Source organism: Arvicola amphibius, chromosome 6 (assembly GCF_903992535.2).
Source record: "Arvicola amphibius chromosome 6, mArvAmp1.2, whole genome shotgun sequence".
NCBI classification, from domain to species: domain Eukaryota; kingdom Metazoa; phylum Chordata; class Mammalia; order Rodentia; family Cricetidae; genus Arvicola; species Arvicola amphibius.
Genome location: NC_052052.2, coordinates 27,170,452 through 27,231,399, shown reverse-complemented (window position 1 = coordinate 27,231,399; position 60,948 = coordinate 27,170,452). Strand labels below are relative to the sequence as shown.

Sequence of the window (60,948 nt, the reverse complement as noted above, 5' to 3'; positions counted from 1 at the left end):
ACAGAGAACTCTCAACAGAGGAATCTAAAATGGCTGAAAGACACTTAAGGAACTAACATCCTTAGTCATCAGAGAAATGCAAATCAAAACAACTCTGAGATTCCATCTTACACATGTAAGCATGGCCAAGATCAAAAACACTGATGACAACTTATGCTGGAGAGGTTGTGGGGTAAAGAGAACACTTCTGCATTGCTGGTGGGAATGCAAGCTGGTACAACCCCTTTGGATGTCAGTGTGGGGATTTCTCAGAAAATTAGGAAACAACGTTCCTCAAGACCAGTAATACCACTTTTGGGTATATATCCAAAGGATGCTCAATCGTGCCACAAGGACATGTGTTCAACTATGTTCATAGCAGCTTTGTCATAGCCAGAACCAGAAAACAACCTAAATGCCCTTCTACTGAAGAATGGATAAGAAAAATGTGGTACATTTAACAATGAAGTACTACACAGCAGAAAAAAAAAACCTGACATCTTGAGTATTGCAATAAAATGGATGGAGCTAGAAAAAATTATTTTGAGTGAGGTAACTCAGACACAGAAAGATAATTATCACAGGTACTCACTCATAGGTGGTTTTTAAAGATAGAGCAAAGAAAGCCAGCCTACAAACCACAATCCCAGAGAATTTAGACAACAATGTGGACACTAAGAGAGACTTACATAGATCTAATCTACATGGGAAGTAGAAAGTAGAAAAAGACAAGATTTCCTGAGTAAATTGGGAGCATGGGGACCTTGGGGGAGGATTGAAGGGCAAAGGGGAGAGGCGGGAGGGGAGCAGAGAAAAATGTAGAGCTCAATAAATATAAAAAAAAGCCTGTTACAGCCCTGCTCTACACCACTCCAGTGAAAGAAGGTCTCACCAAACCTCACTCGAGATTTATTGGGAGAGAAGAATCCAAGAGAGTGGCTGCCTCTGCCAGGGAGGAAAAAGCAGCAGTAAATGGAACAGGTGCATGGTTTATATAGGGCTTCTTAGGGATGGTGTCTTTCCAGGGGGAAGATTATCAGGGTGGGAATTGGTCAGATTTCAGTCCCTTGAGCTCAGATTGGCTAGATCTCATGCTCAGCGATTGGTTGGTTTTTTTGCTCAGAGACTGGTTGGTTTTCTGCTTAGATGGTCAGGGGTATATTTGGCTTTTGTTTCAAGGCCAAGGTATGTTTCTTTCACTGCCCCTTTTAGCCTTTTGGGTCTGATTTCAGGATCAGGGCATATTTCTTTTTTCTCTTTTCTTTCTTTCTCCTCTTCCCCTTCGTCACCTTCGTCTCCTTCTCCTTCTTCTTCTTTGGTTTTTCAAGACAGGGTTTCTCTGTAGCTTTAGAGCCTGTCCTAGAACTAGCTCTTGTAGACCAGGCTGGCCTCGAACTCACAGAGATTCACTTGCCTCTGCCTCCAGAGTGCTGGGATTAAAGGCGTGTGCTACCATCGCTCAGCTCAGAGCATATTTCTTTCACTGACTCTGACCCTAGAGCCAGGGTGGGTTTCTTTGGTTGACCCTTTTACCCTACAACAGTCTCTGCTGTGTAAAACATTTTGACTGCAAACTCATGAACCCATGCCTTCACCTTCTGAATTGCTGTGATTATAGGCTTGCGCTACTCGGCTCTTCCGCTTCGCAATTCTTATGATCACCAAAATTTTGAGACAGGGTCTCACAGTGTATCACTCTGGCTGGCCTGGAACTCTCTATGTAGACCAGGCTGACCTCAAATTTAAGGGATCATCCTGCTTCTGCCTCCGAGAGCTGAGATTAAAGGCGTGTGCTACCACCCAGGAAAGGGTTGGGGGTTGGGATCTGCTCTCCAGCTCGGATAGTGGGGCCGGACCGTGCTCAGGTTTCCCACCTGCAGTTGGGCATTGTCTGAAGTAAGACACATCGGCTACTTTATAGGCTTATGCTGCAGCTGGGCTTTGGATGCAGTGAACATCCGTGGGTGTCTGCAAAGTTCAGGGGCTCACAGTGGAGCGAGGGAAATAAGGGAAATAAGACCGACGACACACTATCCAGCACCACTCCGGCGCCTGCTTTCGCGCCCGGAGCACGCCAGCGTCCCGGAAGCCGCGCGCGCAGGCGCAGTGGCGGCGCGCCCCCTGGTGGCCGGCGGCGGTAGCGCTCAGGGTCCGCCTACCGGTCGCGCGCCGCCGCCTCCGCCGCCGCTGGAGCCCAACATGGCGATGCACAACAAGACGGCGCCGCCGCAGATCCCAGACACCCGGCGGGAGCTGGCTGAGCTGGTGAAGCGGAAGCAGGAGCTGGCGGTGAGTGGCCGGGGCCGGGCCGCTGTCCCTGCTTGGCCTCGCAGGCCGCTCCGGAGGCGAGAGCGGCGGGCGGCCGGGGTCCGGGCGCTCTGGGCGGCCGGGCGCGGCGCGGTTCCCTGTGGCGGCGCGGCTCCCGGCCTGCGCTCGGCGGGGCGGGGCGGGGCGGCGAGGGCGCGGGAAGGGCGAGAGGCGGGAGGCGGGGACGACGCTCCGGCCGGGCTTAGCGGGTGGGAAGGAGGTTGCTTGACCCCAGCCCGGAGAGGATTCGGGAGCGTGTCGAGTGGGTACCCACGGCATATTGCACGCGCGGCGCGTTTCAATGGCCGGAGAATGTGGTGTATTTGAGGATGCCTGGAGGGGGGCTGGCGGGAGACGCAGGACGCAGTCTAGGGAATTTGGAATGGTGACGCGCACCCACAGCCGCCGGCATCCTGGTGGCTCACTCCTCCAGGCTCCCGCCTTTTGCGTCGAGCACCGGGGAGGCAAAGCTCACCTGAAGCTGCCCTTCCAGGTTTCCATAGCAACCGGCATCCGCTGCGGGCGGCCCTTCCAGAGCTTGCTGGGAGGGAGCTGCTGATGTAGAAAAGATGGTTTTGAAAAGCTCTTCACCCTTCTGCTGAAAAAGCGACACGTTTAGTGAATGAGAATAGAGATAGCTCACACTCTGTCTCATCCCTGCTCATGATAGAGCTAGGTTTCCCTCTGAAGTAGATATAAAACCTTGCATGTGTTTGCATTTTTTGAGGACTTTATTTATAAAAGGGTCCATCACCTCCACTCTTTCACAAAAACGACTCGGTGTGGGTAAGCTTGGCTTTACAAGTCTGTATCCAAATCTCAGTTTGCTCATGCTTAATGCTGGCTTCTCCATGTCTCTCTTCTCATCACTTAGGAAACCCTTGCAAACTTGGAGCGACAGATCTATGCTTTTGAAGGAAGCTACCTGGAAGACACTCAAATGTATGGCAATATTATCCGTGGCTGGGATCGGTATCTGACCAATCAAAAGTGAGTGTCAGAATCTAGTACTATCCGTTCTGTCCCCTACTAATAGGGCTTTTGTTTTGTTTTGTTTTTTGAAAACATGGCCTTACCATGTAGCCCTGGCTAGCCTGGAACTCATTATGTAAGCCAGACGACCTCCAACTCACTTATGTAGCTCCTTCTCCCACTGACTCCCATTTGCTGGATTTAAAGGTGTGGACTGCCACTGTACATCTTGGGGTGTTTGTTCTTGGTACCCTCTCTGTAAGGAGTCACTAACAGTCGTAGTGTGAAATGAGGTCTAAACTCGAGCTTGTCTTCTGACACGGCCGTTGCTTCCCTGAGTAACATTGGACCAAGCCCACATTTGTGCCAAGGGAAAGTCGGGCCCATGGTGCAGGTGTGTGTAGGTGTAAATGAAATACAGCATGTAACTTAACTGTCTTCCACATTTTAATCAGCCATGGCATACAATTACGATTTTTTTGCCATAACTGTATGCTCATTGTACCGTTATTGATTTGGCAATATGATCCTATAAAAATTTCCAAACTTGTGAGAATTTTTCAAATCTATGGGATTGAGATGATGTAAGGCATGATCAATTTGTATTTTTCCCATAAATTCATCAGTAGCTAACTTACTGTGGGTGTAATCTCTAATATAGGAAACCATCTATGTATGCTTAAGGTTGTTTTGAAATAATTGCAGATTCATATAGGGAGCTGCAGAAATAACAGAGAGGTCTTGTATGTTCTTCACACAGTTTTCTCTGATGGTTCCATTTTATGTAACTGGGGTAGTACATTATCAAAACCAGGAAACAGATAATTGGCATGATGTGTGTGTGTATAGTTGTATGGCATCTTATATGTGTATAAGCACAAGATATAAAACTAGGGTCAGGAGATAGGGCTCAGTGGCTAAAAGCACTTGATGTGTAAGCCTCATGATCCGAGTTCAGCACCCAGAACCTGTGTTTAGAAGATGTGGCGAGCAACGGCACAGCAGTTAAGAGTGCACACTGCTCTGTCAGAGGACAGGAGTTCGATTCCCAGCACCCATGTCAGGTGCCGTGCAGCTGCCTATCTCTCCAGCTCCAGGGGATCAGACTCTCTGTACTGCCCTCTTGGATACATAACCCCCAACACATTAAACACAAATATGGTATAATATTTTGCACATTTGGCATTTGTAGACATTGAGATGGGAGGTGGGGACAGGAGACTCTCTTGGAAACTTGTAAGCCAGCTAGCCTGGAATATGCAGTGCTGTCAAAATAACAAGGTCGACTCTGGCTCAACAAGGTAGCAGGCAAAGGCCAACACGGGAAAGTTGTCCTCTCATTTTAGTATGTGTTCAAAGATGCCGAGCTAGCTTGGCGCTGGTGGAGCACACCTTTAATCCCAGCACTCAGGAGGCAGAGGCAGGCGGATCTCTGTGAGTTCAAGGCCAGCCTGGTCTACAAAGCGAGTTCCAGGACAGTCAGAGCAACACAGAAACCCTGTCTTGAAAAACTAAAAAGAAAAGAAAAGATGCAGACCTGTTCTGTTGTCAGGAAGCTCTCCTTCATGGGCTCCTTTCGTCACGCTTCTGTTTTCCTGTGCTTTTCCGCCTGCTCACTGAGAACTGAGACACTCGGACCATGAATCTTTGCACCTATATTAGCATTTACCTCCTGAGAAGAGCAGGACATTTCTGCATATCGCTCTGACGCTTATAGCTTCAAAAGTAACACTGATTCCTTTAACTTCCCTCAGTTGGCCCCAAAGCAATTTTTTGATCCTGGGTACAACTGTTTTCAACAGTTACATCATTAATATTTTTGTTGGTTTCTTTTTGTTTTTTTGAGACAGGGTTTCTTCTACAGAGATCAGGCTGGCTTCTGATTCACAGAGATCCACTTGCCTCTGCCTCCTGTGTACTGGAATTAGAGTTGCGCACTACTGCCTGCAGGGCCTACTTTCAGATTTTTTTTCCTTTTCTTTCTTTTTTTCTTTTGGTGCAGGGATAGCACCCAAGGCATTGTGTATTAATGTTCTGCCACAGTGCTGAGGCCTATAGTTTTAGTACCTCATGAACAATCCTTTAAACATATTTGGTAGAAGAGTAAGCGGTTTGTGACCCTTTGGTTCTGCACCTCTGTCTTACTGGGTGACATGGTGTCAGGAGGTCCTGATATTCTGCTGTATAGACAGCTTTCTTCATGCTAGCATGATGGGATTAGTGGGTTAAGATGCTTGTCGGCAAGTCTGATGACCCGAGTTATGTCCCTATGACCCACAGTCCCCAGGATCCATGTGGTGGTAGGAGGTAGGAGAGAACTGACTTGTGACACTTGTCTCTACCTCTTACATGCACATATACATATGTGTGCTAAATAAAAAGCAAAATATTTAAAATTTGTTTTTATGAGGTTATACTTTTAGATACTGTGAATATACTTTTCTCACCAAGATTTTTTCCTCCCCCCCTCTCTTTTTCTTTCTTTTCTTTTTTTTGAGACAGAGTCACACTATATAGTGCTAGCTGGCCTGGAACTAGCTATGTAGATGAGGCTTGCTTCGAACTCACAGAGCTACACCTGCCTTTGCCTCTTGAGTGCTGGGGTTAAAGGACTGTGCCACCACATCCAGCATCTCCCCAAGTATTTATTCAGTATACTGACCTTTGCCCTGTGTATCTCTCAAAGGAATCCTGGTATAAAATTAAGTTTATTTGAAAGAGACACTTTCTATCACTTGTCTGTACTAGTCATTTTATATATTTACTTACTGACACTGGGCTTTACTATGTAGCCCAGGCTAGTCTAGAACTTCCTGTATAGACCAGGCTATCCTGTAACTCATAGAGCTCCATATGCTTTTGATTCCTAAATGCTGGAATTAAAAACATCTACTATAATGCCCATCTATAGTCCCCTGTTTTTGTTTTTTGTTTTTGAGACAGGGTTTCTCTGTAACAGTCCTGGCTGTCCTAGAACTTTTTTTGTAAACCAGGCTGTTCTTGAACTCAGAGATCTGCCTGCCTCTGCCTCCCAAGTACTGGGATTTTTATTTTATGTTAGATGGGTGTTATGTCTGCATGTATGTTTGTATACCACATGTGACCTAGTACCCTCGGAGGCCGGAAGATGGCGTCTGATCACCAGGGGCTGGAGTTCCAGGCGTTCATGAGCTGCCGTGTGAAAAGCAAAGAGTGGGGCTGGGGAGATGGCGCAGCCAGGGAAGGTGCTTTCTGCAGCCTGGCCCCGAGCTCGGTCACTGGAGGTGGAAGGAGAGAACCGACCCCGAAGTCGTCCTCTGACCTCCACACACATACTGCGGCACGCACACGTCATCACAAACACAGTAGTCATCCATAGTTCTGCATCTGTCCCAGGCACCCCACTTTGAGTTGAACTCATACCTTGGTACTCGTTTCTGTGTTTTAGAAACTCCAATAGCAAAAACGATCGGAGGAACCGGAAGTTCAAGGAGGCCGAACGGCTCTTCAGCAAATCCTCAGTCACATCGGCCGCTGTAAGTGGTGGTGGCAGCGATGGATGTGCCTGCCTGTGGCCCTTTATTGAGCAGTGTGGACTGTCCCTTCCTCCCTGTGTGGGTTGGCGTCTTGGGGTCTGTGGTCACTTGTCTGGTAACCGATGACTTCTCTTTTAGGCAGTAAGTGCCTTGGCGGGAGTTCAGGACCAGCTCATCGAAAAGAGTAAGTCTCTTTACCTTCTTTTTAAAAAGTTTTTTTAAAAGATTTATTTATTTATTATGTATACAACATTCCTTCCATGTATGCTTGCATGCCAGAAGAGGGCACTAGATCTCATTATAGGTGGCTGTGAGCCACCATATGGTTGCTGGGAATTGAACTCAGGACCTCTGGAAGAGCAATCAGTGCTCTTAACCTCTGAGCCATCTCTCCAGCCCCTTTTTACCTTCTTTATCAGTTTATTTTAAAGCAACCACAGGCCCTAAGTTAACTCTGGTTTACCCAGTTGGGTACCTAAGGACTGCATCTTCTATGGTTTTCTCTTGCTTCTTGAAGTTGGGAGCCTTTGGGCTTCTTCCCCAAGTCTTTTTGTTTTGTTTTGTTTTGGAGGTGGGAGATCTTGCTATATAGTCTGTCTGGCTGTGTAGATCGTACTTGTCCCAGTTAGACATACACCTGCCTCTGCCTCCCACTTGCTGTGATTAAAGGCCTGTGCCACTATGCCATCTACCGTATCTTTCTCCAAGGAAGGACCTTTTGGCCTGCTGCCACATCTTTCTCATGAAGCTGGGCTGGAGATACCGAAAGACCCCAAACTCTGACACTGCTACTGTAGGGCTTATATTCCTAGGAATTTTGTTTGTTTTTTTGAGATAGTCTCTTCTAACACATGCTGACCTGAAACCTGCTAATAACTGAGGCTGGCCTTAACTAACTGACCCTGCTTCTGCTGTTTTCTAATGCTCATAAGCCTGTGTCAGTGACTTCAGTTTTTAACTCTGCGTAGATTTCTATCCCAGCCAGACTCTCCTGTGCCTTAGTCCTGCCTATCCAGAGTCATTTCCACTCAGAGTCAAATTCCAACTTCTGTCTAAACAGATTTATTCAATGTCCTTCAGAAGTTTTCTATCCAACTTCGTGTTTTGTTACCTTTCATGTCCCAGAACCCTGCACAGTGTGGTTGGTGCCTGTCTGACTACCTCAGCAAGTGCTATAAATCTTTAAATATGAGACAGGCCCTCACTGTATAGCTAGCCTTTAACTTGGGTATTAAATATTTTCTAAAGTGTATACTGACCAGCTATTTGAAATCTGCCTGTAGTACATGGTTGGTATTGCTTGGGCTTTACTGCGTGTCAAGTTAGTTTTGACCAAATGGTTACATACCTTGGTGGTCTTGTCAAACATCTTTAATTTACGTGTATGTGTAAGTGAATGCATCCGATCCCCTGGAACGGAGGTTACTAATGGTTGTAAACCACTATGTGCATGCTGGGAACCAAACTCTGGTCCTCTGGAAGTGCAGCCAATGCTCTTTACCATGGAGCCATTGCTCCCGCCTTTGTCCCTGTGTTTTGCAAGCGGATGCTGCAGATGCTTTTCATCACTGCTGACCGCTAGCCTCTTTCAGGGCTGGTTTTCTCCTGACAACTTGTTGTTTTGGTTATTTGAGTCTCCATCTCACTGACCTGGAACTCAGAGACCCGCCTGCTCTGCCTCCCGGATGCTGGGAGTTCTGGGACCAGATGTAAGCCAGCACACCTGGCTTTGCTTTTATTTAGTTGTTATGGTATGGGGGCTTGAACCTAGGGTCATGCACGTGGTAGGCCAGCGCCCCGCCACTGAGTTACTTACAGGAACATGGGTGGAGATTATTCACATGACCTTGGGCAACTTACCAGGGGCTGCTCCTCTGAAGAAATGTCCTTGAGCAACCATTGCATGCTTATAGATCAGGGAGGGCTAGGGACTTGTGAGTAGTTCAGATCCATGGTGATGTGGTGACAGGCTCAGTCTTGCACAAGTCACCGGTAGGTGTTGTGAGTCTGTGAGTTCAAGGCCCTGTCATGCCCAGAAGGCAGGGTTTCCTGTCACTCTGCCCCTTCCTCCTGTAAGAACATCCTTCCTGCCCTGTTGTCCGCCATGTTCCTTGAACCTTTAGAGGGAGTGATGTTGATGTCCCAGTCAGGGTTGATTGTTCAATGGTCACTTGTTCTCAGCACTGGGCTGACTGGTTGAGTTATGGCCCACTACAAAAAGAAGCTCACCTACCAGGGCTGACAGCAGCACCAATCTACAGATATAAATATAAACATCTAGATGGCAGTTTCCCGGGTTCATTAGTAAATCCACAGCTGTGGCTTCTCCACTAGGGCCTGTGACCTCCCCCACCACAGGCTTTTGGCCAGGGTTACAGTAGCTCCTATGGAGTGGGCATCATATCCAGCCACTGAATGGTTGATTCCCTTGACACTCAAGCCGTTTTTGTGCTGGGGGTGCTCTTCCCTAGCATGTTGATAGTGTTATACACAAGTTTCATAGCGGAGTAAGATTAACAATGATGTCTCCCCCAGCAGCCAGCATAGAACCTTACGGTATTATGGAAGCTAGCCAAGAAGGAGGGAGCTTCTAGCTCTGTTCTGGTTTGATTTTTCCATGTCCTGTAACCAAAACCTATGGTGTTTTCAATGTTTTTTTAAGAATTTCTACTAATATTATTTTGTCTTCAAGATAGGGTCTTACTATGTAACCCAGGCTTTCCTGGAAGGTGATTCTCTTCAGCCTCCTCTCCCTAAGTCCTGGGATTGTAAGTTGCTCATATAAAAATTTTAATTTTTCTTTTCTTTCCCTTTTTTTTATTTTTAAATAAGACTAAGTCTTTCTGTGTAGCCCTGGAGAGCTGGAACTCATTATGTAGACCAGGCTGGCTTTAAACTCACAGGAGTCCTGTCTCTGCCTCCCAAGTGCTGGGATCAAAGGTCTGCGGCATCTTACCTGGCTCACCTTGATTTTCTTTTCAACTAATAAGATTTAGTAAAAGTTCTTTATCTGATTTTGTGTGTCTGGGTTTCCTTGGATTCCTTTTCTTTTTAGTTCTGTCTTTTTATTCACTTCCCTCTTTCATTTTTTAATATAAATTTTTCTATTTACTTATTACTGCTTGTATTCACACCTGTGCCACAGTGCATATCTGGAGGTCATAAGCACATTGTGGGAGCTGGTGTCCCCTTTCCCCGTAGGATGCAGGGATCAAGCTCAGGTCATAAGGCTTTGCTGCAGGAGCCTTTGCCTGTGGAGCCAGCTGAAGGAGGCCTCTACTTGGACGTCGTCTGTAAAGCAGATAGGGCACCTGAGGGTCCCTGGAAGCCCAAGTGGTTGATCCTGTCATTGTGTCCCACGAGAGGAGCAGTGTGCTTGACCTGCACTCCTTTCCTCCGTGTGGGTTCTCCAGGGCTGCAGACTTTCTGAGAAACAAGACTGGACCAAGTCCTGTGTGGATGCCTGTGATCTCCAGGAAGGAAAAGCAAAACCTTGCTTTCTATCCTCTTTAACTTGAGGGTTTCAGACTTTTCTACTCTGAGTGCTTTATTTTCAAAACATTTCACAGAATCTCTTTTCTAAAGCATTATTTCTGCTTCCTTTGGCTTCGTATTTTTATCCAACTAGAAAGAGGGTGGATTTGCATGGCCTCTTCAGAGGACTTTTGTTTAAATTGCGAAGCATCAGACATTTTAGTGTAAAGAATGTAGTTAAAGAAACAGCAAGCAAGCGCCTTTTCACCTCATGGCCTTGGCAGGTCTGGCGCGTGCTCTGAAGCTTCCCGCAGAGTTGCTCTCTGCTGTAGGGCTTCCCTTTCCCCCCATCAGCAGTCACAGGCCGCAGTCGCCCTGCGTGTAGACGTCTTCATCTTTGCTCCGTAGCCGTGCTGCTCATTCTTCTGTCAGTGAGAAACATCTTCAGTGTAGCGCTGTCAGTGGGACATTGGCTCGACGCACAGGCCTCGAGTTTCTGTGAGCTAGGGAAGGGAGTTCTTGTCTGTACTGTAATAGCATCTGGTCTCCATGGTTCCTTGTCATGTATCTTCAACAGGCTCATAATTCTGCAACACAAGTCTTGGGCTGGGACTGGAGTTCTGTGGTAGAGCATTTCTAGCATGTGTGAGGCCTGGAGTTTGATCCCTAGCACTGCAAGTCAGCAACTAAGATGCAGCTCCTGAAAGAGAGCCCATCTTTTTTTTGTGTGGGGTTTTTTGTTTTGTGTGTGTGTGTGTGTTTTAACTTTTTTTTCCTTTTGAGCCTGTCAGGACAGGGTCTTATAACCCAGGCTGCCCTCAAGCTCACTGTGCAGCCAAGAATGACCTTGAACTTCTTACCTTCTTGAATGTTGGAATGATACATGCACATATACATGCACACGTGCCACTTAGACTGGTTCATGTGGTGCTGGGAATTGAACCCAGGGCTTTGAGCATGGTAGGCGAGCACTTTTCTAACTGAGCAACATCCCATCCAGTTCTCATGATTCTTGATGTCCATGTCAGTCTTTGGGACAAGAGTTGTTGCTTTGGATAACTGTTTATCAGAGAGGAGACCTAGGTGAGTTCTGTGGTCCTAGGCTTTGAGCGGTTGGACATTGAGTGAGTTTCTAGAGCATGGCCCGCTGTCTGTTTGCATGGGACTCCTGTAGCAGAGACTGCAGGTGGACAGCCAGCTGCCCTTTCAGCACCTGCCAACTCAGTCCTTGTCTGTCCTGTCACCAGCTCTGGTCCAAGGCTTTGTGGTCTCCTGCCCTGCTCTCCCTGTGACTCCCAGCAGGGTTTCCAACACTTAGAAAAGATCATTAGGGGCTAGAGAGATGGCTTGGTGGTTTAGGCACTGGATTCTCTTCCAGAAGACCTGGGTCCAGTTTCCACTACCTTCGTGGCAGCTCATAACTGTCTGTAACTCCAGTTCCAGGGGATCTGACACCACCCTCACACAGACATATATGCAGGCAAAACACCAATGCACATGAAATTAAAAAATAAATAAAATATTAAAAAAGAAAAGAGCCAGGCACGGGGTGGTGCACACCTTTAATCCTAGCACTTCGAAAGGGAGAGGCAGGCAGATTTTTGTGAATTCGAGGCCAGCCTGGTCTACAAAGTAAGTTCCAGGATAGCTAGGGAAACTTGTCTCAAAAAACCAAAAAGAAAAAAGACAAGATCTTTTATATATATCTAGTATATTCTGTTTGTTAGCAGCAGAGATCTGTTAGTACATTTGAAACCACACTGTAGCCGAAGCAGACTTTGAGTTTGTAATCCCGCTGCCTCCCAAGTAGCTGGGATTTCAGTCCTAACTAGAACCTATATTTTACTCTGTGCTTCCAGTTTAAGGAAAAAACTTCGACTCATTCATGTGAGGCCTTGTAGTGTGTTTGAAGTGTGGGCCTGGACCGTGTTCTCTTGGTATGAATCTTTTCCCTGTCTAGCTGTATCATGGGATGTCGTTATATGATAAATAACCACAACATTTGATCCGGGAATCCAAGTAGGCCTTGTCCGTCCCACTCACCTCCACTGTCAAGTCCCCCACCCAGGGTCTAAAGGCAGTTCATGGTAGCTGGGAGAGGGCGCAACTTCTTGAGTGACTGAGTCCCTGGTAAGTTACCTATGGGCCTGTAATACTCCTCCCCGTCTCCCCTGCCCCTTAACTCCAGTAAGCTCCTGGGAATACCAACAATTTAAAAGGCAACAATAGTAACAAAAAGGAAGTGGTCTGTGGGTTGGCATTGGAAGTACTGATTTTCACACCTGTGCATAGCTATGATGCTTTGTCTTCTTTCATCCCCTCCCTGCGTGCCCCTTCCAGCTGGTATCTTCCCACCCCAGCACCTAATTATGCTTTCTTGGCACTGTTTCCTAGCCCCTCCTATAGTTCCACCTCCTTGAAGATGCCTTCTTCCTCTCATGGTCCCTTTTCTAGTTTCCTGGCCTGTAAGCACACATATATAAACATGTCCACATGTATACAGAACCTTAGATTTAGGCTCCTCATGGTGGTGTCTTTCTGAGTCTGACTTCCTTAGCTCAGCATGATGACTTGCAGTCACATCCAGTTTCCTACAGATGTCATTCATACACCTGCTCTTTATCCAGCCAGGTGCTGATGGATGTTTAGGCTGGCTCAGCTCCCAGCTATTGTGAGCAGTTTGGCTGTAAGTGCAAATATCTGGGTGGTGTGTGGAATTAGAGTCCTTAAAGAGGGGTTTCACTGGGCTGTGTGGTGGATCTGTTCTCACTGACTTGAGAACCATCCACACTTAACTTCTTTCTGTAGTGGCTGTGCACAGCCCGCCCCCCACATAAAGGTTCTTCCCCACATTCTCACCCACATTTGTTGTCATTTAAGTTTTTGAGTCAGGGTCTCACTATATAGCCTTGGCTGTCCTGGAACTCACTGTGTAGATCAGGCTGGTCCACTGCCTCTGCCTCCTAAGTGCTGGGATCAAAGTGTGCCCCCCCCCCCCATTCCCTGCTAATGCCTAGTTCTTTGGACAACTGCCTTCAGTTCATTAGCCCATTTTTAAAAAAGATTTATTTATTATGTATACAGTGTTCTGCCTGCATGTACACCTGCACCCCAGAAGAGGGCACTAGATCTCATCACAGATAGTTGTGAACCATCATGGGGTTGCTGGGAATTGAACTCAGGACTTCTGGAAGAACAGTCAGTGCTCTTAACCATAGAGCCATCTCTTCAACCCTAGCCCATTTTTTGATCAGATGACTTGGGTTTTTATGTGTAATTTTTGCAGTTAAAAAATGCATAAATGCACATGTGTATGTGTGCGTGTGTGTTTGTGTATAGTTCTTTGAGGCAGGGTCTCTCCCTAAACCCAAGGCTTGTATTTTCTCTGCTTGTCTGGAAAGTATTAAACCGCAGGATCTTCTATCTCCACCTGCAGAGCTGGGTTAAAGAGGGTATGCAGGAGGGCTGACTGTGTGGCTCTGGAATCTGAGCTCTGTCCTCATGATTACATAGCAAGCGCGCTTAACCTCTCAGTTATTTCCTTCACTCCCCCTCCCCCCAGTTAAAAAACAATACAAAACTAAAACATCCTGGATACCTAATTTTATATATAAAGATGGTAAAGACCCCCCCACCCCCTTCTGTAACCTTGTCCTTCACTCTGCTGTTTCCTTTGCTATGCGGGCTTCTTCATTTCTTGTGTATGTATATATATTGTTTTTATGTATATAGTGTGTGTGGCGGGTAGGGGTGGAGATCTGCTTGAGTTCATTGCCGCTGGAGAGAGTATTGGGTTCTCTGGAGCTTTAATTACATGTGATTGTGGAGCCTTACATAGGTGCTAGAGCTCAGTCCTCCGCAAGAACAGTACAGCTCAGCCTCCGAGTGGTCTCCAGCCCAGGTGAGCGCCCCTGCCTGTGTCATCAGGGCTTCTCCCCAAGCAGTTTCAAAGCTTCCAGTCCTATGTGACCGGCTGTGATCTCTGACGACTAGGTGTCTGCTGAGTGGGAGCTACCGAACTAGCTTCAGTCTCTGTGTGTGCTATGGATACTGTTCTCCATTGTGTGCCGGTGACAGCTTTGTCAGAGTGGCCTGTGATTGTGTGGGCTTCTTGCTGGGTCCTCTGTTCTAGTCCATGGGGCTGCGTATCTTTCTCTGCCTGTACCATGCTGGTTTTGTTACTATGGCTTTATAATTTGAGATCAGGTACTTTCAGCATTGTTCTTCCTACTGAAGATTGCTCTAGATATTTGGGGCCTTTTGTACTTCTATATGAATTTTAGGATTTTTTAAAAAAATAATTATGTGGAACATGTCAAGAATTTCAATGGGGTTACACTGAGTTTGCAGATTGCTTTTGGTAGCAGTCACATGTTAGTCACTGTGAATTCTTCCTGTCCACTTATTTCTTCAGTATCTTAAAGGTTTCTTGTTTGTTTTTACTTTTTGAGATGGAAGGGTTTTACTGTGTGCCCCTACCTGGCTTGGAACTCCACATAGATCTGGCTAGATTTGCCTGCCCTGTCTCCTGACTGTTGGGGTTAAAGGCTTGCACTACCTCTGCCAGCAAAGTGTCTTAAAGTTTTAAGTTGTAGGCATCATTCAGATCCTAGGTTAGGTTTGTTTGTTTATTTATTTATTTATTTTTGGGTAGGGTTTCTCTGCATAGCTCTCCTTGAACTAGCTCTGTAGACCAGGCTGACCTCAGACTCCCAGGAGACCCACCTGCCTCTGCCTCCTGAGGGCTGGGACTAAAGGCATGTGCTGCCACACCTCATTTTATCTTTTGAATTTGTGTTTTTATATGTATAGGTATTTTGTCTACAAGTGTGTGCACCACACGCACACAGTCCTAGAGGTCAGGTCCCCTGGTAGTGAGCTGCCATGTCGGTGCTGGAAACCAAGCCCAGGTCCCACAAGAGCAGCCAGTCTTCTTCTTAAAGATTTATTTACTTATTATGTATACAGTGTCTACATGCCAGAGAGGGCACCAGATCTCCTTACAGATGGCTGTGAGCCATATGTGGGTGCTGGGAATTGAATTCAGGACCTCTGGAAGAGCAGCCAGTGTTCTTAACCTTTGAGCCATCTCTCTAGCCCAGCAGCTAGTGTTCTTAAGTGCTAAGCCGTCCCTCCAGCCCGGTTCATCTTTCTGAGGTGAGGTCTCGCTGTGTTGCTCAGGCTGGTCTTGCACCAACAGAACTTCTCTCTGCACTGAATTGTCTCATTAGCCTTGCTTGTTGGGGATCAGCTGACCTTAACATTAGACTTCATGCTGGACTGTTCCCTTGATCTCTGTTTATCTGTCCACCGTGAGCAGCGCAATGCTGGTTGTTGCAGCTTTGTGAAGGTAAGTTTTGAAGCCCTTCTAGCCTTTTCTGTTGGTTCATTTGCTTTGACAGAGGGTCCTCCTGTAGTCCAGGCTAGCCCTGAATTCATGATCTTTCTTCCTCAGCCTCCTGAGTGTGTGATGGCGGGTGTGTGCCAACACTCTGCTCTTTCGGTAAACTTTATGTGAAATCAGATGCTTTGCCAGTCCTGTGCAGCTCCGTGGCTCTGGAGCTCCCTCTCCTGGTGCTTTCCTGTATCGTGTTCAAATTGGTCCCTCATTTCTGAGATCTGGTTGTTTCTTTGCTTTTTTGCAGGGGAGTGGGGAGAAGTGTGTGTTGGGGGTCTGTGTATATGTGTTCCATGGCATGCGTATGAACAACTTGGGGAGTTGATTCTCTTTCTTCCTTCCAAGGCTTTAGGGATCCCTCACAGGCTGTCAGGCTTGTACAGGGAAACACTTTCACCTGTTAAGCCATCTTGGTGGGGTCTTCTGCTTTAAATTTTTTTTAAATGTGTTATTGAAGTAAGCTCTCTTAAGTAGTTCAGGCTGGCCTTGAACTCCTGATCTTCCTTCTTCAGGCTTCTCAGCTCTGGGATTACAGGTATACGCTATTATGCCACACCTTTCTGTTTTGCTTTGTTTTAATCCCTCTGTGTGTGTTTGTGTGTGTGTGTGTGTGTGTGTGCACCCACACTCAATGGAGGTTGGAGGACGACCTCAGATATTAGCACTTACCCTCCGTATCATATGCGACCGGGTCTCTTCTTGTTCTACATACATATTCTAAGCATGTTGGCTCGGGGGCTTCCAGGAATTCTCCTGGCTCAGAACCCATCTCCCTGTTGGAGCTGGAGTTACAGACGTACACTTCTGTGTCCAGCTTTACTTAGGTTCTAGGAATCCAAACTTAGGTTCTTGCTCTTACCTATAAAGTGCTTTACCCACTGAGCCATCTACTCAGCCCTTCCTGCTTTTTACTTTTTAAATAATTTATTTTTATTTTATGTGCATTAGTGTTTTGCCTGCATGTATGTCTTTGTGAGGGCATCCTAGAACTGGAGTTACCGACAGTTATGAGTGCTGGGTGCCTGGAATTGAACCTGTGTCCTCTAGAAGAGCAGCCAGTGCTCTTAACCTCTGAGCCATCTCTCCAATCCCAACACAGAATCTCTTGATTAGCCCACGCTGGCCTTGAAGTTGAGATTTCTTGTCTCATCTTCCCAAGTGGCAGGATTATAGGCTTGTGCCGCCTTCTTTTTTTAAATTTATTCTTCTCTCATTTTTACATCGCGACTGCCGTTTCCCCTCCCTCCTCTCATCCCAGTCCCTCCCCCACCTTTCCTGTCCCCAGGTCTACTCTCCTCTGTTTCCTTTCAGAAAAGGGCCGACTTCCCAGGGACACCATCCAAGCGTGGCATAACAAGTACAAGAAGACTAGGCACCTCCCTCATGTCAAGGCTGGACAAAGCAACCCAGTAGGAGGGTCCGAAAAGCAGGCAAAAGAGTCAGAGACAGCCCCACTCCCACTTTGAGGAGTCCCACAGAGGACCTAGGTCACACCTATACAGGCTCTCTGTGAGCCCCTATGAGCCCTGGTTAATTGATTCTGTGGGCTGTGTTCTTGTGGTATTCTTGACCCCTCTGGATCCTATAATCCTTTGTCCTCCTTTTCCGAAGGATTCCCCAAGCTCCACCTAATGTTTGGCTGTGGGTTTCTCCATCCGCTCCCATCAGTTGCTGGATGGGCCTCTCTGATGACGATTATGCTAGGTTCCTGTCTACAAGTATAACAGAGTATCATTAGGAATCATTTCACCAGGCGGTGGTGGCGCACGCCTTTAATCCTAGCATTTGGGAGGCAGAGACAAGCAGATCTCAGAGAGTTCAAGGCCAGCAACCCTGTCTCAAAATCAAAAGAAAAAAAAGGGGGTATCATTTCATGACTTACTTTTTCTTCCAGTCGTGCTTGGTTCTATCCTAGACCTTGGGGCTTCTGGTTCCTGTTCTTCCAGGCGTGTCTGGCATGGGCTCCCACTCCTGGCATGGCTCTCAAATGGGACCAGTCATTGGTTGGCCACTCCTACAAGTTCTACGCTACCTTTACTCCAGCACATCTTACAGGCAGGGCAAATTGTAGGTCAAACGATTTGTGGCTCGATTGGTGTCTCAGTGCCTCCACTGGAGGCCTTGCCTCTTTACAGAAGATGGCCCGAACACACTTGGCTCTTGAACTGCTATTTTAAAATTGGTGACTTAGGGCTGAAGAGCTGGCTCAGCCATTAAAGGCCAGGTTCCCTGGTATTGGTGGCACACACCCTTAATCCCAGCACTCGGGATGCAAAGGCAGGTGGATCTCAGTGAATTTGAGGTGGTACCCTCAAAACTGGTGGTACCCCCAGCATACACACTAATCAGTAAAATGTGATTTAAAAAAGGAGGGGGAACTGGAGAGGTGCAGTTGTTAAGAACGTTTATTGCTTCTGCAGCAGACCCTAGGTCAGTTCCCAGCACCCATGTCTGATGGCATGCAACACCTACTCCTGGAGATCTGATGTCTTCTTGCCTCCACAGGCACTAGTATTCCACTGCCCATAACCCTGCCTGCACACACATACATAGAATTTAAAAGTGGACTATACAACTGCTTTTGAAAAAAGTTCAGAGTTATCCTCTGACTGAGAAGGTTCAAGGCCCGAGTGACATATCCCTCTTCCCCTCCAAAAAAAAATTCAAAACCTCAGTAATTCAGGGATTTGACTGACTCTCCTCCCCAGTGGGTACCTTTTCTTTTTCTTTTTTAAATTTATTTTTAATCATATGTATATGTCTGTATGGGGTACATGCACTTGAGTGCAGGTACCCAAGGAGAGGTGTTGGCTATCTTAGAGCCTCATGATGTGGGCTCTGGGGCTCTGAAGAGCAAGCAGTACCTACTCTTAACCTTGGAGTCATTTCTCTAGCTCTCCCCACCCCCACCACCCTTTAAAGAAAGACAGGCTTCTCTGCTGGCTTGTCAGTTTTGCCAGGGTCGCTGTCTCCCATCCTCTAGGTGTAAGTCTCGCTCTCTTCAGCGCTGGCCATGCAGTCAGTCATACAAGCGCCCATGGAAAGGGGTGGCCTCTGTGCTGCAGCTAGCCCTGCACCCTTGTTACACTGTTGCAGATCGCATGCTTTCCAGGATTCCTAGCTTCCATGCTTTGAATGGACGTTCCCTGTCCCTTTTCTGTAATGTTGCCTGTGAGCTCACAAGCAAACATTTGCTGATGACAGGAATTTGGGGAATTCTGATCAGGCTTTTGGGACCTGTTTTCTTTTCTCTAGGGGAACCAGGAAGTGGGACAGAAAGCGATACTTCTCCAGACTTCCACAATCAGGAGAACGAGCCTGCCCAGGAGGACCCTGAGGACCTCGACGGTTCCGTACAGGGAGTGAAGCCCCAGAAGGCTGCCTCTTCTACTTCTTCAGGGAGTCACCACAGCAGCCACAAAAAACGGAAGAATAAAAACCGGCACAGGTCAGTGACAAGGTCCCACCCAGTCCCAGAGTTCTTGTGACTACTGGGAGGGACTTGGTTGGAATGAAAATACCTTGGACAGTGGCAGAGCCTTATGCTTCGGGTGGCAGAATATCTTTTGGTGCAGGTCAAGTGGGCTGGTGTTCAATGAGGGAGGAGTGGGTGGCAATAGAGAAGCCATGAAGGATCAATGGGAGTCGCTAGGATGGAATGTGACTCCTTTAAGCCACCCGACATCGTGAGCTCTGGGTCCTTGCTAAGGAAAACGGAAATAGCAACGAGTCCTCACAGAGTGACTCTGGCTGTTGGGAACCTGTCTGCTGCTGCGAGAGCTCAGCTGACATGCCTTTCTCTGACTTTTTAAATATGGGTTTGGTTTTGATTGTTATGACTTTTCTATTTTGTAGTTCTCTGAGTATGCTGCCTTCAGATACGGGGAAACACTTAGAGCCCCTAAACGCGGGCGTTCCTTCGTAGGAACCATCTGCGCACTGCTGCTTTTGCAGTGGGAAATGAGATGGGAATGACAGCAGTGGACAGAGAGGTCAGGTGTCACAGGGATTTTAGTGGGTCACTCTGCCTGGGTTTGTATGCTAATGCTGGGCCTTAACTCAGAGGGGAATGAGTCTGTAGAGGAGGGAAGGGGCTCTCCCTCCTTTTGGTCTTGGAAGCCCGAACACTGTGGGGGTGAAGGGAGAGTACAGGGCTGCGTGGGGGCGCCCATCTTCTGGTTGGCTAATGAGTTACGTTGCTTTAGAAACCTGTGGGTGTCCCTTCCTGCACCTAAGGTGTCACACTGTGAACTCATAGGCCTGACACTGGCTGATTTAACTGGTTTAAACCTCTTTTCATCAACAGATTTTTGAATCCTTTTAAGTTTTTCTTGTTCTTTTTTAAATTGCAGAAATAGAGTTTCCTCCCACTAAGTAGGGCTGAAGGATCGCTGCTTTACATTTTTCTGCAAACAAAAAACCCACTGTGCTAATCTCAAACTATAGTAAGAAACAGCAAAGAATTGCCCCCTACCGTCTTTGGTAAGGCTGTAGGTTGTTGGAGCATTGCAGTAGACTTGGGGCTACCTTATCAAAGATGGCAGAGACGCATATTCTTTTTTTAAACTATTTATTTACTTTTAAGTTTTATTTATTCATTATGTATACAGTGTTCTGCCTACATATCTGCCTGCATGCCAGAAGAAGGCACCAGATCTCATTACAGATGGTTTTGAGCCACCTCTTGTGGTTGCTAGAAATTGAACTCAGAACCTCTGGAAGAATAGCCACTGTTCTTAACCTCTGTGCCATCTCTCTAGCCCAAGATCCATACTCTTAAAAATAGTTTTTATGGGCTGGGGAGATGCCTTAGTTTGTAAAGTACTTGCTCTGCAGGTGTGAGGACCCGAGTTCTAATCCCAGCACCCATGTCAGAGCACTAAGTGAGGTGTATATGTGTCTGTAACTCCAGCACTGGTGACATTGAGATCCTGGGGGCTTGCTGACCAGCCAGTCTAATAGAAGTGATGGGACCTTTTCTAAAAAACTATGTAGAAAGACACCAGCATCGACCTCTGTCCTCCATATGCACATATGTGTTTATACAAGTATATATCACATACACGCAAATTGGCATGATAATTCAGGATTTTCATCTGTGTTGTTTTTATTACATTTGTTTTGTTGTCATTTTGGCAATTCTTTTCCTATTTCAAGGTGTCTAGAGCAGGAAGAACATTTTTGAAAGTCCTTGGGGCTCTGCATCACTCACCAGTGTCCTCTCTAGGTCCTCTGCTGTGTGTGACACCCCTGAGTGCCAGTGATGCGGTTAGCTCTAGCCTGGCGAAAGGCGCCCCGTTTAACTTTACCCTTGAGCAGCTCCATGGGAACAACACTTCGTCCCTATCCCTCCCTTTCCTGGCCCAGGGAATGAATTCCTTCCAGAAGCACACCAGCGTTAAGAAAGACCGCTGTTGGGCACTGCTCTCTTACGGGGCTAGTCCTGCTCAGAAGGTGGACTGAGTTCTGTCTCCAGGATCCTGTCTGTCTGGTGGCCTCCCAGGGCCTCATGTGCTCATTTGCCCCCGAAGGCTGGTGGCACCGGGCTGCTTTATTTCTTAGGAATCTGGGTCAGGACTGCCCTAAGTGGCACCTCATTGGGCTAAGGCAGTTGGGGTGAGTCCTGCTACCTTTGTACACTTGAGGTTCAGGGGTGGAGCTCAGTATCCGGACACGCTGGTGAGTTGGCACCCAAAGCAGTGAGTGCTTCCTTCTCCACTGTGCGGTGGCCCGTGTATCAAGTCAGGCCATGGTGACAGGATGTCTGACGACTTGCCACATGCCAGACACTCTGGAGGAGCAGTAGGAGGAAATACTTGAGTTTACCCCTCTTCTGGGATATGAAAATTCATCAAGAATCCCCCCTCCCCCAAGGCTGGGGATTGAACACAAAACTTGATGCATGCTAGTCAAATGAAAATCACCAGCTTTCTGAATTCTTACATTTTTTGCGTCTGAACAGTAGTTAAAGTCCCACTGTCTTTAAAGAGAAAGCAATACTAGCTGCGTTTAGAGGTTATTACTATTCCATCGAACCCAAGATTTGTTTTTGTAAAAATTGTTGCTTATTTGTTTTAAGACAGGGTTTTATTATGTAGCCCTGGCTGGCCTCAAACTAATTTCTTCTGCCTTAGCCTCCCGAATGCTGGGATTGACAGGGATTACCAAGTTTGGTTAAATAGGTACACTTTTATTTGTGTATGTATTTATTTCCACTACTAGGGATTGAACCCAGCATGCATCTACCAATAAGCCACGCCCCCAGCTGATACCATCTATTTTCATTTGTGAAGGTTGAATCTGTTTGAGAGGAAACCATTTTTAAAAAGTCCTGCTTGTGTATGTGTCCAGGACGGTCCTAAGTGAGATGGTTGTGTAAGTGGTGCTGAAACTCGGCTCTCTCGTACTATAGTCTAGCAGAGCAGCCAGTTGAGCATCGTCTTCCTGACTGTCTCCAGTCTGAAAGGTGTCAGAGCAACGAGGAGCTGGAGTCAGAGCCCAGGCTGATGCTCGCTTTGGAGAGCTGTGCAGACCATGGCCTATCAGCCATGACAGCACAGAGTTGCATCTTCTCCTCTGTGTTTATGGATCCCAGTTACTTTGTTTTGCTTGGGGGAGGGTCTTCAGACCTTGGTATTCCTTAGCTGCTACACTGATGTAAACAAGTAGACTTGCCATACTAGGCAAGGTGTCATGTGCCTGCATTTGCAATACTTAAGAGACTGAGGTAGGACAGCAAGTTCGAGGCCAGTGTGGGCTATATTGTGAGACACCCCCCTCCACATCTCATAAAAAAAGAAAAAAAGAGGCCAGTGATGGCTGTCAGCAGTTTGGGGCAGAGCTTGTGAAAGAGACCCGTCACTGAGGTTGGGGCCTCAGCATCTGGCTTCCTGGAGGAACCCTGGGTGGTACTGGGCGTGTTCACAATGTGAACTTGAACAGAAAGTTACATGCTTTGCTGTTTTCAAAGTGCCAAGTGTTTTGTCACCTTTTGTTTCAATGACAATATGTAATGCCTACTTCTAGCACCTTCTGCTGTATAACTAAACCTCTTCCCCCTGCCCCCCCCCCGCTGCCCCCTCTTCTTCCCCCACCCCCGCTAGTCTCTGTCTCCTCCACCCCCTCTCTTCTAATGCCCCAATTCTGTTTTCAGTACCGATATTTTAGCAGTTCTAACCCTGAGTCTGGCAGCTAACACCAGGGTTGTGGCCTCTGAGTGCTCAAATGCAGTCACTTGCCCTCCCGTCATCTGCTTTCTGCGCTGGTCTGCACTGCGGGAAGGGAGTCCCCCTGACCACACAGTCTTTGGTGCTTTGATGTTCGAAACCTTATGGCTTAAGATTCTTAAAACTGACTTTGTTTCCACAAATCTTGCTAGGATGGCTAATCGACTAATTTGTTCAATTAGTATATTAATTTCTATTGCTTTCTTCCTCTCCAATGCTGCCCCTCAGCCCGTCTGGCATGTTTGATTATGACTTTGAGTAAGTTTGATTTGCATTAGTGTCTGTGCTGTGTTGTTTAGTGTGTAGACCCGGGATGCCGTTCTGAGACCTTTCTAACCCATAGTTTGTCTGTTTGATTGTAGGTATGTATATTAGGTTAGGCTGGGAAGTTTTTTTTAAAAACAGAAAAACGTGATGGAGGTAACATTTTATTTAATAACTTAAGCAAAATTAAGTAAACTTCACTTTTATGCATTTTAATTTCTTTTTAAATAGATAACCTGTACTTTTAATTCATATTTAAATTGATTTTCTGGCTTTGCTTCTTAAGGAGATTAGTAGCTTAAGATTTTGATATTTTGCTTTTAAAAGATTTAAAAATTGAAATTCTTATAATTTCTTTTGTGTTTCCTATCCAGAAACACAAACTCCTAGTCTGTTTGCTGTTGGTCACTGCATGTCTCAGAACCTGTCAGTGACATAATTACAGAGCTAACACATTGACCTGAGCATGCCCTCTTAATCCAGTTTCTCTAATTTTGCAATAGTTTTTATTTAAAAATTCTGGCTTCTGTAACTGCTGTATATGTCCTTTTTTAGTCACCTCAGTTTGCCTTACGGCAAAAATATCTGCTCTTTTTTTAATACTTGCTTAATATCTGAAGAAACAGCTAAATTGTGACATAGTCTAATGAAGAATGTGGACTTTAATTGAGTAGCCTTTGTTATAGCTGTGCCCTATGCAGTAGCTCTTGTTGCCCTGTTTCTGAAGTTAAAGTGCAAATCTCTTTTATTTTTCCTACCACAGGATTGATCTGAAGTTAAACAAAAAGCCCCGAGCTGTAAGTATCAGCCAGAAATCTCAAAGACTGGCAGTGTTTTGTTTTGTGTTTTTTAAAAAAATTGATTTTAGTGGGTTCTTAAAGGGTTCATCATCCGTGCTAGACAATGGCTCAGTCAGGGGCTGACGAGCTTGTAGACAGTTTTGGTTTTCAGAGTCTGTATGACCTTAATCTAGGGTCACACTCTAGTTTCTAGACTCTGAGGGTTCATCTGTATACTCCAGCTACTAGCTGTTCTTTACTAAAATGTTTTAGAATGGACATGGTGGCGCATGCCCTTAATCCCAACACTTGGGAGGCAGAGGCAGGCGGATCTCTGAGTTCGAGGCCAGCCTGGTCTACAGAGCAAGTTCCAGGACAGCCAGAGCTGATATACAGCGAAACCCTGTCTTGAAAAATCAAACCAAACCAAAAAAATGATTTATTTTAGTATATGTGTGTGTGGGTGTGTGTGTTTATCACACACACGCGCATTTGCTCAAACCAGGCTCTGAGTGTGCTATGACTTGTGTTTCTTTCTCTTTAGGACTATTAGAAGACTTGTTAGCAGCAGCTTCCAGCTGTGGAGCCCTGCTTCCCCTCTGACCTCACAGCGACAAATGTCCCTCACCTGACTGTGGCCATCCGCCTCTGCTCCCCCAGACCCAGTGCCTGTAACTGGCTAGTCTGTCTTAACTGTAGTGACGAGTCCTTTCTGCGAGACTGGGTCATTCGCTGTTGTCATCGTAGTAGCAGTTCAGCGGGAAGATCTGTTCTTGGTCCCAGTCCCAGCGGGTGGCTAACTGTGCATTTCTCCTTTCTTAGAATGAATGTCTCCCCCCAAACTGGCTGGCACCAGCTCCATCTGTGACCCCCCTCCCCCATTTGAGAAGTGCACATCTCTGATTTTGTGTTCCGCTGAAAGTAGAGCCCAGGTTCCATTGCAGATGGAGGCTGTAAATCTCTGCCATTCTTTGGTTTTGTTTTGTGTTGTATTATTTTTTTATTGTTGTTTTTATCATCTGATTTTCTTTTGGGACATTTTGTGATGCCTGTACTTTCCTGATGGCGCATCCAATGCTCTGTTTCATGTGTGTCAATATTAATAACTGAAACTAAAGTGGCTTTCAGAGTAAATGGGCAGTTTGGCTCTTTGACTTTTTGACTTCTGTAGGGGGAAGGTAGAGAGCGTTTAATGGTGGCGTGTTGGAAGCAGTCTCATGTCCGAGGAACAAGAAAGCTGGAAAACATCATCCTCCTAGAACAGACACTTTGACTCCTTTGTAGAAATAAAATTTCCTTGCCTTCCATCTCTCATGCTTTCCTTCTCAGCCTGAGATTTCTTTTCCATCTTTTCACACGCTCTTTCTCTCCCTCCTTTCCCTCCTCTCCACTCTCCCTTCTCCCTCTGTCTCTCTCTGTCTCTCTCTCTCTCTCTCTCTCTCTCTCTCTCTCTCTCTCTCTCTCTCTCTCTCTCTCTCTGTCTCTCTCTCTCTCGACAGGGTTTCTTCTCTCTGTGTAGCTCTGGCTGTCCTGGAACGCACTCTGTAGACCAGGCTGGCCTCAAACCTAGAGATCCGCCTGCCTCTGCCTCCCGAGTGCTGGGATTAAAGCCATGTGTCATCACCGCCCGGCTTCCATCTTTTCTCCTTTTGCTGACATTCACTTGGTTAGATATTGCTCTAAAAATCACCAAGCCCATGGGAGAGCCCAGAATTACTGAAAAGTCAGCTTCCACTGAGTGGAGTGAGAGCCTCACAAGAGCCAGCACTGCCCACAGAGAGCCCTGCCTGCAGAGTCCCTGACGGCTTTGGCTGTCTTCGGTGCAGTGGCCTTGGCTGCACATTGTGGTCACCTGGGAAACTCAGCCTAATGCCAATGCTGAGATCCCAATCCCAAAGGGATTCTTTCACAGAGTCCAGGCTGCTGATTAGGAGCCTGCTTGAGGCCATTGTGTTAGAAACTGAGCCATACAGCCTGGGTCGGGCCAAGCGGTGAGATTCAGGGCCTTGCCTGTCCTTTGACTGTGTGTCTCAGTCCTTTCTGATGCCTGGGCCGTCAGCTTTGGGCTGAGCATAGATGGCCTATTACCAGAACCACCCTCTGATGTGCAAAAGTCTTGCCTTTTGTTTTTGTTTGGTTTTTGTCTTTATTTATTATTATTATTATTATTATTATTATTATTTATTATTATTATTTGTTTTTTGAGATAGGGTTTCTCTGTGTAACAGTTCTGGCTGTCTTGGAACTTCCTTTGTAGACCAGGCTGGCCTCTAACTCACTGAGGTCTGCCTGCCTCTGCCTTTCCCGTGCTGGGATTCCTGTGCTGGGATTAAGGTGTGCGCCCAACCACTGCCCGGCTCCTTTTGTTGTTAAACTCCATTTCCTTGATGATTTCCCAGTCGTTGGCCATGTGTTTGGAAGCAGAACTCCAGCTCTTAAGGAAGTAGTTTAAATTACGTAGATTGTTCCTTGAAAACGAAAACCCAGAAGCGTTTTGGATCCTTCCTTCTTGGTTTATCGCCTTATCCTAAACTCTGGGAAAAGCAAACGGCCAACTTTAAAATATCTGAGCTTCCATGGTTGGCTGAGTGTAGAGGAATAGTGGTCCTGCTCAGTAGAAGGTGTAGTATTTATTCCTTGCATCGTAGAGAGTTGGGTAAAAGACATCAACCATGCTAGGACAGGATCTACTACTGAGTACCCTCCCAGGCCCTAAGCATGTGTTATGTAGCAGCGTGTCTGTGTGTGTGACTGTCCCTGTGTGTGTGTAGAAGATTGTGGCTTGTGAGCTGTTAGTTTTATTACCTCCCCCACCCCGTAAGGTTTACCCATTGGTTGGGTCTTCCGGGTTTTCATGTCAGCTGGCCAGTGTTACTTAGGCTCCGAGAGACTACTCGCTTTTCCCGTTTTGGGGCGGCTTAGAAAAAGGCATCTGGAAGACCAGTGATACAGTCAATGGAGCGATTATCTGGCTGGCAGAGTCCTGGGAATTGATCCTCAGCACCGTATAAGTGTGGGCATAGTGGTGCCTGCCTGTAATCCTAACTCGCAGAAGGATCAGAAGTCAAGGGAGTTAGAGGTCAGCCTGAGCTCCAAGAAACCTTACTTTAAAAAAAAAAGAAGAAGGACCCACTCCAATAGGTTCCTGCCTCTCTGCACCATGCTGTGATCCTAACTTTATCCACCAAGTTTGCTTACAAATCATCAATGGAAAGAATAGATGTGCTTATATAAGAGAACATTAATCTCAGTGGATAGGATAGTCTTTCATTGCAACCAGCCAGCCAGCAGTCCCTGAAGTGACAACCAGGGCCCTATGTGTTATGAGAGGAACTGGTTTAAAGGAATAAGCCAGCTCCTAAATCAGGTGTGATGGCACACATACCTGTAATCTTGGTGCTTGGGACGTGCAGGCAGAGGCATTAAGGGCCAGCCCAGGCTGTAGCTAGCCGGCCTGTGTTGGAGGAGGGGGTGAGAAGCACCAGCTGGCTCCAGCGATGAACCTGTCCTTTGGAAGGACAAAGGAAAGGAATGGAGGGGGCATTTGCCACCAGGTATCCTTGTTGCTCTGTGCGTCTCTCCAACACAGGAAGAAGAGCTTGCCTTTGGCCTCTGGTAGTTAAAAGACAAGGCCTGGCCTTTTGTGGTAACATATTTGTTAGCTGCTTGGAGGACAGTCTAGTGCAAAGCTTCATAGGAGTGCCAAGCCCACATGGCTTAAACCGTTAACTCCCACTTGAGTCTGTGCCACTCGCTTTCAGGAAAATCCTTTGTTCCAAGAGTAGGAAGCAAGCAGTGGGGTCTTCACCTCGAGGCTTTTGGTCCTGGGTGCAGGAAGTAGAGAGTCATGCCCCTGTGTCCACCCTCGCAGTAAAAACAAAGCTCTAAGGAGCCTTCGCTCATAAGTAGTCGGCGTCTGTTTCCAAAGCGCTCTCTGGCTTAATTTTTGCACTTATTTTGGTCTTTCCCACCCTCAGCTTTATTCCAAGTCACTGAGGCGTTTGCACACCGGAAAATTCTTTTCAGAAGCTCTGCCTTGATGGAAGTGGTGGATGGTGTTCTATATGCACAGCTTCCTCCCAGCATGGGGCTGTGTATAGTGCCCAGGAAGATGCTGTGTGTGTGTGTGTGTGTGTGTGTGTGTGTAAGAGAGAGAGAGAGAGAGAGAGAGAGAGAGAGAGAGAGAGAGAGAGAGAGAGAGAGAGAGAGTGCGAGTGCCTATCAGTCTATCCCTGTGTTCCCAGGTTTTGGTCTTCAGGGCTAGCCTCAGGATTTGAAGCACAGGTTTCATTTTGAACACTGCTCTGTGGGGTCAGCCACGCTGTGGGTGGTACGGGTGCTGGCCCTTGCTTACGTGTCCATGGGAAAGGGAGCGGGTGTGGGTGTGGCTTGGGCTGTAGAGGGAGAGACCAGATCTTAGATGTGTTTCCTCTTTGGACCTCAGCCTTGTGTAGTTCTTCACTTGGAATATGTTGTGTAATACGCCTAAATATTAGTTCATTAATATATGTGGATAATTTATAAATAAATATTAGGTTGAACCACAAGAAACTGCTGACAGTGGCATTGTTTTCACTGATGAGAGTGACTGCCGTCAGGTTTAATAGCATGTGTTGGAGGTGTGTGCACTCCAAATCTTTGTTGCTTATGTGCAGTAATACACCGTAGGCCCCTGGTCAGTGTCCTCCCGGCTCCACACCTTCACCCCAGATAACCTGTTCTGCTTCTCAGGATGGGTGGGGCCTTTGAAATATGTCATCTGAATACGTGTGTCAGTCTGTTGAGGCTACTGTAACAGTAACATAAACTTGATGGCTTACAGATAATTGTCCTAGAGGCAAGAAAATTGAAGGTCAGGTCACCAGTAGATGTATGTGCTTGGTAAAGGGTCTGGATCCTGGTTCCCAGAGGCCTTTGCTGTCTCCTTGAGTGGTGGGGAGGGCGCTCCTTGAAGCCTCTTTGATTTATTTTAAATTAATTAACTTTACTTTTAAATACATTGTGTTTTGCCTGCAAGTATGTCTGCGTGGGAGAATCGATCCCCTGGCACTGGAGTTACAGACAGTCGTGAGCTGCTGTGTGGTTGCTGGGAATTGAATCCCGAGTCCTCTGGAAGAGCAGCAGTGTTCTTACCCACTAAGCCACCTCTCCAGCCCCCTTTTTTCTTTTCTTTCTTTTTTTTTAAAAAAATATTTATTTATCATATATATAATATTCTATCTGTGTGTATGCCTGCAGGCCAGAAGAGGGCACCAGACCTCATTACAGATGGTTGTGAGCCACCATGTGGTTGCTGGGAATTGAACTCAGGACCTTTGGAAGAGCAGGCAATGCTCTTAACCTCTGAGCCATCTCTCCAGCCCCTCTTTTTTTTTTTTTTTTTTTTAAAAATTAGTTTTGAATGTTCACTTTTTTTGTTTGTTTGTTTGTTTGTTTTTGTTTGAGACAGGGTTTCTCTGTAGCTTTGGGGCCTGTCCTGGAACTATCTCTTGTAGACCAAGCTGGCCTCGAACTCACAGAGATCCGCCTGTCTCTGCCTCCCAAGTGCTGGGATTAAAGGCATGTGCCACCACCACCCAGCTTCAAGCCTCTTTGAGAGATCAGTTTGTAATTCTGCTCTAGAGAGCTCCACCCATTTGAGCTGTAAACCTTCCCTCTTGATATCTTCACCCTGGGGATTAGAATTACCACCAGGCTTTGGGAGAACTTTTGGCCATACCCATGTGCAAACGGTGCCTTCAGATGGTGCTGGAGTGCACTCAGCGGAAACTTGGGTCTCTGTCGCACAGCCTTTCTGGAGACGGCAGTGCTGTGTCTTGCAGGAACTTTGTGGGGTCTGAGGAGCGTGGACAAACACTGCAAAGATGGTAAAGTGCTCTCTCTGCTCTGCCCTTCCTTAGATTAGAAGACAGCCCAAAGGCAGCCTCGGGCTGGCAGGATAGCTCAGCAGGCTAAGCCATTTGGCCTAAGCCTCATGGCTTGAGTTCGATCCTTAGGACCCACACTGTGGGCCTAAACCATCCACTCATGCACATGTGTGTGCGCGCGCACAGAAATGCAAAAACATACAGAGCCAGGCTTGGCGGTGCACACCTGTAATCCCAACCAGCAAGCGAGAAGCTGAGGCAGCAGCTTTCCTATGCCAAGCTACCCGCAAAACAAAAAAAGCAAAACCAAATTCCAAGTACACAGCTGCCTCATTTTCACTGGCTTTACTAGTCCACTGCTGTGTGCCAGTTTCTGTAGCCTGTGCTCTAGTGGTGGTGTTGGTGCTTCCAGGCTTCTGCTGCTGCAGTAAACTCATTCCGTCATTTTTGCAGATGAGGGCTCGGGATAAATCAGTAGGATTGCTGAGTTGAGAGGCGTGTGTTTCTTAGGTAAGCCTGAGTACCAGGTCCCTTCCAGAGTTGACACTATGACTCTAGCGATAGGATTATTGCCTATTTTCCCACATCCTACCCAAATGACAGCATTTTCAACCTTTAAATTATTTTTTTCTTTTCTTCTTATTCTTCTTCTTCTTCTTCTTCTTCTTCTCCTTCTCCTCCTCCTCCTCCTTCTCCTTCTCCTTCTCCTTCTCCTTCTCCTTCTCCTTCTCCTTCTTCTCCTCCTCCTCTTCCTCTTCTTCCTCCTCCTCCTCCTCTTCCTCCTCTTCTTCTTCTTTTCTTCTTCCAGGGTTCTCTGTGCAGTAGCTTTGGCTGTCCCAGAACTCACTTTGTAGACCAGGCTGACCTCGAGCTCACAGAGATCCACCTGCCTCTGCCTCCGGAGTGCTGGCATTAAAGGCGTGTGCCACCACACCAGGCCCTTTCAGTTCTTTTGGAATAGCAGCTTGCAGTGATTTTATTATATGTAATTGTAATTTTTCTCCTTGATTATCCTTCCAGCTTGTGTGTGCATCTGCAACATGTGGCTGAGGGTTGAACCAGGGGATTGGTACCTGTTGAGCAAGCACTCAGCCACTCAGTTATACCTCATGCCCAAGAATTTTCTTGGCTAATTCATTGCCAGGACTGTGAGAACTCTATGCAGATGCCTTTGAAAATTTACTGCTTAAACAAAAAGCACACAGCTGTGTTGGAAGGACTTGAGAGGATTGTGAGGTTGACATAGTCCTGTTCAGAAACAAAAGCCAACAGGAGTTCCCTGTATGGGTCAGTGCTCTGCTTTGCGCATTCTCCCAGACAGAGCCACCTCTCCCGAGCACATTAGTTCGGACCTCATGGGGCCACTCTTACCCTCACCCTGGGAAAGACACCAGCATTTTGGGCTTTTAGCAGTTCCAGGTGGGCAAGCCACTCATTCCAAGCAGTAGTAGTAGTAGTAGTAATAGTAGTACTGGGAACTACCAGAAGGTGGCAGCAGGGTGCCGCATGCCTGGCATATGGCAGGCTTGGGTGCCTAAGCCGTTCCTCCCACGGAGTCTCCTTGCTGTTTCTTAAATTGGTAAGCACTTTAGGATCACCAGCCTTGATAGCAGCTTCAGGCGGCACACCCTAGGTTACAGCGTGGGCCTCCTCCCCCTCCAGGAACTGGCTGGAAGGGTTTACATGCCATGGCCTAGGATAGCTTGGGCTTCCTTAATTACAGGGCTCTATTTCCTGCCTCTTTCAGCCAAGTCTCCCACACCCTTCCCATGAACTAGGAGGTCCCCAGGACAGGTTCTTGTCACCCTATTGGCTATGAGCCAATGACAGATTAGCCAGTAGTTGAAGCCTGGGACAAAGGTCCTGGGGTCCTTGGGGCCACCTTCCCTCTGACAGGGCTTATCCAATGATTTAGCCACCAAGTTTTGTCTCCTCAACACCTCCTTGAGAAGGGGGTTGCCCTTCTGTGCAGGCTGTTCCTGGGGAGGGAGGGGGGAAGGAGAAGAAATGGGAGTTGCAGAGATGGGTGCTGGCCTTGTCCCAGCCGCTGGCTTCCCTCATCTCCTGAAAGACCAGCAGCTTGGGACATTAGTAGCTCCAGGTGGGCTTTGCACAGTGGCTCTTCAGGGACTACCAGGTATTCCCATATCCTGAAGAAGCCTGCTGGAGACTTGAGTAGACAGTGACATCCAGATCTGGGCTGCTTCATTTTATTTTGGGCTGGCTCAGTCTGGCAGGGAATGCAGAGATTCCCTATATCAGACTACAGTCATTTTGGCTTCTGAGCAGGCGGGGGGGGGGGGGGGGGGGGGGGGGGGGGAAGGGATGGAGCTTGAAGGGTTAAATCTGTGGCACAGAACTTGCTGAAGCACCTAGGGGCCAGCACCTGCTGGTGCAAGTGGGAGGGGCCTGCGGGAAGGCCTGGCATCTAGGGATCATTTCCCAACAGTGGGAATTTGCATACACACCAGTTTCCCCATCAGCCTCTTGGCTCAAGTAACCAGGAAAAGCAGGAAGAAAGAGCAACTGGGGCAGCTACTTGGAATTTGATCCCTTGCAGCATGCCTGGTGACTTGAGCTTTGGTCTCAGGAGTCACATTCCGTCCTTGCCACCCTCTCCCGTTAAGCTCACACGTGGATCACTGTGGGCCAGGCAGCTGAGGCCCCGTGAGGAGGGAGGTGAGTCGCCCAGGGCGGCCTCGCTAGTGAGTGGGGCTTGAACTGGTGCGTGGCTGCCTCTAGCTGCCACTGTCTGTGGCAGCCTCTTGTATGTCTGGAGAGGTGGTCTGTCTTTGTGTCCTGTTTACAGGTAGGGAGGCCAAGGCCCTGTGACTTGGCACCACCCTTCGAAGCCCGCTTTAGTGGGCCAGGGGGTAAGAGGTGGTTGAGAACCTCGGAGTTAAGCTGAAGCAAGTCACAGAGAAGCAACAGCCTTGGCTTTGAGCCTGGCTGCCTGCGTAGCTCTGCCCGGAAGCTAGATTGAGAAAGAGGCCTGGAGGCATGGCTCTGTGGCCGGCTAGTCCAGCTGAGCTGGCTTCCTTGTCAGGAAGCATGGGTGCCAGGGCAGGCATCACAGAAGGCCTGAGCTGACCCTCTCTTCCCCAGGGCCCAGCCCCAGGTGGCACCTTTTGTGTGACTCCATAGTCCTCGTTCCTGTCAGTGAACATCAGGGCCAGGCACTGCCTCCTGACAGCCACAGCCTGCTGGCACTAATGCCGTTGCCTCTCTGCCCGTGGGATCCCCTCATATGTCACCCCCCTAGGACAGTCAGCAAGTGACTTCAACTCTGGTGAAGGACCAGGCAGAAGAGTTTCCCACTTCCCCTTCCAGAGGACCCTTGATTTCAAGCTCCATTATGTTGTATAGAGCCTGGGCCCTCCTGGGCAGCTGAAGTGGGGGCGTTATAGTTGTCTCTCTGGTAGGACATTTCTTCCCATTTCTGCAAGGGCTTGAGTCACAGTAGACTGGTGTCAGATTTTGGGACCAGGGACAAGTACTGAAAGCCCTGCCCCAGCCTGCCTTCTTCCTCCGTGGGACCTTGGGCAAGTCATTCAGCCTTGCCAGGCAGCTGATAATGAACTAGACGGTCCGGTATTTTAGCTTCCTATCCCGTAAAGACAAACAGATGCCCATAAATAGCCCTTTAACCTGAGAGCACACTGGAGTGTTTGTGTGTCTTGTGTGTTTTGTTTCCCGTTTGAGATAGGGTCTCGGGCAGGCCAAGTTGGCTGGGAAACTTGCTTTGTAACCAAAGATGGCCTTGAACTTCTGTGCCTCCCACAGCTTCACAGAAGCTGGGATTGCCAGTGGCTGCCCCAGCACCAGGTGCTGAGGAGAGAATGCCGCACACAGCTGGCTGCATTCCCAGCTCCTGAAACGACAAAATGTAGTTGGATTATAAAGTGTAAGTAAGGCTTTGCCATCTCCTCGTGCTGATAAAACCTCCTGAGGAGGCTGGGAGCAACGAGCTTGGGACAGACACCTTGAATGTCTGTGGGAGAGAGGCTCCCAGCTCATGCATGGCGAGGTACCCTGATCCCTGCCTCAAGCAGAGATCTCTGACAGGGTGGCCAGGCGCTGGTGGGCAGGGCCCCGGGGGTGACATTTTCTTCCTCAGCATCACAGCTGTGTTGTACCGAAGTCGCTTTTAAAGCAGAAAATACGGCTACACCGGCCATTAAGTACAAACCCAAGGACTTGTTCAAAAAGGTAGGATTATTAAAGCTGTAATTTCTTCCATTTCCCCCAGCTGACAGTATTTGTTCAGGGACTGTGTGATAGCCTAGCCTTTCATTTAAAATATTTAGTACGTGTGTTCATTTTTGAGGTTGGAGCAGGGAGGAGGAGGAGGGAGGGAAGCATCTTCTTGCCTGGGCTTGTCTAGGCTGGGGAGCAGTTTGACGTGGATGGGGTCAGTCCTGTGAAGCCACCTACAGGAGTCACGCTTCTGGAGGCTTCTAATGAGCAGTTCTTGTGTGGCAGGAGGCAGGTCACACGCCCAGCACGTATTATCTCTCTGAATCCTAGTGACAAACCTGTAAGGTGGCTGCCATTAGTATTCCCATTTCAGAGGATGAGGAAACTGAGGTCTGAGAGGGACAGTCCCTTCGCTCCAGGTGGCAGTCAGTGGCAGGGCCTCTCCATGCTGCTGTCCCTACCCCAGCTCTCCCCAACCCTCGTTCTTGAGACACCGAAGATCTGGGAGGAGGGCCCGGAGTGCAGCACCCTCACACCCTCCCAGATGCCCCGCCCTCTAAGGCTATAATGTGGTAGATCGGTTCCCTATTTCCTACCCTCAATTCTACAACATAGAAAAGGGGAACAGCTCCGCCTGCCACCACTATCCCGCTGAAGCCTCAGGGCTCTCTGTTGTCACACTTCTGCTTCCGGCACCTGTCACCCGCTGTGTCCAGGGACATCCCACCGCCCATCCAGGCTCAGCTCCAAGGGACCAACCAATTCTGGAAACCTTCCTTTCTGAGGACAGGGAATGATGTCAAATGGCTCCCCCAGGGTGAAAGCTGGAGGCCACCTGCCCTCCTGGGCTCCTGTCACTCCAGCCCTCACCCTCTCCCCCCAAGCATATCAAAGACAACTAGCTCTTCAAGGACTCACAATAGCCTTTATTTTTGACAATCTTTCCACTTAAAATATTTCAATTTCGTATCTGTACACAGCATACATGTGCCCTCCCACCCATGGGGAAAGGTTAACAGGTGTGGGGACAGAGGGCCTTGGAGCCCTGGTGGGGTGACGGGGTAGGTGGACAGAGCGGGCGGGTAGGTTATAAGAAGCATCTTGCTTACTAACATGAAGCTTCATGCCCTGTGAAAAGGGACGAAGCCGCATTGGCTTGAGGGGGGCCTCGGAGGGCAGGCACATGGTGCCCAACTTGCCGGCAGTGCCGGCGTCCCAGGGACAGGGTGGAGGGTGGGGTCTAGTAAAGGCCTCTGCTCCCCTAGGCCTCCCTCCCCGCCCTCTGAGAAAAAAGAGGGTTTGGGCATCAGCCACGGATGGACGGCCTGACCGGCAACGTCTCCTTAAATGACAGAGATACAATGTGTATCAACAGGGTGATCGCTTCTGACCCGTGCGGGATAGATAGAGGTGCCACAGGGCCAGAACCAATCCTATGGGATCTTTGGTTTGAAAATTCTCTTGCCAGCTCCTTTCGTCCCTCTTCCAAGGTAGGCTAGGGGCTGGGGACCGATCTCTGATGCCTGACAGCCCCTTGAGCCACCTCCTCGCTTACTTACTGAGGTGCTGGGACTTGTAAGAAAGGATCTCGGCAGCCAGCTGCTGGGGGTCCAGGAGCTGTGGGAAGCGCCCCATCACAGCTTCTACCAGGTGTGGGGGGAAGACGCCACACAACTTGGTGTACACACCAGCCCTTTCTTTGGCCCTTTCGCTCACCCTGCCCCAGGGGCCCCCACTAGCCCCTTGGCTGGGCCTCTGGGGCTCATGAAGGACTTGGGTGGGTGAGGGCAAAGGGTACGGCTCAGACCAGTACTCTCTGGCTGGAAAGGTGGGCAGCTGGGGCACATATTCGGTGGGGACACTGAAGTGGCCAGCACCAATGGGCTGTCTAAAGGGAGCAAAGGCAGGTGCTGCTGGGAGCTCAGACCCATAGGTGTGATAACCAGCATAAGGACCCCGAGTTGAGCCCGACTCCCCAGGGCTGCCTCCTCGCACCCCCCATAATTCCGACATCTGGCTCTCCAGGGAGCCAATGCCTGAATCAAGGCACTCCTGGGAGGTGTATGGCAGTGAGTCCGGGGTGTGTGGGAGCCACTCGGTGGGCCCAAAGCTGCCCCCACTAACAGGGAGGCTCCTGCCAGCTGTACTAAAGGTCTGTGTGGAGCCTTCTTGGTGGGGGCCTGGGGATGATCTGGCCCCCAGTTTTTTCCCATCTAGGTTGCTCTGCTCAGCTTCTGGAGACACAGAGCGGGGCTGAGAGGCAGGGGAAGGCCTCTGGCCACTTTTGTCCTTCACTGGAGTCCTGGGGGGTGAGAGGAGGGCATTAGCGCGGAGCTCATCAGCCACGGAGCGCTGGGGGCGGCTTGGCCGCTCAGGGTGGAAGAACCGGCACTTGATTCCATAGGTACACTTCCTCCCTGCAAGAAGGACAAAGAGTGTCTCAAAATGGGGCCAGAGAGAAGAGGAGGCTCAGGGACTTGGGGTTTAGGTGGTCTCCACAAGGAAGCCACCAGGGCACAGGCAGGCCTAGGTGGATGGGCAGGCAAAAGGGAAGGTAAAAAAGGCTACTGAAGACGGAGCTGGGTCTCACCATAAGGACATGGCTGCTTCCTGTGTTCAGAAGGCAGTGACTTCTTACGCAAGAAGTTGTCTAGGCTAGGCCCATGCCGTCCCAAAGGGTCATCAGGGGGCATGAACCTGTGGTAGATGAAAGGAACGCTCAGGAGAAGGAAGTCATGAAGAGGGCCCAAGGAAAGGGCTGGACAGCCAGGCTTCCTGGGGAGAGATCAGGCCCCAAACTGCCTGTCTGCAGGATGCCCCAATTCTGAGTTTGCAGCTGGCTCACCCCAAAGGAAGAGGGGATCCCTCAGTTCAGAGGGGTATAGCTCAGGGTTACCTTCAGGGCACTCCCCAGGCTGGGAGTTCTCAAGAAGCCACAAGCTAACTGCATCTTGGGATGTATGCTGCCATAGACTTACTGGAGAGAGCCATCGAGGAATGCATTGGGTCTGTCTCAAGCTAGCTGCAACCCCCCAGCCCCCAGTCAAAAGCTCTGCTGGCCCCAGCCTTCTCTCCGTTACTCACGTCACTGCCTAAGCTGCAACCCAGACCATGGGCCCACAGAGTCCACCCCCGGTGTCTCTCCCAGTTCCCAGTCCTCCAGCAGTAACGTACTTGTCACTGACGAAAGAGTACATGAGCAGCCGCTCCTCAATGAAGCGCTTCCACTCCTGCCGCTCGCCTTGGAGGTCCCGGTATGTGTCATTGGAGACTACCACCCCGTCGGATTCATAGGCCAGCTTCACAATGAAGCGGTCATCGTAGCACACCACACGCTTGCCACCTACACGCCTGGACGGTGTGAACACCAGGATCTTCTTTTTCTCTAGTTCCCGCAGAATGTGCTGGTCTGGGGGATGACAGAGGTGCAGGTCAGGGGCCCCTGGGGACCCTGAGACACCCAACAGGGCTCCATGGCTCACAGTGGCTGGGCTCAGAGGCTGTTCACACCAGTTTCGAGAGGATAGAAACCAGGCAGCCATGTGGAAACCAAGTGCCCCTGTGTGCATGAGCATCCCATTCAGCAGGAGCGCCGAGCCCAGGGTGGTTCTTCCTGCTTCCCCTCTGGCCTGTATGCCCTGCCTGCCTGTGTCCCCTACCATAGGGGTCCAGGAAGAAGTGTACTGGCCACGTCCCTCACACACTCAGAACAACGCTCCCAGCCTTGTTCAGAAGAGGCTCAGGAGTCCCCAGCCTGGCCTGGCCTTGCAGACTTCTAAAGAAGCTGTCTTCTCACTCCCTCCTCCTCAAGGTGGGGGCTCTCATGGTGGGGTGGCCGCAGCCTGAACACAACATGCATTCTCGCTGTGCTGGGTTAAGCACTTCCATACCGTCGCAATTGCTCCTCTGGCAGTGTTTGGTGGATGTTGTCGGCACACTTTCACCCTGCCCCATTTCAAGCTGAAGAGCTCAAGGCTCAGAGCCGTAAGACCCTTGTCTGGGTTACTCGGGGCCAAGCCTCTCACCTTGTCTTCTTGGCCCAGCACCCACGGTCTCAATCATGAAACTATATTGCCCCTCTGCCACTGGGGATGCTGAACAGGGGATGCCTCTCTAATAGGATGAGACACCTCAAGACTACACAAGGTGACTCCCAGCCATTCTCCTCTGAGCTGGGCTGCTGAAGGCAGCAGGCACTGGAGAAAGACAGACTGGTCCTTGCTTATAATCTAGAAGGTGTTGGCCCTATTCAAGGACTCTTTTGGGGAGCACCAGGGTGGCTGGTACAGTGAGACCATCCCACTTGCAGCACACATACCTGTGATGGGCACATCTGGCCGAGGCTGTTCCTTCCTCCATGATGGTACAAACACTGTGATGTCTGTGTGGCCCCGCTCCAGAAACCAGTTCACAGCCAGCAGAATGCCCCGACAAGAGAAGACTTCCTTGTTCCCGTGACTGGCAGAGGAGGGATAAGTTAGCTCACAGAGTAGCCAGTCTGTGGTCACCCAGGCCGGAGCAGAAGTGGGAAGTGGGCCACGCTCCAGCCCTGCTTGGCCTTGCTGGGTAGCTGCAGGACTCAGTCCCTGGCTCTCTGCCTGTAGGGCCTAAGGCCTTGTCCCTGGGCCCGTTCCCACAGCGCCTGGTGGCCAGCCCCAGATGGGACTTTCCCTAAGATTCCATCTCCTCAAAGTGTGGATCCACCCAGGAATCTAGCCACACTGGCTCCCCACGTAGGGGGGAGGGTCGGGCCACTTGCAACATATCTGGGGGTGGGTAAAGGTGATGGGAGACTTGGGGTTTCTGCCCTACCCAGGAGCCACGGGGACCATGGGGACACAGATTTGCACACGTAGGCTGAGTCACTTCTTTCCCTCAACACTACACAGCAAGGAGGCACCAGCGGAGGAGGAGGAGGAGGAGACGGGGGGGGCGGGGGGGGGAGGGAGGCACCAGCCATGTTAAGCAGGAGAGAAACCAGACTGTTCCGGATTAAAGTTCAGTCTGTGTGCAAGGTCTTGGCTGGCTTGGGTCCCCAAAGGGTGCAGGGAAGGAGCATGGGGAGTCACCCTTCTACAGGGGTCAGGAAATAACAACCAGGAACACTCCAGGAAGTTTTCAGGGTGAAAGTGAAAGGCCACCTCTTTTCCTCTCAAGAGGCCAGTTCCCTGCAAGCCTGCCCCTCCCTGCATGTCTGCGTGCGTGGGGGGGGGGCGCACTGCCGCCACCCCAGGGAGGGTGTGACTCCTGGCAGAAAGATGGGCAGGAAATTGCTGGGGAACTCTGCTTGCTCACAAGAAGGGCTGGGGCATCAGGCCTTGGGCTTGTTCTATCTAAACATGGCTTTCCTCAGAAGTAACCTAGCTGGCTCCTAGGCTGCCCTAGCCTGGGTCTCTGCCCGCAAGCTTGGCGGAGGGTACCTTTCTTAGACAAGCCATTTCACACCAGGGGGGCTTGAGGCCAAAGATGGCTGGTAAGGTGGAGTTCCTGGAAGTGCTGAAGGGGGCTCCCTCCCCAGCAATCCCGGCCTCTGGTTAGCCCCACAGTGAGCGACTCAAGACTCATTTGGCAAATAAAACAGAATAAATGTTACGCAAAAGAGGCAAGTCCATGGCAGACCACATCCTGTGGGTAGTTTTGGGGAGAGGGGGTGATAGCTGGAGTCCCAAGAGACAGAGAGTGGGAGTAGGGCAGCTGGAGGCATGGAGGCTATCCGGGGGCGGTGGGGTGGGGTGAGGGTGAGGCTCCAGAGTCTCTAAGTCTCTGAACGGTAGAGGAAACAGAGTCCTCTCCAAGGCCGTACTTCCAGCCTCTCCTTCCCCACCTCCCATGGAGCCTGCTCACAGTGGAGTCGAAACTCACGGGGAGTGGCAAACCTGGCCGGCGGCAAACCTGTCCGCTCTGTGCTCCCCCTGGAATCATCACCAAGCCCACAAGAAGTACACTATTACCCTCCCCTTCCCCTCTGTTCAGAGGGTCCAGAGAGGGTAACTTAGTCACCATGGGTCACACAGCAGCCAATGTGAACAGAACCACTCCTGTTGGCGTTTAGGTACCAACAGCCCTGATGGCTGGGAAGGGCACCTAGTCCACCTAGACCATCTCAGTGCTGGGAAGAAGACTCCCTGACACGCACAAGTAACCTGGCTAGTGCTAAGAGGTGAAAGCCAGACTGGAGTGTGGGGCTACTGGATCACTGTCGTTTCCCTTACTGAAGACGCAGAGAGAACATGCGACAAGAGGAGTTTCAGAACTCAAGCATCAATGGCGTGCATTCTGCATATGGAGAGGAAGGGACACCCCTGAGCCAGAGAAATGATGGGCTCGGCAAATTCTTACACTTCCTTTCGGAAGCCAGGTGACATGTCAAAACCTCTGCGGAACATCCCCGTCTGTGGCTTCACAAAGCCCACGGCCCCATCAGACTGTCTCCTTCCCTGCACCATCTGTTATCTCCCCAGATGTGAGGTGGTCTTCTTCTGCACCATGGCTTACTGTCCTGACTGTGCCATGTCCACACATTCCCTGACCTCTCTGTGGATTCACGGGCCCCTCCTGGACCAGCCAAGTCAAGCTTGAGGATCTTCCGATGTACTGCCTCTGGGCATTTAACCCCCTGGCTGGGGACAAGTCTCATCTCAGCCGGGCTGGTACCGGAATGTTCCCTCAGCAGGTAGTCAGAGCCCTATTCTTGGCAGCGAGAGCATTTGAGGCCTGAGGCCCAGAATGCCCACCCGGACTACTCATTCAGCTCACTGCAATGCAGGAAGCTTGGTTGGCCCAGGAAAACCAACTTCCTCCCACCCTCAGAGTCCCGCAGGCCCCCGGTCGGGGCCCCTACCCAATCTGATGGGCTGGGTATATGGAAGACTCCAGCTCCTGCCCAAGGACAAGGCAGGGTTAGCCTCCCCAGGTATAAAGAACTGCCTGGGCTGGGCCTAATGAGTACAGGAAAATTCCCTTAGAAGGAAACAGAGGTGAATTTCCCCACGATTTGCATATGGTGGGGGCTAGCCCTTGTGTGTGTGGAGAGCAGCAGGGTAGGAACCAGGCAGCTGCTGAGACAGGAAGTGTGAGGCTGGAATTCCCCTTCCGTGGCCACCCCAGCTCAGAAACCCCCAGCAGATAGGCAGGCGGGCCGGCAGACAGTAGCTGTCTGTCTCTTTGGTATCAGCTCTCCTGAACCCCTCCACTACTGCCCCTCCTCCCGCCCAGGCCCCTCCTTCCCCTGCCCAGGATACAAATACACATAGCACATGGCTGCCCACAAGACACCCAGCCCACGATTCCTAGGGGGGGTCAGACCTCTCCAAATTCCTACCCTGTCTCAGAACCTCCGAGAGAACAGCAGCCTCTGAAGGGACAAGTTTGACCTGCTGCCCTCTGGCATGGAAGCCAGCGTTTCTCAGCCTTCCACCCAAGATCAGTTCATTTTAAAGATGTGAAGACGGACCCAAAGGTGTTGAAGAGGGCTGCCCCCCACGTACCAGCTAAGTAGGGCCAGGGCCAGCTAGACAGCTCACTTGACCCAGCTGGGTTGAGAGTAGGTGGGACCAAATGCCAGGTAGGGAAGAAGCTGGCATCGTGACAAGTTGGGCAGTTCACCTGGGACAGCCCTTGGGGCAACCAGGAAGGAGACTTCCCCTCTTCCTGTTCTCTTGCTGGGGTCTCCCCTGGTCCCTGCCAACAGGAACTTTTCCTTGTGTGCGATCCACCCAGGCCTGACTCACCCAGCCCGTTGTGCAGGGAGCTAGGAGAAAGCAGGACTGGAGGGTGCGGCCTGGATGGAAGGGAGAAGTCAAGGGCTCCTTAAGGTCGGTCAGAGGCAGCCTGGCTCAATTTCTGCCTCCACCCCGCCTCCTTCCCTGAGCAATCTGCAAAGGTCTGGGAACCCCCTGAGATGGGTCCAGCCCAAGCAGTATCAATTCGGCCAATATAGATCCCATCAGGGCTCACGTGAGCCCAGAGCATCAGGCCACCTGCACACACCCAGGGAGCCAGATCCGGCCAATAGGTCAGTCCTGGTTAGGGCTAGGACGCTGGCTCGCAATAGTTAACTAAGCCTTGCTTCTGTGGGAGCGCAAGTCTAGGACAAGGATGTCCCAGAGGGCTCAGTCACTGAAGAACAACTATTCACTTAGTACTTACAACTCTCCACATTTTATGCATTTTCTCCCCTCAAGGGCTACCTGAGAGGAAAGACTGAGGAGAGTGAAGAAACGGCTCAACTGGTGAAGCGACTGGCTCCCAGAAAGCTCGAGCCCACAGGTCATTCCCCTACATTGTCCTGCCTCACATCAGAGGCAAGAAGAGGACTGGTCTCAGGAGAGACCACAGTACAAAGTACACTATGGGCACAGAAGGCTGAGTTTGAATGCTTGCTGCTCATTTATCAAGGGCCGTGACTCTGGGCAAGGGTCTAAGCTCCTATTTTCCTTCTTAGGACATTCATGAAATACTCCAAGAACTCTTAAGGTTTCAGGGAGCCTCCTGGCACATGGCGGAACGTCACAGAGAGCGTTTGCATTCCCTCAACAGTTCAAAAGGAAAGCAAAGCTTTTCTTTTCCCAAAGGAAGAGCCACAGACACCTCCACAGGTCCTGTCCTCATAACTGACACATACCTCATGGCCACATTGCTTCCATCGATGACCACAGGCCTCAGATCACTGCCCTCTTTGTCCTCCTCTGGGAGTGAAGGTTCTAGACAGGAAGGTTTGGGGGTGCTTCCGCCCCTGGGCACCAGAGGGAGCTGGGGGCAGGGGTCTGTGGAGGCCTGGCACTCCCGCTCGGTAGCTGAGCCATGCTTCACTAGCTCCCCCAGCACCGTGTTGGTATCCGCTTGGACCCCCAACTTCTGCAGAACACTGTGGATCTCAGAGGATGAGTAGCCCAGCTTCCGAAAGAAGTCGACCTTCATCTGCAACTCAGCAGAGGTTTCTTTAGCCTCAGGGTCCTGGACTGGCTGAGGGCGACCCCGGCAGCTGTGGCTGTCCTCAAGATCCCACAGACTCATGGTGGGGCTGGCTTCTTGGACAGGTTTCTTTCCACAGGGGTCACTCATATCTCAGATTCTTGGAAAGCGTCCATCACAGTTCCTATTGGCGAGACCACAGCGTTAGGGGCGAGGACTACCCACTGTAGCTCTCTTTCAGCCTCTCTCCCTCACAGGATAAGGTAACATGATCTGAGCTGACACTAACCAAAGCTATCCTCCTGTGTCAGCTCAGACTGTGATCTCAAGAGCTCTCCGCAAGGAGTTATTCTTATATAGGGGAAACTGAGGCACTGACAAAAAGAATTTACTCAAGGTCATCAACTCAGAGTTTGTGACACAAAAACTTTCAACTTGTCTGACTCCACCCCCAAACCCTTCTTGTTCCACAAAGGGACCCAGAAGGCAGGGGCGGGGCTCTCAGAAGGGAACTGAGGCCTGGAAGTGCGCAGGGGACCCAGGGGCTTCCCCGTTGTGGCCATCGCCTTCGTTCTAGAATCCCATACTAAGAGCCCAGGGCTGGAGTCCCATTCCGGGAAGGACAAGTTTCCGGGGTGACCCACAGGGAGAAAAGTTGCTGGGAGACTCTGGTTGGCTACCAGGCCCGATGACGCGAGGCGGCCCCGGTTAGAGCCTTGCGCATGCTGTGTGCCCCAAGACACACCGCTCCACTCATCGGGGTGAACTCGGCGGGGTCCCCGCGATCCGCAATGGAGACGTGAACCGCGACCCTTCCGAGGCCGGACCCAACACAGCACACCACTCATGCCACCCCGCAACACTCACTCACCCCTCCGAGTGACGGACGCAGCCCGTAGAGCGTCCATGGAGCCGAGTCCCGAGCTCCGACTGCACCTTCGTAGCCGCGACAGGCGGGCAGGTGCTTTAAGGGCCGTGACGCGGAAGCAGGGCAGGGCCGCCGCCCCTTCCTGCTCCGCCTCGCTCTTGCCCCGGCCCCGCCCCCGGCGACCCGTGCTGGTCCCGCCCCGTCCCTGACCAGACCCCGCCCCAGCATCCTTAGTCACGCCCCTGGCCACTCCAAGTCTCGGCGGCTTGGAGCTTGTGCCACCCGACAGCTTAAGGCAAGCGCTGCAGATACAAGTTCTGCGCACTGTGCAAAACCGGAATAGCATGGCCTCGATGGCTCAGCTCAACAACTTGACAGGCCCACCGACCTGGTCCAGACTTCCAGGTGCACAAGTGAGGCCACCACCATCGGAGGTCTCACCTTCCTGTTAGGTGGAGACCCGGCCACTCCATTTCAGTTCCATAGGCTGTGTCTGAAGCGCCTTCAGAGATGGAGCCAAACTCAGGGTTAGGGGAACTTTTCCTGAAATAAATACCTTCCAAAGACAGGAGGACACCACCCCAACAGTGGTGGAGGAAAAGCCAGGGAAAGGAGGGACATTGATGCCAGTCTTTTTGGGAGAGTTCATGAAGAATGCTGTTAAGCACACTGCAAAACTCATCCTATCATTCACTCTCAAGAGATGACAGGTCACTGGTCAAGATCCCAAAGATGAGCACAGTCCTTTACTGTATCTACCTGGGGCTTAGGTGATGGACAGATCCTTGTGCTTGTGGACCTTTTATTTCCTTTGGGTTTTGTTGTTCTTTCTGATACACGGTCAAGCTACACAGCCCGTGCTATCCTTGAAGAGCCCAGTGGCCTCCTACCTCAGCCTCCTGAATGCTGCAGTTATAGGTGGGAGCTATCCTGCCATCTCCATTTACCCACAGAGATGCAGAAAAGGTTGAATGGCCTCAGGCAGAGACACCAAGACCAGGAGATTCTATTTAGAGCATCAGGGACCACTGTGAGCATTCTGGGGGCCAGCGCTGATCCACGGCAGAGGGATTCTGGCTGTCACTGTGTGTGTGTGTGTGTGTGTGTGTGTGTGCCAGAGAAGAGAGAGGGGCAGAGGAGAGGGAAAAAGGAACCTCAGGACCTGCACATGGAGGACAAAGTCTATTACATCACCTGTATGCTTGTATATAGGGAAACTGAGGCTCGGGAAGCCAAAACACTCAAAATGAAGTGCTTGTTACGTTAGTCGTGTTACACTTGCTTGTCAAGTATAGGTGTCCCCTAAGAATGCTGTCTATTTATTAAAATGGTTTTATAGTAAAAGACACTGCATATACAACTGCACATGTTCAGCCTAAAATGATAACAATAATTGTATTGGCTTTATTTATTTTTTAATTATTATATTGATTTATGAGCATGGGTGTTTTGCATACCATGTGTATATCTGGTACCCCAGCAGGCAAGAAGGAGCTTAGGATCCCTGGAACTGGAGTTATACAGATGGTTGTAAGCTGCGATGTGGATGCTGGAAGTCAAACCAGAATCCTCTGAAAGAGCAGCCTGTGCTCTTAACTGCCAAGCTATCTCTCCAGCTCCCAATAATAATTTTTAAAACCGCACCTATGTTACACTTTGTGTTGTTTTTTAAAGATTTATTTCATTTACATATGTGAATATTTTGCCCCCTTCTAATTTTGTGTGCCACATGCATACCCGATGCCCTCAGAGGTCAGAAGAGGGTGTCAGATCCCCTGGAGCTGGAGTTAGGGACTGTTATGAGCTGTCATGTGAGAACTGAACCTGAATTCTCTGCAATAGTAATAAGTGCCAAGTGCTCTTAATGGTTGAGCCATCTCTACAGCCCTGTTTTGTGTTCTGAGAGAGGGTCTATTGGAGACCAACCTAGCACTGAATTCACTAAGTTGCAGAGGCTCCCCTTGAATCCTAATCCTCTCCCTGAGTTCCCACATGCTGGGGTGAGAGGCATGTGCCACCATGCCTAGCTTTCTGTTTATCCATCATCTGACATGACAAATAGGTTAGTGTGATGCCTTTGAGGACGTCTGGGTGCCCCAACCACACCGATTTCCCTTGTCTGGAGGAACTGCCGTGCCGGTCATACCCCCCATGTTGCACCCTTGTGTGCTGTGCTTTCTGTTTAGAATTTTAGGTAAAAAGACTCCTTCTATAATGATATTGTTTCCCTTTTCACACAGGCTTATGATGGTGAAAGTCCATGTCTGTGGCCTGCATACTATCCTTTATTTGGTTTTCTGCTGAAAAGCATCCTGCTTCATGGAGAGACGCAGAACTACTTATTCCTTTACTTGTATTGGATGCTGTGTCTATGATTTGGATATTAACTGTTTTCTTCTTTCTCTTTTTTTCTTTTTCTCTTTTTGGTTTTTCGAGACAGGGTTTCTCTGTAGCTTTGGAGCCTGTCCTGGAACTAGCTCTTGTAGACCTGTCTGGTCTCAGACTCACAGAGATCCGCCTGCCTCCGCTTCCCAAATGCTGGAATTAAAGGCATGTGCCACCATGTTGGCTTTCTTTTTTTTTATTTGCATGTTTATCTATTAATAAGACCTTGCTATGTAGACAAGGCTTGATCCCAACTTGTGATCTTCTTATCTTTGTCTCCTGAGTGCTGGGATTATGGACGTGCACCACCGTGGCTTGCCCTCATAGAACTGGAGAGCTGAGAAAATGTCACTCAGAGGTTGGGAAGGGTAAAGTTAAGGCCCAGAGTTGGTGGGGGTGGAAAATCTGCAGCCTTCCCTGCTGCAGCCCTCTCCTTTGGATACCTGCTTTGGGAGGCTGCGAGGAGGAAGTACACATGGCTAGTTGGTCCTGAGGTTGTTCCTTAAGACTTACTAAATGTCATCAAAACATGAAGGCTTGTTTGGTTCTTGGTCTTATTTATTTATGCTGGGGGTTGGGGGGAGGCTGAACAGAGAGGGGATCCAAATTCTATTTGCTGAGTGCCAGCTCATGACTGGTGCTGGGCATGTGGTATGCTCATGGTCACTGCTGCTGAGCTCAGTACACTGCACCCTCATCTCCTGCATTCCCTCTTTCGTGTGTGCTCAGTGATAGTGGGCATCGCTCTCTATGGCAACCGCTTTTCAGATGGTGAATTCACCAAGTGACATGTCTGAGTTAAGAACCACTTCATCTGTCTCGGTTGTCCTCTGGTGAGGGGACTGGACAGGGGTTCCACCAGTGTTTCCAAGCCCTGGGCTGTCCGGCACTAATCTGAGGCAGCTGGCAGAGCCAGCGATGAGTCACGCAGTTCCCCAAAAGCCACAGTCTCCCTCTCTTCCGGTTTGTGACGATGACTCCTTCCTGAGACACCCTCTTTTGCAGAAAGCCCTGGCTGCTCCTGAGAAGCCATGTTCCATTTACAACTGGGTTTTGCAAGCACTGGCCCAGTTCCCAGGATCCCTATGGACCCGATCATCCCAAACCCACGTCCCACTCTGCCTCTCGCATGTCTGTCTTGGAAGTTAGGCTTTGCTACTTCCTTCCTAGAGTCTTCCTGTCCTTTGTCACCTGGAGAAGGTCTAGAAACTTCTGGACTGTCACCCCTCAGGGCACAGTGGGGAAGGCTGGAGAGAGAAAGGCCCCAGAAATGACTCCAGCTCAGTCTGGGGATGACAAAGGAACTTGAGCCCTCTCTAGAGGGCTGGACAGTGACTCTCATGCTGAGTGGCTACAGGGTGACTAGGACTCCCGCAAGCCAAGAAAGAGCCCTCCTGGGTTTTGGATCTTTATGTGGGATCCAAGGATGGAATTCAAGTTGTCAAGCTTGTGCAGCAAGTGCCTTTACTTGCTGACCCATCTTGCTGGACCTGGTGTGTGTTTTATTATCTATCTACCTACCTACCTATCTACCTACCTATCTACCTATCTATCTATCTATCTATCTATCTATCTATCTATCTATCTATCATCTATCCATTTGTCTATCTATTCATTAATTAATTTTCAAGACAGGGTTTTACCGTGTAACTGCCTTGGCTGTCCAGGAACTCATGAACTTGCTCTGTAGACCAGGCTGTCCTTGAGCCTCTGCCTCCCAAGTACTGGGATTAAAGGGATGCACCACCACAACTCAGTGTATGTTTTAATAAAAAAAGAAAAAATTAAGATTATTATTACTTTTTGAGGGAGGGTTTCTCTGTGTAGCCTTGGCTGTCCCCGAGTTCATTCTGTAGACCAGGCTGGCCTCAAAATCAAAGGTCTGCCTGCCTCTGCCTCCTGAGGGCAGGGATTAAAGAATTTCTTCTTCTTTTCTTTTTAATGTTTGGGTATTTTGCTTGCCTGTTTGTCTGTGTACTACATGCATCCAGTGTTCAAGGAGGCCAATAGAGGATGCTAGATCCCTTGGAATTGGCAGACTGCTATGAACTACCACCATATGGGTTCTGGGATTCAAACCCCATCTTCTGGAAAAGCAGCCAATGATCTTAACTGATAAGCCTTCTCTCCAGTCCTGGTTTTAAATGGTAACTGAAAAATCAACTTTTTTTTGTTTGTTTTGTTTTCTGAGGCAAGGTTTCTCTATAGACCAAGATGGCCTTGAACTAACAGAGATCCGCCTGCCTCTCTCCTGAGTGCTGGGATTAAAGGCGTGCACAACCATTGCCTGGCCAATTAACTTTTTTTAAAATCAGGTTTTCAAACGTGACACAATATATTTGTATTATCAGCTTGTTTTTAAAAATACTTCTTTTTGTTTAGGTTTCTTGGTTATTTTGAGACAAAGTTTCACTATGTAGCCTTGGCTGTCCTGGAACACATTACCTCCGTGGTTCTTAACTTTCTAACTCCGCCACCCTATAATCCAGTTCCTCATGTTGTGGTGATATCTCATCATAAAATTATGTTCATTGCTACTTCACAACTGTAATTTTGCTACTGTTAGGAATTGTAATGTAAATATCTGATATGCAGAGTGGCTGAAGGAGTCACAGCCTGCTGCTCGGCTTGAAACTGTGGCAGTCCTCCAACCTCTGCCCCCTGAGTGCTAGGGATACAACATGCGCCAGGTTGAAGTATTTGTTTCTTTGGAGCAGTGTCTGATCCTAGGGTTGGGACAGGGAAAGGTGAACCTGTGGCACCTCCTAGTGCCAGATAGTTGGGACACACCCTTCTATGGGAGAAAGGCACAGGGTAAAGAGTGCTGGGTGGGTGGAGCTGCAGCAGCTCCAGCTGGAACAATGTTCACAAAGGACTCAAAACCGAACTTTCATTTGTTTGTTTTTGTTTGGAGACAGGGGTTCTCTGCGGTCATTATGGCTGTCCTGGAGCTCACTCTGGAGACCTCGAACTCACAGAGATCTGCCTGCCTCTGTCTCAAGTGCTGGGATTAAAGGTGTGGCCACCACTGCTGGATTTACAGAGCAGGACGTTTGATTCCAGCTTCAGCTATCTCAAAGAATAAGCTGGAGGGGGCTGAAGAGATGGCTCAGGGTTTAAAAGCACTGGCTACTCTTTCAGAGGACCTGCATTTGATTCCCAGCATCCACGTGGTGGCTCACAATCTGTAACTGCAATCCCAGAGGATCTGATGGATCAGACACCCTCTTCTGGTCTCTGTGTACAGCAGACACACACAAGGTGCATAGACATACATTCAGACAAACATCCACACACATAAAACAAATGCAATCTTTTCTCTCCTCCCCCCCCACTTCTTCTTCCTCTTCTTTTTGAGATAGGACCTTTCTATATAGTCCTGGCTGGCCTAGAACTCACTCTGTATATCAGGCTGGGCTTGAACTTACAGACATTTGCCTAGTTTGCCCCCCCCCCCCCAGTGTTGGAATTAAAAGTGTGAGCCACCTCGTTTGACCCAAAATAAATAAATATTAAAAAGAATAGGGTGGAGAGTCATTGAAGAAGACATACAATGTGTTTTTCACACATGCACATGGCTTGGGTGCACATACACACATGGTGTGGGAAGTCCTTCTGTCTATGTGTTGCTTTTATTGGTTATTGAATAAAGAAACTGCTTTGAGCCTATAGCAGAGCAGGGCAGAACAGAGGTAGGTAGGGAAAACTAAACTGAATTCTGGGAGAAAGAAGACAGAGTTAGGAGAAGCCATTGAGCCGACGCCAGAGACAGACATGCCAAAACTTTGCCGGTAAGCCACAACCATGTGGCAGTACACAGATTAATGGAGATAGGTTAGTTTAGGATAAAAGAGTTAGCCAGAAATACGCTTAAGCTATTGGCCAAACAGTATTGCAAATAGTATAGTTTCTGTGTGGTTATTTCGGGAGACTGGGCAGCCAGGAACACACAAGTGGACTCTTACACCACACACGCATACATGTGCACACACACACACACACACACACACTTGAAAAATAAAAATAAGAAGCATAAGTTTTCTTAGTTATACAAAAGGTGTGCTTCAGTGATTGGCCCTAGATGGTCTTGCCATCACTCAGCTATGCTGGTTATGTTCTTACCTGAGTCAGACCCATGTAGGGACAATGTCCAAAGTCTATACTGGGGGTTTTGACTGGATGACCTTTATGCCTGCCTTCCTCCTTTGCTGCCCTAGTCCAGTTACCCCAACTCCCTCCTTTATGACTCTGGAATGGCCCAGTAGGCTGGAAAGTCCCCGCAGGCTGGTCCACTGGAAACTGTTTTATAGACCAGAGACTGGAGTCTATAGCAGGCCTTGCCTTGGCTTGCCAGGTTCATTTAGGTCATGCTGGAAACAGGGTGAGGCTGGATTTCTCCACCCTGGGCATGCCTAACCCTTTTTGTACAAAGATGAAAATCATCTTCATACTGGGCCCAAGTCCCTTTGATTCTCTTTGGACCTCTCCATCCTACCCCAAACCTAGAAAAGCAGGTACTGCCTGGAGAGTGAAGGCTTAATGTTGACAACAGTGTATTTCCTTCATTGGCGAGTCTCACCTGGTTTTGAACCTCCAAAAAGAGGTGGGCTTGAAGGTAGGTAAAAGACTGAATATCCGTCACTGAAATTACTTCCCTAAAGGCTCATAGAAGACTGTGGGAGTCCTGAGTGTACACAGCAGGGTTGGAACCCCAATTAGCAGCTGAATTCCCTGGTAACATACAGGAAGCTTCTAGAAGACATGTGGTCCTCCCAAGGGCAGTTAGTAGGGGTCTGGCTGAGTTGCCCTGCTCTGGAGAGATTTGGCTACCTGGAGATTTCCTTGCCGAATGACCAGCTAGGCACTGCCCTCTCTTCCCTGTTGACCAAGTCCCATCCCTGGAGAATTAGTGTGGGAGGGAGCCCTAGTAGCTCTCAAGATGCTTTGCAATGCCCACTCTGCTGCCCCCTCTTTCGAAGCCCGGCTGATAGATTTCCTGTCTGAAAAGGGTATGCATTGCCTGGGGCCCCAAAGCTGGAAGGGAGCTCAGGGCTCCAGTGGGGCTTCAGTTAATCTGTCTGTGAGGCAAACCACAGGAGGACCCACTGGGACCAGGAGGGACAGGTCACAAGGCCATATGTGACCACCTTATATGATCTGGTGGCCTCCTGTGCTGATATCAGCTCACCAGTCTTGCTCATGGTCACTCTTGGATAAATGTCATTATTGCAGCACCCCACAAGTTCTGGGGTTCACCGACATGTGAGTCTTCAGGTCAGAAGCCATCTGGCCAATAAGGCTGCCAGTGTTTGCCTCTGTGGCACCCTTTGCCCACACCCCGCCTAAGAGGGGATTTCCTAGCTGTGTGACTTGGTCAGAAGTAACCCACTCAAGGGTAGGGGTTTGGTCTGTATACACAAGTTAGACAAATCTCATCCTGCAGGTATAGTCATTGGTTCAGAGAAGACGCAGACCCAACTTAGATGAGTTAGAATTAATCAGTGTGTCTCTGTCTCAATTCTTGTCTTTTATTATTTTTTTAAACTAGGAAATGAGCTGCTTTCTGCTCATGATGAATGAGAAAAGCCAATGATGCCTTCCTGAAACTTCCTTGGAATCATCACAGGAGGTGAAGCAGACAGTCAGAAAAAGCACAGGTCCTTCATGACAGCTGCTAGATCAAGCTTTACCTGAAACTATCATGCTTCTAGGCTTTTAGGTTATATCTGCCTGTAAATACCGTTATTCACAGTTTAGAAATACTTTTTTTTTTTGGTTTTTCAAGACAGGGTTTCTCTGTGTAACAGCCCTAGCTGTCCTAGAACTTGCTCTGTAGACTAGGCTGGCCTTGAACTCACAGAGATCCACCTGCCTCTGCCTTCCGAGTGCTAGGATTCAAGTTGTGTGCTACCACTGCTTGGCTACAAATCCTTTCTAATGACAAGTAATTACTTAATAACTATTAAGTATATAATAATTTCCTAATAATTATATATATATAGTAATATATACGGATAAAATCTTACAAACTATGAGGTCTATTTTGGAAACAGGACAACAGATACTTGGTAGAGGGCAGCAAGCTGGCGGTGCAGTTCTGCCTGGGCTGTTGGGCACCTGGTCGAATGAGAAGTCATGAGACTCACTTAAGGGTTTGCAGCTGTTAGCAAGCCCCCCTCTTTTCCAATTTATTATATTATTCTTGCTGTTGTTGCTTGTTTTTGAGACAGTTTCTCATGTAGCCAAGGCTGGCCTCAAAATTTTTATGTAGCTGAAGATAACCTTGAACTTTTTGATCCTCCTGCCTCCACCCAGGATTACATGCCTGGACTACTCGGCTTGATTTTTATGGTGGGAATCGAACCCAGAGCTTTGTGCATGGTAGGCCAGCACTCTACCAATTCATTGACATCTGCAGTCCCCCATCTATTAATGATTGCTATTCCTTGAATTTCTCTGCATCCCCACAGAAACCATCACTACACATTTTTCTTTTGCGTTTTTCCAACAGAAGGATCACAACAATTTCTTTCATTTTTCCAAATAAGGAAGCAGAAGTCCAGAGAAGCCGATGATTAACCAAAGGTCACGCAGCAAGGCAATTGCAGAGTTACTCAAGGTCCCAAGTGTTCTGTCTGCATTTTACTCTGTCCCCTTATGCAGGCTCTTCTTCTCATTTAGGTGGCAGTGGAGACGCAGGGTCTGCTGTGGCCTTCCTCTCCAGGTGCTGAGTAAAGGAACAGTTGCAGGGGTCAGGAAGGGGTCAGGGACTGTGACATGGGAAGGGCTGATGAGTCCTTCCTCACTTAGGAGAGCTGAGGTTCAGAACTTCCAGAGCCTCCGACAGAGAGGTCTGGAGCCTGGCTTCTTAATCTGGCATCACCCTATGTAAGGTTTCTAAACACGCAGCAACAAGAATTAAAACTCAGAATCAAATTTGTAAGGAATCTGAGGTGTTTCTGGCAGAGCCTTCCTGAGTTGCTCCACAGCCCTGGTTCTGAGCTCACGGCACCTGCACTTTGCATGTTGAGCGCTAGGATGTCTCATCTGAAAGACCCCTGTTCGAAGACAGACACAGAGGCAGGAAGATCTCTGGGTTCAAGGCCAGTCTGGTCTACCTAGTGAGTTCCAGGCGAGGAATACACATTGAGATTGTATCTCAAAAATCATAATTCATTAAATTGCTTCTTGGGTTGTTGACTCAAGTTTTACAAAAAGTTGTTAAATAGATCCTGGTTCGGGATTAGGACAGAATTCCCAACTGTAGTAGGTCTTTCTTAGTGGATTTTCCTTGGACCACCAGTCCCCAAATAATAACATGGAGACTTATTATTAATTATGAAAGTTTGACCTTTAGCTTAGGCTTATTCCCAACTAGCTCCTTTAACTTAAATTAACCTGCTTCTATTAATCTATGTTCTACCATGTGGCTTATTTTATTTTATTTTATTTACCTCTCCTGCATATTCTGTATGTCTTATTTCCTCTGTATCTTACTGGTGTCTCCTCTTCTTTTTTTTTCCCTTGGTTTTTCAAGACAGGGTTTCTCTGTGTAACAGCCCTGGCTGTCCTGAAACTCACTTTGTAGACCAGGCTAGCCTCCAACTTACAGAGATCCACCTGCCCTGTCTCCTGAGTGCTGGGATTAAATTCGTGCACCTCCCCACTTCACCATTAACCTCCCCATGTCTTCTCTTGCACCAGATTCTAACCCTAAATTCTTCTCTCTGCCCGGAAGTACCTTCTCTTCTCTCCTGCCTAGCCATTGGCCATTCAGCTCTTATTAAACCAATCAGGTGCCTCAGGCAGGTGAGGCAAGCCTAGAGACATCTTCCAGCAGTGTGAACAAATACCCCGCAATACCCAACACTTTCTGAAATGGCCCCAAACACGCCTCTGCCCCCTTGTACTATGTATTTATGCAAAGCGGGGTCCTCAGCAAGATGGCTATACAATCAAAACATTAATTAACTCTTTTTTTTTTTTTTTTTTTTTTTTTTTTTTTTTTTTTTTTTTTTTTTTTTTTGGTTTTTCGAGACAGGGTTTCTCTGTAGCTTTGGAGCCTATCCTGGAACTAGCTCTTGTAGACCAGGCTGGTCTCGAACTCACAGAGATCCGCCTGCCTCTGCCTCCCGAGTGCTGGGATTAAAGGCGTGCGCCACCACCGCCCGGCTAATTAACTCTTAAAAATGTTGAAGAAGCCCCTTATCCTGTTGTGTCAGACATTCAGCCAACACTCAACTCTTCATGAATTCAGCTCTCTCTCTCTCTCTCTCTCTCTCTCTCTCTCTCTCTCTCTCTCTCTCCCTCTCTCTCTCTCTCTTTCTCCTTGTGAGCTGGCACCATGGCAAGAATGCATGTGGAGGTCAGATGACAGCATGTGGGAGTTAGTTCTCCTTCCACACAAGTCCTGGGGGGATCAAACTCAGCTCTTTCGGCCTGGCGGCTGGAACTTCTACCCACTGAGCCATCCCGCCAGCCCAAAGACCACCTTGGATTGTTTTCTGCTTAGTAAGGTGAAGTTCACTGCTTAACAGACTTTAAATGCCTTTCACAGGGACAAGCAGGGCATCTAGACAATGGACTAACCAGCCACATGTGATTAGGGAACTGTGTTCTGAGATTCTCATGAATGATCGAAGCCATGCACCTAAGAGTTTAACTGCGATGTCTTGCTCTTTATATGCAGGTCTGGGATTCCTGCATGTGTGTTTCAGTACTGTGGTCTGCTCCTGTTATTTCTAGATGAAAAGACAGAGAGAAGCTGCAGCTTCCTTAAATTACCCACGTGGCTCAGAGTGGCTGTAATTTCCCGGAGGTGAAAACCAAAGACGGTTGCTGCATTTCCCAGTCCGGTGTCCCAGTTTGAAGCACTAGAGACAGCTCAACGCTCTCTGTGAAAGTTTCTAAGCAGGTGAAGTATTAACAGTGCAGGTGCCCCGTGCCCAGTGCCCAGTGCCCTTCTGTTTGGGCTGGGGGGTTGGGGAGGGAGCCGGACTCAGGAAACGGTCCGGCAGATATGTGGAGCACACACAGGCAAGTCCTTTGTTCTGTTGTTGTTTCAGGTAGCGTCTCACTCTGTACCCCAGGCTGCTCTTGAACTCATGGCAATTCTCCTGTTTTGACCTCCCCAGTGCTGCATGAGCTTCTGCTTTTATTTTATTTCAGTTTTTAAATTTTGCAGTGTTGAAGACATCGGCACATGCTAAACAAATGCTCTACCACTAAGCCATACCCCAAACTATTTTATTCTTTAAGATTTATTTCTGGCCAGGCGGTGGCACACGCCTTGAGTCCCAGCCCTTGGGAGGCAGAGGCAGAGGCAGGCAGATCTCTGTGAGTTCGAGGCCAGCCTGGTCTACAAGAGCTAGTTCCAGGACAGCTAGGGCTGTTACACAGAGAAGCTGTGCCTCGGAAAGCAAGGCAAAGCACAACACAACAAAACAACAACAAAAAAGATTTATTTTTTTAACTATGTGTCTGTGTGGGGGTATGTGCGCACGAGTGCAGGTTTCCCCAGAGGCCAGAAGAATGCAGGAGTTACAGGAAGCGGTGAGTTCTCTACCAGAGTAGTGGGCACTCGTACCCATTAAACCTTCTTTCTAGTCTGTTTATTCGGTGTCCTGGTTAGTTTTATGCCAGCCTGGCACTAGCTAGAGTCGTCAGAGAGGAGGGAGCCTCGACAGAGAAAACGCCTCCATGAGCTCCGGCTGTGGGCAAGTCTGTAGAGCATTTTGTTAATTAGTGATTGACTGGGGAGGGCCCCGCCCGTCGTGATCTTTGGTCCCATAAGATAGCAGGCTGAGCAGCACCTCTCCTCCATGGCCTGTGCATCACTCCCGTCTCCAGGTCCTCACCCTTTTGAGTTCCTGTCCTGGCTTCCTTCAGCGATGGATGAGGAAGTGTAAGCCGAATAAACCCTTTCCTCACCGACTTTCTTTAGGTCATGGTGTTTCATCATAGCAAGCAATAGTCACCCAAACTATGTGCACATCTGTGTGCATGTACATATGTAATGTATGTATATGCATGTGGACATCAGAGGATGACCTTGCGTGGCTTTCTTTAGGAGCCATTCTACTTGCTTTTGAGAGAGGGTCACTTGGTTGGGCGGTGGTGGCGCACGCCTGTAATCCAATCCCAGCACTTAGGAGACAGAGGCAGGTGGATATCCTTGAGTTCCAGGCCAGCCTAGTCTACAAGCGCTAGTTCCAGGCCAGGGCCCAAAGCTTCAGGGAAACCCTGTCTTGAAAAACAAAAACAAAACAAAAAAGAAACAAAAAACAAAAAGAGAGAGGGTCACTCACTGGGACCCAGGGCTTCTGATTAGGCAAATTAGGCTAACTGCTCGGATCTTCCTGTCCCTGCTTACCAGAGTTAGGTTTACAAGCACACAGGACAGGATCCTGCTTGACTTTTTTACATGCTTATCAGTCCCTAAGGAGGCTCTCTACCCAGCCCGGTGGCACTTGACTGTTTTTATTTGGAAGCACACCACTGAGGTACTTCTATGCAGTCCAGGTTCCCCGGTCTCAGCTGACCAACACTGTATATGAAGCTAACCCTGCTTCCTCTGGCAATGTGGTGCGCACTAGGCTATTTCTGGTCGTGAGCAAAGGCACCAGAGCCCTACAAGTGTGATGGGCAGATTCACATCCATTGTGGCAGCCACTGTTGGGCTACCTGGACCACGCCATGTAGGCCAATCTAATAAATCTTCTCTTTATTTTTAAAGATTTATTTACTTTTACTTTATGTGCATTGGTGTTTTCCTGCATGTGTGTCTGTGTGAGGGTGTCAGAAGACCTGGAACTGGAGTTATAGACAGGTGTGAGCTGCCGTGTGGATGCTGGGAATTGAACCCAGGTCCTCTGGAAGAGCAATCAGCGCTCTTAACCACTGAGCCGTCTCTCCAGCCTCATAAATGCTCTTCTGATATATACAGATGTATGCATTCTATTGGTCTTTAGAAAACTCTGACCGGTACCTGCCCCATTTTCCCTCCATGCTGTATGCCTTGACTCAAGGCCCAGGGTGATGGAGCCTGGCAGCCCATCTCTCTTCCCGACAAACTGATTCATCTCACGCTTGCCAGAGATTCCAGGAGTGGTTCAGTCCACTGGGCTGGATGTCTTGGTGGTCTCAACCTGGTACTGAAGGCTTGGAGGATTGCTGGAGAGCTGCTGGTCCTCAGTCTAAGCTGGAAGCTTGAAGAAGTTGGCTCTGATAGTGGCCAGGGAGTGACTGAGCAGCAGGATAGGTAGACTTGGCAGCTAGAGTGAAGCCAAGCAGGCAAAATACACTTTCCTTCGTCCACGTCCTTTGGTCCAGGGACTAGAAGGTACCACTCATATTCAGGGTTCGTCTTCCCTCTTCAGACATTCTGATCAAGAAAGCTCTTTGCAGAAATGTCTGGAGGCTTGTATTTTTAGTTGATTCCATAGCCAGTCAAACTGACAACCAAAATTAAGCATCAAAGAGTGTGAGCATGAGGCATGAACACAGGGTGGAAGTTGCTCTCCTCACGGTAGCTGAGGAGCAGAGGGAGACAGACGGGGCCAGGGTCTCAGCAACCTCCCCCCCCCACCCCCGTAGGTCCTACCACTTACTGTAGCATAAGTCGCTTCAGATGCAAATGGCAGAGGGTGTCTTGGCTTGGCTTTCTGGGCTGTTGGGGCAGAAGAAGACTGGCATCTGGGTAGTCTGGACCATAGAAATGATGCTTCTGTTTACTGTTTGGGAGTCTTGAAGCCCAAGGCCTCTGGAGCTGGCTTCTTCCAAAGGCCCCACAGCAGATCTGCTGCGGATGTCTGTCTAGTTTTTACTGCAGCTCTTCAGGCTCAGCCAGTGTCTGTGTGATGCTTGCCTACAGCCGGAGCTCATGGAGGCGTTTTCTCTATCGAGGCTCCCTCCTCTCTGATGACTCTAGCTCGTGCCAGGCTGACATAAAACTAACCAGGACACTGAATAAACAGACTAGAAAGATGGTTCAATGGGTACGAGTGCCCACTACTCTGGTAGAGAACTCACCGCTTCCTGTAACTCCTGCATTCTTCTGGCCTCTGGGGAAACCTGCACTCGTGCGCACATACCCCCACACAGACACATAGTTAAAAAAATAAATCTTAAAGAATAAAATAGTTTGGGGTATGGCTTAGTGGTAGAGCACTTGTCTAGCATGTGCCGATGTCCTCAACACTGCAAAATTTAACTTTGTAGGATTCATGTCCATGCCCTGACTTCTTTCATATTTGTGTAGCATTGAGATTTGAACTTAAGGTCTAACTTGGACCCACATTCCCAGCCTCCACTCTTTCCTTCCTTCCTTCCTTCCTTTTCTTTTTGGTTTTTCAAGACAAGGTTTCTCTGTGTAGCTCCAGCTGTCCTGGAACTCAACTCTGTAGAACAGGCTCATCACAACCCAGTTTGGTCTTTTTGTTTTGTTTTGTTTATGAAACACTAGGCATGTTAAATCAGGGGCCCAGTCTACTTCTCGGAGGGCCTGCTTCCAAATTAGGTCACAGTTGGAGGTACAGGGGGAGGGAGGGGTTCCAGGATCTTGATGTCTGAATTTTGGAGAAGGCAACTCACCCCATAACAAAGAATATATGCAAATACCCTTTTATTCATTAAAAACATTTTTTTTTTGTAGGACTGGAGAGATGGCTCAGCAGTTAAGAATACTGGTTGCTCTTTCAAAGGTCCTGAGTTCAATTCCTGGCAATCACATGGTGGCTCACAGCCATCTGTAATGAGATCTGGTGCCCTCTTCTGGCCTGTAGGCATATACGCAGGCAGAACCTTGTATACATAATATAAATGAATAAATTTTAAAAACAAAACATTCTTAGTCAATGCTAGGGATAGAACCCCACATAAATCTAAGTGATCACTCTACCGCTATGCCTCAGCCTGGTTTTTCTCTAAGGAAAACATTACTAACATGGTCTTTATGGACACTGTAGCAATGTCTTCCCAGCAGCAGCAGTGATGATGGCCTCTGTCATATAAACACAGACGGGCCGGGCCATGTTGGATTATTTTTTCTTTTTCTCCTTTTTTTTTTTTTTTTTTTTGGTTTTTCGAGACAGGGTTTCTCTGTGGCTTTGGAGCCTGTCCTGGAACTAGCTCTTGTAGACCAGGCTGGTCTCGAACTCACAGAGATCCGCCTGCCTCTGCCTCCCGAGTGCTGGGATTAAAGGCGTGCGCCACCACCGCCCGGCTCTTTTTCTCCTTTAGAATGAGGAATCAGACCCAGGGCTCTGTGCGTGGGAGGAAAGCCCTCTATTGCATCCCCAGCTCCCTGTTTCTTGTTTTATTTTGAGACAGGGTCTCACTAAGTTGCCCAGGCAGGGCCGTGAGCTTGGTCTGTAGCCCTAGCTGGCTTTAAAATTTCAATCCTCCGGCCTCTGCTGGAATCTCAGAGTAGCTGGGAGCACAGGCCTATGTCACCAGGTCCAGCCAGACCTTCTGGATTTTGCTGAGCTGGTTGGTGAGAAATAGTCTTTCATTGTGAGCCAACTTCTTTCCCAGCTCTTCGTTGCTTGCTTGAGGCTTGTAGTATGCCTGGGACCAGTGGTATCCAGCTGGCTTTTGAATTTTTGGACTTTGGTGCTCATCAAGTCCCAGAAGCCCCTTAAAGACAAGGAAATTAGATCTTTGTGAGAGTTTTCAAAGATTTTTTTCCGATTGCTATTTGTTATTTGACTTTGAATATAGATTTCTGTTTTCTTTCTCAAACAGTAGAAAAATGTTCAGTTTTGCATAGATGTAAACCTAGTTTTCTTTGGTGGCTTTGGGGGTCATGTGTATTGAAACCAGGGCCCCTCATAGGCCAGGCATATATACACCACCATTAACCTGTATTTTGAGTCCTTTAAATAATAATAAAAATGATGCTTTATTTATATGTGTGCGTGTGTGCACATGTACACACATACACATGGCTGTGAGTGTGTGTATGAAGTCAGAGGACAACTTTTGGGAGTTAGAGGTGGCAAGTGCCTTTACCAGTTGAGTCGTCTTGATACTTACAAACACACACACACACACACACACACACACATATTTGATTTTATTTTTATTGGGTGCTCGTGTCTGTGTTGGTGCAGGAGCACAAATGCCATAGCGCACGTATGGCGGTCAGAGGATAGATCTCAGGGATTGGTTTCTTCCTGCCAAGGAATCCAGATATCAAACTCAGGTTATTAGGTTGGCACAGCAAACACTTTTACCTGCTGAGCCATCTCAGCAGCCCTTGTTAGTTTTGTTTGCTTGTTTGTTTTGTAGTGGGAGGTGGTGACACGAGCTCCCATAACCCAGGCTCCAGGCTGTCCTCAGATACACTTTAGCTGAGTGTGACCTTGAGCATCTCGTCCTCCCAGCTCTACTACCCAAGTGTGGGGATTGCAGGCAATTTACCACCACACCAGGCATAGGTTAATTTTTTTTAAATTTGTTGTATTTAATCAATAATCCCTTATGGATATAGAAGCGATTTAGAATTATTTAATATGGAGAATGACTCTGGGGTAGGCGGTATTGTGCATGTATCAGTGGATGGGATAGCAATGGAGACTCCTGACAAATGCAGATTCTCCAGTGGTCAATTGAAAAGATTGACAAGGAAGGGCTTATCAACTGATTAAAATGTAGAAACAGAGGTTAGTGCTACCCACAAAGGCAGGATCCCAGTTACTGTCCTGGAGCCCCCAGCTTCATGAAAGGGATCTGGGGACACCCACCCTGACCTACCTGTCACCTGTCAAACTGACATTTCCTCTCTTTGTGGCTTTTCTCTTGCT

At 48.8% G+C, this 60,948-nt stretch overlaps 2 protein-coding genes across 4 annotated transcripts; one reads left to right on the top strand and one right to left on the bottom strand.

Annotated features, from left to right (window-relative positions):
* Nucleotides 1-2,146: 2,146 nt before the first annotated feature.
* Meaf6 (MYST/Esa1 associated factor 6) lies at nucleotides 2,147-25,048 on the top strand. Of its 3 annotated transcripts, XR_005285790.1 has the most exons (8): nucleotides 2,147-2,268; nucleotides 3,161-3,276; nucleotides 6,686-6,773; nucleotides 6,912-6,957; nucleotides 18,901-19,093; nucleotides 23,234-23,291; nucleotides 23,899-23,932; nucleotides 24,459-25,048. XR_005285790.1 is itself a non-coding variant. In XM_038333335.1 (7 exons), the coding sequence occupies exons 1-7, from the start codon at nucleotides 2,179-2,181 to the stop codon at nucleotides 24,465-24,467; spliced, it is 576 nt and encodes a 191-aa protein (XP_038189263.1). In that variant the 5' UTR covers nucleotides 2,147-2,178; the 3' UTR covers nucleotides 24,468-25,048. The 3 variants fall into 3 exon arrangements, 2 of the variants coding, with proteins under 2 accessions (XP_038189263.1, XP_038189262.1); XM_038333335.1 differs by lacking the exon at nucleotides 23,234-23,291; XM_038333334.1 differs by lacking the exons at nucleotides 23,234-23,291; nucleotides 23,899-23,932 and having other exon boundaries at nucleotides 24,737-25,048.
* A 9,835-nt stretch (nucleotides 25,049-34,883) lies between these two features.
* Zc3h12a (zinc finger CCCH-type containing 12A) lies at nucleotides 34,884-43,871 on the bottom strand. Its single transcript, XM_038335241.1, has 6 exons — nucleotides 43,763-43,871; nucleotides 42,602-43,075; nucleotides 38,297-38,436; nucleotides 37,153-37,387; nucleotides 36,569-36,675; nucleotides 34,884-36,395 (listed from the first exon to the last, which is right to left on the bottom strand). Exons 2-6 carry the CDS (start codon nucleotides 43,039-43,041, stop codon nucleotides 35,530-35,532), a joined length of 1,788 nt encoding a protein of 595 aa, XP_038191169.1. The 5' UTR covers nucleotides 43,042-43,075; nucleotides 43,763-43,871; the 3' UTR covers nucleotides 34,884-35,529.
* Nucleotides 43,872-60,948: the final 17,077 nt, after the last annotated feature.

What these genes read in the sequence shown, in the direction of transcription:
- Meaf6 (XM_038333334.1), top strand. Translation starts at nt 2,179, where the DNA reads ATGGCGATGCACAACAAGACGGCGCCGCCGCAGATCCCAGACACCCGG. An exon ending in AGCGGAAGCAGGAGCTGGCG is followed by an intron (nt 2,269 to 3,160) that starts GTGAGTGGCCGG and finishes CTCATCACTTAG; the next exon opens with GAAACCCTTGCAAACTTGGA. An exon ending in AAGAATAAAAACCGGCACAG is followed by an intron (nt 19,094 to 24,736) that starts GTCAGTGACAAG and finishes CTCCTTTCTTAG; the next exon opens with AATGAATGTCTCCCCCCAAA.
- Zc3h12a (XM_038335241.1), bottom strand. Translation starts at nt 43,041, where the DNA reads ATGAGTGACCCCTGTGGAAAGAAACCTGTCCAAGAAGCCAGCCCCACC. An exon ending in GCCAGATGTGCCCATCACAG is followed by an intron (nt 37,388 to 38,296) that starts GTATGTGTGCTG and finishes GTCATCCCCCAG; the next exon opens with ACCAGCACATTCTGCGGGAA. An exon ending in GAAGCAGCCATGTCCTTATG is followed by an intron (nt 36,396 to 36,568) that starts GTGAGACCCAGC and finishes TCCTTCTTGCAG; the next exon opens with GGAGGAAGTGTACCTATGGA.